At 32.0% G+C, this 72,089-nt stretch overlaps 3 protein-coding genes across 3 annotated transcripts; all 3 read left to right on the top strand.

Moving 5' to 3' along the window:
- The first annotated feature begins 18,985 nt into the window (after nt 1-18,985).
- LOC126661173 (uncharacterized) lies at nt 18,986-29,129 on the top strand. The gene is made up of 12 exons (XM_050354986.2): nt 18,986-19,282; nt 19,381-19,427; nt 20,325-20,439; nt 25,059-25,269; nt 25,383-25,805; nt 26,494-26,616; nt 26,728-26,975; nt 27,077-27,286; nt 27,375-27,467; nt 27,537-27,635; nt 27,750-28,064; nt 28,935-29,129. Exons 4-11 carry the CDS (start codon nt 25,065-25,067, stop codon nt 28,050-28,052), a joined length of 1,704 nt encoding a protein of 567 aa, XP_050210943.1. The 5' UTR covers nt 18,986-19,282; nt 19,381-19,427; nt 20,325-20,439; nt 25,059-25,064; the 3' UTR covers nt 28,053-28,064; nt 28,935-29,129.
- On the top strand, nt 21,285-24,787 carry LOC126661681 (uncharacterized). Its single transcript, XM_050355541.1, has 3 exons — nt 21,285-23,818; nt 23,931-24,018; nt 24,104-24,787. Exons 1-3 carry the CDS (start codon nt 21,285-21,287, stop codon nt 24,785-24,787), a joined length of 3,306 nt encoding a protein of 1,101 aa, XP_050211498.1.
- A 10,838-nt stretch (nt 29,130-39,967) lies between the features above and the next one.
- LOC126661683 (uncharacterized) lies at nt 39,968-41,785 on the top strand. Its single transcript, XM_050355543.1, has one exon. It carries the CDS (start codon nt 39,968-39,970, stop codon nt 41,783-41,785), a length of 1,818 nt encoding a protein of 605 aa, XP_050211500.1.
- The last annotated feature ends 30,304 nt before the right edge of the window (nt 41,786-72,089 follow it).

A 72,089-nucleotide genomic window follows, 5' to 3' on the forward strand; every position in this document is an offset into this window, starting at 1 on the left:
GGAAAATTTTTGTTTATAAAATATTTTGTATTAAAGGATTTTATACCCCTAGAGGTTGGTTTTGAGCATAACTAACAATCCGGTCGGGTAAATTGATCGTAGTGATCTCTCGTTGTATACGAGGTTATAGTCATTGATTGAACAATAAATTTTGTGAATTTAAGTTTGATTTGGATATATGAGCTAGGTGATTTGAGAATCGAGGTTCGTGGTTAATAGGTTTCGACAGCCAAGATTGGTTGGTCGATTTTGTTGGTTGATGGTATTATTGCAATGTTTGTATATCGTTCTAATCATGCTGAACCCTTGGTGTGGGAGACAAAATCTTTAAGTTATGAGATGTAGTTGATGCCCAGTTTAGTTGTAGCGTTATGTTTCTGAATAATAGGAAGAATTATTATGATTGATATTGTTTATCAGTGATCTAGAAATTTTTGTTGTCATGAGAGAAGTTCGCTTTTCTTTGAATTGCGATATGAGTTTTTGTTTTGTGATTCGCAAGTTAATAGTATTCTTGAGTTGATGTTAGTCGTCGGACTGGATGATTCTAGTAGTGTTGTATTGTGATATTGAGGTCTGATAATTGTTAAGGTTCGAGCTGGTTTTGGAAGCCAGTCCGGTAAAGAGTAATTGTGATTCTCACTTGGAATTTTGTTGTTTTGTTTTTCACATTGTGTGATCGAGTAGTCTTCGGAACACCGAGTTGTTAGAATCAGAATTTTGCGCATATGTATATTATTACGGTTATAGTGCGAATCAATTTCAGATTTAAATTCGATGTCGAATTTTCTTAGGTTGGGGAGAATGTAATACCCCATATGGCTTCGGCGTGTTTCATTTTGTGTTGATCTTCTCTTGGTGGAAATTTTGATTAGAGTTACAATTGAAAGAGATTTGAGGTTCGTTCTTGGTTATACTAAGTATATATTTCAGTCGAGGTTTTGTGGGAGATATTGTATTCCCTTGTTGATTTCACCTAGAAAGAACATTATCATTTCATGTTAAGTTGAAGTTGGTATTGATACTTTGGTGAACTTTTGAGATTGTTTATTGTATGAGTGGTAGTGTTGAGTTATCGTTGAGGAACAACTGTTGAGTTTTGCTTACGCAAATGCATTGGTCGTTGAGTATGGAATACCTTTGATTACAGTTGGGTTGGTTTCTTGGTTGAGGACTGTTCTTACTAGATAGAGTTATTTTGCAGTATTATTGAAAATGATGTTCTTGTTTAAGTTGGGTATCTTGTCGATGCATTTTTACATTGGTTATATGCGTTTTGTTCAGCTTGACGTGTAGCTTCATGTTATGTTGTACGTCAGTTGTTTTTGTTTTAAATTCGAGGACGAATTTTTAATAAGTTGGGAAGAATGTAATACCCCGTGTTTTCAAACTTGTTTTTGTGCTCTGGTTGTCTCATTTGATTTGTGGAATAAACTCCGGCTTTAGTCTATCATCACTTGTGGGCCTTATATAAAAAATCAACATTTGTTGTGTAATATTTAAAAAAAAAATAATAATAATGTTAAAATAAAATAATAATAATAATAATAATAATAATAATAATAATAATAATAATAATAATTATAATTATAATAAGTTGGAATTTTACCTTTTTATAAAAACCCTAGAATATTTATAGGTTATAAATACCTAAACCCTAGTCTCTTAAAGGAAATCAAATATATTGAAAGTTTGAAAGAGTAAAAAAAAAGAGTCGCAGCCACTATCGTTGAATCTCTGATCATCTCCTAAGGTATCTTAATTTCCTCTCAATTATTTTATTTTGTTGTGCTCATCTCTTACTTTAACTGGTCTTTTGATTAAGTTTATTAATCATTGGAATTCAAAAGAAAACCAACATTGATATTGAACAAATGGCCTTAATGGTTTAGGCCATTACTGTTATAATCATGATGGATTTGAAATCATAGAATTAAGTAATATTTAGTATTAAGTAAGTAATAAATATTTGTTTTACTTAAGATTATGGTTTTGGTGGAACAATTTAGAATCGTGTACAAAAACCAATTTCTTTTGTTTTGCGTTGAACAATGCTCCTTTGATTTTTGTCCATTAATAATCATGTACAAGTAATCCTATAGAATAAGAGTTTGTTGTCCTTATGATTGTTAGTTTTCATGCTTGTAACTTGTTAATCGTTTAGTATGATTCTAAGTTTTGAATTTTCGGTGTTTGAATCTTGAATCGTTTGGTTTCATGTTTGGTTTTTGAGTTCTGTGTTCTTATGCTTCTGTTGGGTTGCAATTTCATGATATATTGTAGAAGGTGATTAGGTGGTGATGTATGATTGGCTATTAGGATTTGTTATTGGCTAAATGGTGACTTTGGTCACTGAATTCTTGTGTCTTAAATATATTGGTTCCTAAGCTTATCTTTTAACTATTTTTATTTGATTTCTGATTTAAATTTGCGAAATTGATTTCGACTTATTATTTACAATTTAAATAATATTATTATTTATAATTTGAAATTTAATTTGGGCATTAATATTTTAAATTTAAATTAATATTAATATAGTGTAAATGCGATTTTATAAATTGACTATATTAAATGGGAATTGGGGATTTCATTTAATTTGAAAGTTTGTCAAATTAGTTATAAATTGAAAAATTTAAATTGATGATTATTTTATAATCTAAATTTATATAATTACTCGGGTAATTATATTTGGTTTAAATATATTTTTGTTATGGCATTGTGGTTAAATTACAATTTAGCCCTTGAACATTCTTAAATTTATTTGATTACGTTATTGGTTATTAACTTATATTTTGTTTTGAATAATAAACAAAAATATTTATATTTAATTTCGGATATCAAATTGGCATAGAATTGGCTAAACTACAATTTAGCCCTTAAACGTTTTTAAAACTTATTTAAAGTACGTTTTTGGTTAGTAACTTTATATATATTTTGTTTTAATTATAAACAAAAGTAATAAATTTGATTTCATTTATCAAATTGGCTAAAGTACGATTTAATCCCTAAAAAGGCTAAAGTACAGTTGAGTCCCTAGACCTTTATGAACTTAAAATGGATAAGTTTTGTTGTAACTTGGGTTACTTGAAATTGAGGTTATTGAGTTCTGCTTTCAAAATGGATTATTATTTTATCGAATTACTTTATAAATATAAACTCGGGTTTATATTTAATAAACATTTTGAGTCGGGTTAGACTTGGGTCACCCGACAAGTGAGGTTAGCTTGGTAGTTATTGGTAACTCGATTAACTCACTATTTGGAAATTAATTATTATTTAAATATTTTTAAATAATATTTGTAAATTGGATTTTAAAGCGAGAACTCAATAGACTTGTATTAATTGAGCGTTTCTACCTATTGGGTATTTTTGTGTTACTTTGGATTGTTTATTCTCGACGTGTTAATTGTGCTAGTCCTATGTGGTGTCTAGTACTCTCTAGAGTTAGGGTCTGTTTTTAATAATTATTTTATTTCTCTAGACCCGTCTATTGTTCGTGCTCCAGAGGCGAACCAGGATTAGTTGCTTGCCGGTTATCACGTGGATTAGCAAGCAGTGAGTTTATATTTACTATTTACCGCTTTATTAAGTAAATTGTTATTTTAATATTAAATATATATACTGTACGTATATTTCGAACTGTTTTATATTATGGCTCTTAGTTGGAACGTGCTACCTAATGGGCATCATTAGGACTGCGTGCGCACCGGTATTGATCTGGGTAAGGTATATATGGAAATGTGGTAACTCGGTGTGAGCATAGCTCTCGGGACCAGGTAGAGTAACTCGGTGTAGCTCAGCTCTCGGGACTCTGGTATAAGTGTGGTCAGTGGTAACTCGGTGTAGCTCAGCTCTCGGGACCAGACCTATTGGATTTTGATTATTATTTAGAATTGTGGATTAGGGTTCCAACTATTATCTGTAATATCGTTATTAAATGTTTTAAACGTTTTAAGGGTTTTCCACTTAATAAATGTAAATAGTGGTATGAACTCATCTCAGTATATCTGACCCCGTTGTTTTCCCAATTTTTCCCAGGGTTATGATATGAGAGAGCCTGGTGATCTCCGCATTTACTTTTCCTCGGAGGTTCCATTTATTTTGATAAACTGTCAAACTATTTTATTCTTAGACCGCAGTAGTTGACTAGACGTCTTTATTATTATTGCAGTTGTTTGTCGGATTAGTCTGACTAGTTATATTGTTCTGGCATGTTATATAATTATTTCGGGTTATTTATGTTATGCCTATTTTTAGACTCAGAATTGGATAAGCATGTTATATTAACTGTTGAATATTATAACTGCTAGTTTTAGGCTGAAGTCTCGGTTGCCCCCGAGCATTGGTTTTCTGCAGGTTTATGTGTTTATGAATTAAATGAAAGGCTAGCTACGGGTTTCGGTACTACATTACCCATACCCTAGCGCCGGTCGCGATTCATGAAAATGGGTATTCTGTGTCTCAGGAGGTATTCTGTGTCTCTGGAATAAAACTCTTATAAATCCTTACAGGATTAAAATGGGAGCTAGATGGGTTAGTTTGGAGTTCTTTTGGAATTTTATTCCTATCCGTATAATCTTTATTTATGCTAACAATTGCCCAAGGGAGCGTCTCACTTTATGGCAGGATCTTCTTCTTGAGATAGATTCAGATATGGTGTGTTCTATTCTGGGAGACTTTATTGAAATTCTAAGTCCAGATGATCGTCTTCATTGTGAGAGTATTTCTACTTCAATGCTCCAATTTTCTGACTTTGTTTCAGCTTCGGGGCTTCTTGATTCTCCTCTTCAGGGTCGGCAGTCTACTTGGCAAAATAGTTCATCTAGATCCAAGTTGGACAGGTGCCTTATCTCGGCTTCTTTGTTAGCTCTTTGGCCAAATTCGGTGCTGCAGGCTCTCCCAAGATCCTATTCAGACCATATTCCAATCATTTTTAAATCGGAGGTAGCTTCGGACTGGGGGCCTAAACCTTTCAAATCTATAAACGCTTGGTGGGAGCATCCTGAATTTTATTCGTTTATTGCGAATGCATGGAGTGAAATTTGCATTATTCTTCCTGTTGGCGACTTGGTGGCTAAGCTTAAAGAGCTCAGAAACAGGATCACAGTGTGGAACAAAGAAGTTTTTGGTGATATCAATTTCAGGCTTTCTAATACCGAGCAGGAGATCACTATTTTAGAAGCTGAATCAGATCTTAGAGACTTATCAGTCACGGATATTTCAAGATTATCTTCTTTGCGTGAGGATCATAATCGTTTTTCAAAGCAGTTGGAGACCCTTTGGCATCAGAAATCTCGCCTCAAATGGAACTTAAATGGTGACCGCAATACAAAATTCTTCCACACTTCGGCTTCGATTCACTCGAGGAATAATTTGATCGCCGAGATTTCTGTAAATGGAATCAGCTACAGTGGTGTTGCGGCCATTAAGGATCAGGTGCATTCTTTTTATAGGAAGCTTTATGCTCGTCCTAAGTTTGTCAATTTCTCATTAGACTCTTTGCCTGTGTATTCCTTGTCAGTCGATCAAGCTGATTCTCTGATCTCCGTCTTCACTGAGGAGGAAATTCATTTGACTTTGTTGAGTCAAGATGATAATAAAGCGCCGGGGCCTGACGGATTCAATTATTTTTTCTATAAGAAAGCCTGGAATGTCTTGAAGCAAGATATAGTTTCTTTGTTTATGCGATTCCACCGGTCTGGTTTGATCCCTATAGGCATTAACACGGCTTTCCTAGTGTTAATTCCGAAGCTCTCCGGTGCTTCTGATCTTTCAGACTTCAGACCCATTAGTCTGATTAACGGTATTCTCAAGCTGCTCAGCAAGGCTTTGGCTAACCGTTTATCTCCCCTGATGCCTCTCATCATTTCTGCTAACCAGTTTGGATTTATCAAGGGTCGTAATATCCATGACTGTCATATGATAGCTTCCGAAATTCTTCATCTAGCCTCTCGCCGCAAAGATCAACTTTTCCTCCTTAAGCTTGATTTTAAGAAAGCGTTTGATAGCATTTCTTGGAATTTCATTCTTAAGACCATGGCTAGAATGAATTTCCCTAAGATTTGGATTGACTGGATTTCATCGCTTTTTCAATCTTCTCAGCTTTCGGTGCTTGTTAATGGTTCTCCTACTCAGAATTTCTTTATGGGCAAAGGAGTTAGACAAGGAGATCCAATATCTCCTATGTTGTTTGTGTTAGCGGCAGAAGGCCTTAAAGCCATGATTGATCAAGCTGTTTCTATAGGTCTTCTGGATGGAGTTCACATTAATGGATACTCGAATCCGGTGTCAATTCTTCAATTTGCAGATGATACTTTGATTTTCGCTCCTAAAGATATCAATATGATTGCTAATCTTCTTCGAATTCTTTGCTGCTTTGAGTTAGTCTCGGGTCTCCGGATTAATTTCAAAAAGAGTTCTATTTTAGGAGTCAATATGGATGATCATTCTCTGAATTCGGCGGCTACAATTCTGAAATGCCCAATTGGTAGCTTTCCTATTACGTATCTTGGTTTGCCTTTATCCTTAAAGCCGGTTAAGGCAACCCTTTGGCAGCCCGTGATCTCCAATTTTAATGCTCAACTCGCTTCTTGGAAAGGCAATTTACTATCCCCAGCTGGAAGATTGGTTCTTGTTAAATCTGTCCTGCACAGTTTGCCGGTTTACTTCATGTGTTCCTATTATATTCCTAAATCGGTTTTGGTTTTAATGGATCGTTGCATGAAAAGATTTCTGTGGTGTGGCTCTCCTACCGGTAAAGGTCTGTGCAAAGTCTCGTGGATGAAAGTTTGTCGCCCTTATTCCGATGGAGGTCTGAATATCTATCCTTTAAACTTAAAGAACAAGAGTCTTCTTTTCAAGTGGGTTTGGAAGCTGATTCATCCGAATAATGCGTTATGGTCTTCAGTTATTGGCGTGAGCTGTTCTTTTGATTCTTGGCACGACTTAGACTTGAGGAATTACAATAATTTTTCTCATATTTGGAAGGGTATTTTTAATGCTTGTGTCAAGGATCCGCTTGGCTGGAATTGTTTCACATCTTCGGTTTCTTTCCGGGTGGGAAATGGAGAGAGAACCAGGTTCTGGGACGACGTTTGGCTGGGCAATGAGAAACTGAAATGTCGCTTCCCCTCTCTTTATCGTAACAGCAGATATAAGAACAGTTGGGTTGCTGATTACTTCGGTTCTGGCTCAGTTAATTTTCCTCCGCGCTGCTGGAACAGGAGACTGCGCATTGGAGAACAAGACGAACTTGAGCTTCTGTTGCTTGATCTTCACTCTGTCACGCTTACTGCTGATCGGGACTTGGCAGAATGGATGCAATCGGATGACAATTTCTCTACGAAATCAATGTCTATTCAGCTGCAACTGGTTTCTACTTCACCGAATTTACATCACAATCTGGGCATCTTTATTCCATTCATTTGGCAGCAGAATATTCCTCCTCGCATCAAGTTTTTCATGTGGCTAGTTGCTTGGAATCGCCTTTCCTGTAATGCTTCTTTGGTCGAAAGAGGTATTCTTGATCGCTCCCTTATTAGTTATTCGGTTTGCAATGAAGATGAATCTTCTACTCACATTCTTTTGCATTGTTCTTTCGCTTGGAGATTCTGGAGTTTTATTTTTAAAAAGTGCGGCATCTATTGGGTTCTTCCTTCATCCTTGGACAAATTTTTTCTCTTTTGGAATGATTGTTCGCTTAAGGCCTATAAGGAATTGTGGAAGCTTATTTGGTTCTTTTGTGTTTGGGAGCTTTGGAAAGCGAGGAATAGACGAGTTTTCAGAGAAGAAATTACGAGCATTGAGTCACTAATTCATTTAGCAATCACAAGGGCTGTTTTGTATTACTCCTCTTTTCATGGTCAATTTCCGTATTCGGGAAATGATGTTTTTAGATGTCTAGATTGCTTTGTAAAGTTTAACTAGTGGTTTTGGCCTTTTGGCCTTGCTCGTTTTGCCTTCCACTGCTTGTGGTTGTGCTAATAAATATCATTTATCTAAAAAAAAAAGAAGTATGAATTTTTTTTAATTTTTGCTATCCATAAATCTCAAAATTTACAGTTTAAATAATCTTTATACGGTATACCAGTAAAACATCTCTGCGTTGTAATGGCATAAGTAATTATTTATAATTACATACTAAATTTTGTGGAATTGGGTTAAATATCTAATTTTATATTTTACATACCAAGAGAGTTATATAATTTCATTGAGTTCGAACATATCTATTTGCCGATATTATAATTTTAAATTTCTTTAACTTTTTGAATTATTTCGTACGGTGTTGAGAAATTAAAAGCATTTAAGTCATTTTTTATTTCATTTAAATTCTTTTACTCTAAACCATATGTAAATTTTACATTATCTGAATTAAAAATATTTATTAATACATAATCTATATGAATTAAATTTGCATGTTAAAATATTTAATTCCTTGAGAAGGGCGAATATAATTCTAAATAATTTCTGAGTAAATAATAAAGGTGTGAATTTTAATCAATTTTAGGAAACAATAGCGGTAGATTCCTTATCCGAAATTTGATATTAAGATATTGTTTTAGATTTCTTGTACTTACCTCAAGCCTTACACTTACGTAATACAAAAGAATTATTGTTTTGTACAAACACTAGAATTAATTCTAAGACATTTTCTAATTTTATATAAGTGTTATCCATTAAAGATTAGAAAATTTAATTTTTAGTATAATGTTATAGTCCTACATTCACGTGTTCTAATATGTATATGATAGAAACATATTTTAGTAGACTTACATTCACAATTTGCACATTTATAATTCTTTTAATTTTTTTTATTAAACAGTTGTAGTGGACTTGTATATTTATAATATTTGGACTAGTATTATTCTGTACCACCCAAAACGAGTTCTAAATCTTAAGATTAACCCACTAAATGATGTCATCAAACCCTCATTAAAGGTTATCAATCCATGTAATATATGTTGATTACACATCCGATTGCGTCTTATTCATAATTGTATACCCTATTTCTTTTATAAACATATATATTCATTTAAAACTATTATCAAAGAATTGAATTGATAAATATATAAGGCTCATTGTTGCTACAGTTTTAAATGGCAAACTTTATTATAAATGTTAAATAAGTAAGTTTTGTAGATATTTAAAATATAAGTAACGTAATAAATTAGCACAAATATTTTAATTTTACCCTGTAGAAGTGTTTGTTTTTAGAAACACATTACGAAATTTTAATTACTTACGAAACTGCACATATTTAATTATATATTTTATAGGAGTTACAAATACATGTATATATAAATAGTTTGATGTGCAACACTAGAATTACTCCATAAAAGATATATTCATTCCATACTTGAGTAAATATTATTTTATCGAAAACAAATGGCGGGAGTAAACAACCTTCTTATAGCAGTTGCTGTTTTTCTTAGCATGTCACTGTTTACTTGTGCACTAGATTTAGGAGCACCAACTTCTGCGCAAGAGCCACGCCCAGGATTGTTCAACTTCTTAGATTTATGCGCCAGTCATGCAACAAAAAAGTGTGGAAATGAGATATTTAAATCGGGGATCTTGAATGGCACACTTTCGCATGAATGTTGTGTTGAACTCGTTTCTACACTAGGGAAATCTTGTCATGACGAAATGGTGAGTTATATCGCTCATGGACCGAACTTTGAAGCACGTCTGCAATACTATTTGGCTAAATCACAAGAAGTATACATTGGTTGTTTTCCTATTCCGAAGGCAATTGCAAACCTATAAAAATCTAGCACGTGTAATCTCGTCAATTATGTTCTCAATGTCCAAACGGTGCACTACTTATGCTACGCATCGAATAATGAAAAGTGGAATAATCACTTTGTAAAATTTAAAAATAAAACATAATAAAAACATCTTAAGTTCTATTATTTGTTATGGAATACATAGGATAATATCAATTACTTTGTATTATAGCACTATGAAATTCCAGTTTTTTTAATCAAACTTTTTATTAAAAAAATCGAAAAAATGATGCTCACATTTTACAAGCAGAAATATTAGAAGACAAATACATAATTTAATTTTTTTTAAATATAAAATATATGTCAATGTGTATATAATGGACGTATATTTAAAAATATAAAATTCATTGCACAATTAAATTCTGAATAAGTAAAATAAATAAGGTATTAGTCATGTTATTAAAGCAACAACTAGCATAGCCGACTTATGTTTTTATTAAATTAAAAAAAGAAGTATGAATTTGTTTTAATTTTTGCTATCCATAAATCTCAAAATTTACAGTTTAAATAATCTTTATACGGTATACCAGTAAAAAATCTCTGCGTTGTAATGGCATAAGTAATTATTTATAATTACATACTAAATTTTGTGGAATTGGGTTAAATATCTAATTTTATATTTTACATACCAAGAGAGTTATATAATTTCTTTGAGTTCGATCATATCTATTTGCCGATATTATAATTTTAAATTTCTTTAACTTTTTGAATTATTTCGTACGGTGTTGAGAAATTAAAAGCATTTAAGTCATTTTTTATTTCATTTAAATTCTTTTACTCTAAACCATATGTAAATTTTACATTATCTGAATTAAAAATATTTATTAATACATAATCTATATGAATTAAATTTGCATGTTAAAATATTTAATTCCCGGAGAAGGGCGAATATAATTCTAAATAATTTCTGAGTAAATAATAAAGGTGTGAATTTTAATCAATTTTAGGAAACAATAGCGGTAGATTCCTTATCCGAAATTTGATATTAAGATATTGTTTTAGATTTCTTGTACTTACCTCAAGCCTTACACTTACGTAATACAAAAGAATTATTGTTTTGTACAAACACTAGAATTAATTCTAAGACATTTTCTAATTTTATATAAGTGTTATCCATTAAAGATTAGAAAATTTAATTTTTAGTATAATGTTGTAGTCCTACATTCACGTGTTCTAATATGTATATGATAAAAATATATTTTAGTAGACTTACATTCACAATTTGCACATTTATAATTCTTTTAATTTTTTTTATTAAACAGTTGTAGTGGACTTGTATATTTATAATATTTGGACTAGTATTGTTCTGTACCACCCAAAACGAGTTCTAAATCTTAAGATTAACACACTAAATGATGTCATTAAACCCTCATTAAAGGTTATCAATCCATGTAATATATATTGATTACACATCCGATTGCGTCTTATTCATAATTGTATACCCTTTTTATTTTATAAACATATATATTCATTTAAAACTATTATTACAGAATTGAATTGATAAATATATAAGGCTCATTGCTGCTACAGTTTTAAATGGCAAACTTTATTATAAATGTTAAATAAGTAAGTTTTGTAGATATTTAAAATATAAGTAACGCAATGAATTAGAACAAATATTTTAATTTTACCCTGTAGAAGTGTTTGTTTTTAGAAACACATTACGAAATTTTAATTACTAACGAAACTGCACATATTTAATTATATATTTTATAGGAGTTACAAATACATGTATATATAAATAGTTTGATGTGCAACACTAGAATTACTCCATAAAAGATATCTTCATTCCATATTTGAGTAAATATTATTTTATCGAAAACAAATGGCGGGAGTTAACAACCTTCTTATAGCAGTTGCTGTTTTTCATAGCATGTCACTATTTACTTGTGCACTAGATTTAGGAGCACCAACTTCTGCGCAAGAGCCACGCCCAGGATTGTTCAACTTCTTAGATGTATGCGCCAGTCATGCAACAAAAAAGTGTGGAAATGAGATATTTAAATCGGTGTTCTTGAATGGCACACTTTCTCATGAATGTTGTGTTGAACTCGTTTCTACACTAGGGAAATCTTGTCATGACGAAATGGTGAGTTATATCGCTCATGGACCGAACTTTGAAGCACGTATGCAATACTATTTGGCTAAATCACAAGAAGTATACATTGGTTGTTTTCCTATTCCGAAGGCAATTGCAAACTGATAAAAATCTAGCACGTGTAATCTCGTCAATTATGTTCTGAATGTCCAAACGGTGCACTACTTATGCTACGCATCGAATAATGAAAAGTGGAATAATCACTTTATAAAATTTAAAAATAAAACATAATAAAAACATCTTAAGTTCTATTATTTGTTATGGAATACATAGGATAATATCAATTACTTTGTATTATAGCACTATAAAATTCCATTTTTTTTAATCAAACTTTTTATTAAAAAAATCGAAAAAATGATGCTCACATTTTACAAGCAGAAATATTAGAAGACAAATACATAATTTAATTGTTTTTTAAATATAAAATATATGTCAATGTGTATATAATGGACGTATATTTAAAAATATAAAATTCATTGCACAATTAAATTTTGAATAAGTAAAATAAATAAGGTATTAGTCATGTTATTAAAGCAACAACTAGCATAGTCGACTTATGTTTTTATTAAATTAAAAAAAGAAGTATGATTTTCTTTTAATTTTTGCTATCCATAAATCTCAAAATTTACAGTTTAAATAATCTTTATACGGTATACCAGTAATAAAATCTCTGCGTTGTAATGGCATAAGTAATTATTTATAATTACATACTAAATTTTGTGGAATTGGGTTAAATATCTAATTTTATATTTTACATACCAAGAGAGTTATATAATTTCTTTGAGTTCGAACATATCTATTTGCCGATATTATAATTTTAAATTTCTTTAACTTTTTGAATTATTTCGTACGGTGTTGAGAAATTAAAAGCATTTAAGTCATTTTTTATTTCATTTAAATTCTTTTACTCTAAACCATATGTAAATTTTACATTATCTGAATTAAAAATATTTATTAATACATAATCTATATGAATTAAATTTGCATGTTAAAATATTTAATTCCTTGAGAAGGGCGAATATAATTCTAAATAATTTCTGAGTAAATAATAAAGGTGTGAATTTTAATCAATTTTAGGAAACAATAGCGGTAGATTCCTTATCCGAAATTTGATATTAAGATATTGTTTTAGATTTCTTGTACTTACCTCAAGCCTTACACTTACGTAATACAAAAGAATTATTGTTTTGTACAAACACTAGAATTAATTCTAAGACATTTTCTAATTTTATATTAGTGTTATCCATTAAAGATTAGAAAATTTAATTTTTAGTATAGTGTTATAGTCCTACATTCACGTGTTCTAATTTCCGTTGAACTTTCGGTAATTATTTGATTATTTTTTTTTTGCCATTCATATTATTTGGCCATGTATGGGCCATTCTTATTCTTATATAGCCCATGCATTGTGCATGGCCATACCCATTTTATTAACAGGTCTCTTAAGAGACCTGTTATTATTCAAATGGCTGCAATAGCACGCCTATTACTTCCTATATATATATATATATATATATATATATATATATATATATATATACACACATGTTTTCTTTACCTCTGAATAAAACGTTTTTAACCCTAATCATTCTCAATTATTTTACTCAACCCTAGCCGTCACAAACGCCTTTGTTCTCTGACTTTGTTCGTCAAAGAAATCCATCAAATTGCTTGTAAAATCGGTAAGAATTCTTATCTAAATTTCAGTTTTAGTTCATTAACGTAACGTCCCGTTTTTCATCAATATCTCATTTGTTTTTGCACCAAATCAAGCTCCGTTTATTTGCCGTCGTAGCTAGGTCAGCCCTCTTTGATTCTACGCTTGGAAATCATATTTTGGTACGTTATTCTCTCCGTACTAAGCGCCGTCGTTTCACCGCTTTTAAATGTTCTAAGGCTACTTGTTATTGTTTGTTGTTTCCAATCTCTCCTTATAGTTGCTGCCCTTGTTCTTGAGTACTGAGGTGTTTATGTGTAGTATTTGAGATCAGTAAATGATGGGTTTTGCTTTGATTATAATCTCATGTGTTTGCTGTTAATGATCTTGTTTTTAAATCGTGAAATTTCTGCATTAGTTCAATCCTTCATTGCGCGTTATTCTTGTTCATGATGCTGCCATTATTTTGTTTTGCTGATGTGATTACATGGTGTTGAGTGTTAAACTTCTTAAACTTGCATGTTATATGATATCAGGGGAGTAAGTCATTATTGTGGGTTGGTTTCTCCTAACAGTTGCTTTTTACGTTGATTTCGTTCATTGTTGAACCAACGTGGTTGAGTTGCCTCTGTGCATGGAGTTACTTCATTTTCATGGGGTGTTTAGGCATAATTAGGACTTGTTTATGGCTTGAGGCTTAAATGTTGGGAATGCTGAATGCTTTGACTTGGCGGCAATTTTGGCATAAAACTTTGGCCACTTGATTACATAATATGATAATATCATTGTTTTGGTTATGCTTATTATGATATCCATAATTGGCTTATTTATTTCAATTATTAGGATATTCATAATTGGTTTTTAAATTCCAATTATTATAATTTTAAGTTATTTAAAAAAATGAAACTATTAATTTGATTAATTACTGATTATAAAAAAAACCAAACTTTTGAATATCGTTTTAATTGCTAAATTGTTAATTGTTAACACTATTTTAAATCTAAAAAAAATAATATTATTTTATTTATAATTGGCTTGATATAAATAGTTATACTCTAAAAAAATCGATAATTATTTTATAGCCTAAATTCATATAATTACTTATGTAATTATTGTCTAATTTAAACTTTAACTTGACGTGCCAATTTGTCTAATTTACGTTTTAGCTTTGAATTTTTTTTTTCTTAACTTATTTTAATTAAATAAATTATTAGTAACTATTGGTTACTTGCGTTAAGTTATTGAGTTCCGTTTTAAACATTAATTTATTATTTTATCAAATGGTTATTTTTTAAATTATAAAGTGTGGTTTATAATTTTGGATTATGTGTGGGTCGGGTTAGACTTCGGTCGCCAGACATTTGAGGTTAGCTTGGTAGTTATCGGTAACTCGGCTAACCCATTATTTATAATTTAAATTATTTTATTATTTAAATAATAATTAAGTAATATTTTTCAAAACGGATTTTAAAGCGAACTCAATAGACTTGTATTATTTTTGGCATTATAATTTATTTGGTTATTGTGTTACTCTGGATTGCTTTGCCATGATCTGTTGCTTGTGCTAGTCCTATATGGTGTCTAGTACTCTCTAGAGTTAGGGTCTGTTTTTAATAATGATTTTATACCTTGTTTAGACCCGTCGACTTTTCGTACTTTAAAGGCGAACCAGAGTTAGGTTGCTTGCCAGGTTCACGTGGAATAGCAAGCAGTGAGTTTATATCTCTATTTACCTCTTTATTAAGCAAATATTATATTTTGTATATGTATATGTATAAACAGCTTTTGAACTGTTTTTCGACATTGTGTATTTGATTTGGAACGTGCTACTCGATGGGCATCATCGGGACTGCGTGCGCACCGGTAATGATTATGATATTGAGGTAGGTTTGAGATACGTCTCACCTTAGTAAGGGCACCGATGGAAGATACGTCTCCTGGGCTCACTATTTATTAAGTGTTAGTCGGGGATCGGTTATTGAGATACGTCTCACCGACACGACAATGGATTTAGAATTGTGGTTTAGGGTTTCATTGATAATTCATAATGAAAATGTTTTATTAAACGTTTTAAAGGTTTTTAACTTAATAAATGTAAATGGTTATATAAACTCTACTCAGTAAATCTGACCCCGTTGTTTTCCCAAATTTTCCAGGTTTCTGATTTGAGCTTTTGTCGATCTCCGTTTCTTCATTCTCGGAGGTTCTTTATTTATTTTCAAAATAAAAGAGTCGAACTGTTTTAAACTCTTAGTCCGCAGTAGTAGTAGTATTGGATTATTTATGTTTTGGTCTTATACTTATTGTTTTAGACTATTGATTGTTGATATAGTTCAACTATGATTTTATCAGCTTTGGCATGATTACAGTAACTTTGGAATTATATATTGATTTGCCATGTTGTTGGAGTTTAATTTGAAATTAAGTATGCTTTGAATATATGTTGCTTAAATGTACTGCTAGACTAGGTTGGAGTCTCGGTTGCCCCGAGCATGTGGTTTTCTGCAGGTACATTATTTTAAATGTTATAAATTGGTTATCTGCAAGGCTAGCTACGGGTTTTGGTACAACCATACCCATACCCTAGCGCCGGTCACGATTCATGAAAATGGGTTGTGACAAACTTGGTATCAGAGCTTTGATTTCAAACCAAGGCCTTTTAAATTGTTAAGTTTTTAATTGTTTGACATGTTAAGTGGTCAACTTGTCCTAGGAACTACTGCGGAATTAGGATTCGTGTCATGTCTTTTGAAAAGTCATCTTTTGTTTTAAAACTTTCTGCCTACACCAATAGAAATGTGTTGAGTCAGTCAATTTGATGTCTTGATTTAATGCTAATACCTTATACTGTTGATGCAATCTCACTTGAGTGATTTTAATTGCTTCTAAATTCTTGGGAAATCTTATGTTGGTAATTTTCCTAAATTCATACTTGGGTATGATTTTGTTTGATAAATTTTGGCGTTTATGCTTGAAATGACTTTGAGTATATGGTATGGTTACGGTTATTTTACTTGATGCGTTGGATTGCTTTTGTCTTATTATTAAAGTACATCTTGGCTTTGGCCTCGATTGTTGATTTTAGATATGATTGTATGATGGGCTTCAGACTTGTTTTTTTTTCTAGTAAAGAAATTTTGGGTTAAACTTTAAACGTGTCTTATGGTCATACATTGTTTGACCATATGTTGTTTTAAGAGTTTCATTGAGAAAATTGTTTTATTCGATCTGTGTTTTGACACAGAATCAGAAGAGAAGTTTGATTTTGATTAAGTTGCCAGTAAAAAGAATTTTCTTGTATTTTGAATTTTTGAGATTTATAAAATGGCTGTTTGAGATTAAAGATTTCTCATTTGAGTATTTTTTTTTTTAAACTGCTGTTTATTGTTTGGGTTTCGTTGAGCTCATAACTTTGAAAGGATTGAAATTTTATTTAAATATTTTTTCAGATTTACAAATATTTTTAAATCGTTTTATAAACGGTTGTTTTGGGTTCGACTTGGGTCCCCCAAATTTTGGAGTTAAGCTTGGTAGTTGTAATGACTCGGCTAACTCGATGGCTCTATAGATTGAGATACATTGGAAATTCTTTTAAGCAATGAAATTATAAGAAGATATTTTCTGGATTTTTTTTTAACCATGGGGCTCAACAAATTTGGATGTTTTGTAGTTGACTTTAAATTTCAAATTGAATTTTGAAGCGTACTCTTGAAAGATGATTTATTACAAGTTGATTTGGTACGAAAATCCGAGTTTGTTGTAGCATGTATGAATTTTGTCTTTTAAGTATGTTCGCAGGCTCTAATGTGTATAATTGGAACTCTTTAACTTCCAATGATGCATCTCAGCTTTCATATGTTTGGAAGGGTATTCGGAGAAGCTGCTGTACCGACTCTTCGCAATGGTCGCTGTTCTTGTCGAATATTAAGTTTAAGGTAAATAATGGCCTCTCAATCTCGTTTTGGTCTTATCGCTGGGTTGATAATGGTACTATGAAGGATCTTTTCCCTCGCCTCTTTAATCTGTCAAGACAAAAAGAAGCTTCTATCTCGGATATATTTAACAGTGAATGGAGTTGGCGTCGCAGGTTACGATTGAATGAAAAAAGAGAGCTCGATTCTATGCTCTCTCACCTGCGTTTGATTATTTTATCTCCAGAACAAGATTTGGTTTGCTGGATTAAACATGGAGGTGTGTATTCAGCTGGAAGTTTTTGCAAATTAACTAGGACTGCTAATTTGCAACTTCCATTATCTGCTACAATAAATAACAGATCGGTTCCTTCACCTGTCACGTCTTCATTCTGCACAGCCTGGTCCTCCTTCTCTCCTCCAAGGATTCGTTTCTTTATCTGGTTAGCATTACATGATTGTGTCTCCTCTTTGATCTATCTTAATCACAGGAACATCGTCTCGGATGCAAACATTCTTTGCTCGCTGTGTAAGGAACCGGAAACTCAGAATCATATCCTTATGCATTGTTCCTTTGCCTCATCAGTTTGGAATAATATTTTGAGAAAGATTGGTATTTCATCTGTTATGCCAAATAAGATTGATGAATTCCTTCTCCAATGGAACTCTCTCATTCCTAGATGTTCGAGTCCAAAACTTTGGCATTCAATTTTGGACATTACCATTTGGGAGTTATGGAAAAGCAGAAACCGAAGAATTTTTGATCAAAAATCAACAGACATTGAAGACCTAGTGTTTAGAAACTTCATCTCAGCTTGTTTTTACTTTAGTTGTAATGTAACTAGCTTCCCATACTCGGGAATGGATTTCTTTAGGAATCCGGATTGTATTCTTTTCCATTGATTGTTTTTCCTCTCTCGAGTCGTAGCCTATAGTGTGCCTCGTGTCACTTTTGTGCGAAAACTCTTGTAGTTGGGAGCGTTTGCCACTTCTCGTGGCCTTTTATTAAATTTTACATTCATCAAAAAAAAAAGTATGTTTGAGTTAATTGTGTTCAATGACATGCTTACGTGGTTTATGGTTTATAGAATTCGTAAATTTTTGTTTTGTTTTAATATGCGATGTGTTGTCTTCTTTTAAGTTTCAATTTATTTGGAGTTTTATTTGATATTACTTTATACTTATGAGTTTTAGTGCAAATATCGTTTTTAAATTGTTATGGTGGTATCATATGATTTGGTAGATTGTAAGTATGGAGTTGGAGGAATATTTTGAGGTTGCGTTCGAGATTTTAGTTGTGCTAAGTGCGGTACATAGTTATAAGTAGCACTACAAGAAAACAGCTCAATAGCGACCATTTTTTTGTGACCGGAATTAAATTTGGTCGCAATAAGACTTTAAGAAGGACCGGAATAATAACCAGTCGTTTAATTTCGTTTGATAATTAAACAATAAGGACTGTAATTTTTTCCTTTCCCTAAAAAAATTATATCCGGTCGCAAATAGAAAAAATTAACCCGGGAAGTATCGCGCTCTTTTTTTTAGGCTAAAAAATGCGCTCAGTTTTTTGCGCCATCTATCTCACACTCAGTTTTCTAACCTAATTGTCTAACCTAATCGTCTCAATCATCGGATTCTTCTCATCTCCTCCATCTCATCTCCTCTCATCTCACTCTCAGTTTTCTGGCCTAACCTAATCGTCTCAATTTCTGTCTCACTCTCAATTTTCATTGCTCCAATTTATTATCTCAACTCAGTCTCTGCTTCTGAGAACGAACAAGACGCTTTTGCAATTTCAATTGGCTCGGAAGAAAGAGGCAAAACTGAAAAGGTGGTATTTATTATTTCAATTGGTCATATTGAAGCTTTTTTCATGTTTTATTAAAATACAAGTGGTCTAATTTTGTTTGTTTTTCATTGTTTTTGCAGGTCATTCGTTCTACCCATTCCTCTATAAGGTCTTCTTTGGTTGCTGGGTATATTTCCTTTTTCAATTTAGGTTCACTATTGGATTGTGTTGAGGTTTCTTTTTATTGGGTCTGTCAATTAATTTTCTTTCACTTCCTTTGATTCCATGGTTTCGTGATTGATTGCTTTTATTTTACAAATTAGTTATGTCTCTTTTCCTCTTTTCCTATATGATTTATGATGCTTTCACGTAACACTATGGGATTTATGATCAAATTAATATTTATTTATTTGTTCAGAGTAACTGTTAGCATATTTGATATTTCGGTTGGATTAGTTTACAATTTATAAGATGACTTATTTGATTTGATTTCATGAGCTATTTTAGTTGTTAGAATTGTAGGATTTTCATCTCTTGGGCTTGAGGTAGTATGATTCCATTTTTTATATTGATATGTCAACAGTTTCTCCTGAAACTTCTATCATGATTACTGAGTTTGTAGTCAATTGTCTATTTTCTCTTGTAGAATTGCAGACAAATTTGAGCATTAAATATTTGAATCTTAATGGTGCCTAACCTTAGCTTATAATATAGAAAAATATTTTTATACACAGATGTAGTATATAGTGCATTGTTTAAATAGTGGAATATATGTTAATTTCTTATTTGAGATGAATCTTTTGATATGATAAAACATCTTTAATATATTTGTATCATAAATCTGGTATCATGAGATTATTCATAGTGATCTTGAGTATTAATGAGTTAGGTTAGTTAATAAATAAAATTTGGTGGCCTGAAGATGGTAGATTTGTTCTTAATAAAATGCTTAGTTGGCTTCTTCAAATGTTACTTCTTTGGTGGACCCGTCAACCCTTTTTCATATTTTAGGCAATGTTTATCCAAATATGTTTGTTTCTTATTTATTAAATCTAATATTTTCCTTTTAAATTTGACTTTGTAGAATTTAAAAAGAAAGAAAGCAAATTTGGATTATCTGAATTTTGGGTGTGGGAAGTTACAAATGAATCGCTTTTTGCATCTCTGATTGTAGCTCAGTTAAACGCGGCGGGATCTCGGTTAGTTTTATTTTGTGCAACTTTTTAGTTTTTTCAGTTTAAATTGGATTTTCTTTTGCTAAGTGTGAAAAATTGATTAAACAATGAAAAATATTAAAGTGTTAATGTTTGTTATGTGCTGCCTAAAACTATGACAGTATGTTTATTAGTAATCCTCCTGCTCCTTAAGTCTTGTGATTTAGTATAAATAAAGTAGCTGCTGCATTTAGAATTTAGAGATAGTTTTGCTATTAAATTTGGAAATCGCTGTATTTTAAAAACAGAACATTTTTTCATACTGTTGGTTCCTCACAATATAAAGCAGGTTAGGGTGATTTTCAAAAATGATCTTTGTGTTATGGTTTCAAATCTTTGATTAAATGTGTCTTACTTAAAAATTAATTTAAAACAATCTTTATATTATTGTTTCAAATCTTTTGATTAAATGTTGTGAATTTGTAATGCACAGGTATGTTGCATTATTACCAAACAATAATTGATTGATTATGATACTCTTCCATTTTCTTGCGCTTTCTTAATAAAAACAAAGTATTGCATGTTTAAGGTTGTTTTTACAGATTTTGTTCTCTAATTTATTTTCGGTAAAGATGTTTTTAAAATGACTCTTACAATGTAAAGTGAAGCTTCTTTTTTGTACTGCTTAATTGATCTATTTTATTTATGGGACCTTTTTTTTTTCATTCACCTGCTTAAAATTGAAAAACTTGTAATTTTAGTGACATTGTTGATTATAATTAATTTGACTACTGCCATTGTTAATTATTCGACTTTTACAAAAACTCTTAATGTATGACCTAAAATTGTGATTTTATAGGCCATCTTGAATTTCTTTATTGTATGATAAAATGGCACCTAGTAAGCGTTGGATGGAACTTGTTGATGACCGGCTTAATGAATCGTATAAAATGGGGGTTAAATCTTTTATAGATTATGCTTTTGAAAGAACAAGAGAGGACCTTAATATTAGGTGTCCATGCATCAAATGTATGAACACACTTTTGGGTACTCGTGAATCAGTTTTCTCCCATCTTATTGTCCACGGAATACTGGAGAACTATACGTTTTGGTATCACCATGGGGAAAGATCCGGAGAGCCTCAATCAGAAAGTGAAGGTGACAATGATGAAGAATCTGGAGATGAAGGCGAGGATGACATGCAAGAAATTCTAAGGGACTTCTACCCTAACTTTTGTGATGTTGATGCGAATGATGCTCTTAGAGAGGAACCCAATACCGAAGCAAAGCACTTTTATATGTTGCTAGAAGATTCTCAACATTCTTTATATCCAAATTCTAAAACCTCAAAGTTGTCTGCATTGGTAAATTTGCTTCATATCAAGAGCCTTGGACGATGGAGTAATGAGTCATTTAGCATGCTATTAAAGTATCTTAATGAAGAATTACTTCCTAAAGGGTCTTCTTTGCCTAATTCATACTATGATGCAAAGAAAATAATCAAGGCACTTGGACTTTCCTATCAAAAGATTGATGCTTGTGACAATAATTGCTTGTTGTTTTGGAAGGATGATAAAGAGGCCAACTTCTGTAAAATTTGTGGCACTTCAAGATGGAAGCAAAATAAGAATAGTGGTGATAACCAGCATAAGAAAAATGGGAAGAAAATACCATGCAAGACATTACGATATTTCCCATTAAAGCCCAGACTTCAAAGATTGTTTATGTCGAGGAAGATATCTCCTTTCATGAGATGGCATCATGAACAATGTAAAGATGATGGTATGTTGAAGCATCCGGCAGATTCAATGGCTTGGAAACATTTTGATGAGCTTCATGAATCATTTGCATCAGACCCTCGTAATGTGAGGCTTGGCCTTGCTAGTGATGGTTTTCAACCATTTACAAATTCGAAGACACCATATAGCATTTGGCCTGTTATACTCATTCCATATAATGTTCCACCATGGATGTGCATGAAGCAATCAAATTTGATTCTATCGACCCTTATTCCGGGTCCTGAAGGTCCTGGCGATGCAATTGATGTCTATCTCCAACCTTTGATAGAAGAGCTAAAGGAGTTATGGGAAAATGGGGTTGAGACATATGATGCATCAACTGAGAAAAATTTCCAATTACATGCTGCTTTGTTGTGGACTATCAATGACTTTCCTGCATATGGAAATTTGTCTGGATGGAGCACTAAGGGAAGATTGGCTTGTCCTTGCTGCAATAAAGAAACTTCTTGGAGAAGATTATCTCACAGTGGCAAACAATGTTTCATGGGACATCGTCGTTATCTTTCACCAACTCATAGATGGCGAAATGATAAGAAATCATTTGATGGAACTAGAGAGAAAAGACGACCACCAAAGCCTATTTCTGGTCATGACATACTCGAACAAGTACGCAACCTTGATGGGATGATTCTAACCAAGGATCCTAATAAAAGGGTCAAAATATCACATAAAAGTAGGGGTGATAATTGGAATAAGAAGAGTATCTTTTTTGAACTTCCTTACTGGGATACTTTATTATTACGACATAATTTAGATGTTATGCACATCGAGAAGAATATATGTGATAGTATTCTTGGCACAATCATGGATCTCAAAGGAAAGACCAAGGATACCCTAAAATCTCGGCTTGATTTGCAAGCTATGAAGATAAGGAAAGAATTACACCCAATCAAGCATGGAGATAAATATAAAATACCATTGGCGTCTTACACATTGTCTACTGAAGACAAACATAGATTTTGTCTTTTCCTAAAGGATTTAAAAGTCCCAGATGGCTTTTCATCCAACATTTCTCATTCTGTCAACCTTAGAGATCATAAATTTTCTGGTTTAAAGAGTCATGATTGTCATGTTCTTTTGCAACACTTGCTTCCCCTTGCGATGCGTGGTCTTCTTCCTAAAGCAGTTTATGAACCACTTCTCGAGTTATCTACATTTTTCAATGTTCTTGGTGCTAAAGTATTGAAAGTAGAGGAGTTAAAACAAATTGATGCTCAAATACCTATAACACTTTGCAAATTAGAGAAGACATTCCCTCCTTCATTTTTCGATATAATGGTTCATTTGCCTATACATTTGCCTACTGAAGCTATGATTGGTGGTCCTGTGCAATATCGGTGGATGTACTTTGTAGAACGAACAATGTACACTTTGAAGTCTCTTATACGTAACACGGCTCGTCCAGAGGGTTCAATTGCAGAAGGCTTTATTGCAAATGAATGCATGACCCTTTGCTCAAGGTACTTATCTAGCATAGAAACAAAGTTTAATCGCCTCGAGCGCAATTATGATGGTGGTGCTGATGATGCTATTGGGGAGATTAAAATTTTTTGCCATCCTGGACGAGTTTTAGGAGCAAGGAAAATATGTGATCTTAGTATGAGAGAGATGGAACAAGCTCATGTGTATGTTTTAAAAAATTGTGAAGAAGTCCAACCTTTCCTCGAGTAAGAAATTTTTAACTTTATTCATTTCGTTCCTTTCTTATTTCACTATCGTTTTGACTTTTTTTTGTAGAGAATTTTCACAAATTGAAGCAGGTAGTCTACATAATTTGTCTAACAAAGAATGGGATGAACACTTTGTAAATTGGTTCAATACTAGAGTAAGTACCACTCCAGTAGTTCTTCTTCGTGCTGTTAAATTATTCTAAATAATTACATTAAATTTACATATAATCGTTAATGTAGGTAACACAATTGCATAAGGATGACAATAGCAAAACGATGGAAGATTTGTTTTCATTAGCTCGTGGTCCTAGTCAATATGTTACAAGTTTTAAAGGGTATATCTGTAATGGATATAGATTTCATATAGAAGATCATGAAAAGGGCCTTAGGACACAAAATAGTGGAGTGGTCGTTGTTGGTGACAATGGCATAGAAGCTGAAAATATTGATTATTATGGTGTTTTGTCTGAAATTCTAGAAATTCAATATCTTGGCGGAAGGCGAGTGATGTTGTTCCGTTGTAAGTGGTGGGATGTATATGATAAAGTAAAAGGAATTCAAGTTGATGAGTATGGGATTATAAGTGTCAATTGTCAACGATTTTTAAAAACAAATGAGCCATTTGTAATAGCTAGCCAGGCCTCACAAGTTTTCTATGCCAAAGATAATAAAAATAAAGGCTGGTGTGTCGTGCGAAAGACCCAACCTCGTGATCTGTATACATTTCCATTGCAATCGGAAGACGAGGTTGAATCAGTGGACCTTGGACATGAAGCATATCATCAAGCAGAATCTTTTCAACCGAGATTTGTAGATCGTGATATAGAAGAACAGTTCAATTGGAGTAGAAGTGATTTGGAACCAATAACTGTGGATCCAAAACCATTGGAAGAGAGAAGGACAAGAAAAAGAAAGATGACATAAGTTTTTAAGTTTGATTTTCTTTTGTTTCACAAAACATTTATGAATTATTTTGGTTGTTTTACAAGACATGTATGGATTATTTTGGCTATTTCAGTGCCTATTTTTTTTTTCTTTCAATTTTTGAATATAGTTGTTAATCACAACTTCCATTTGTCTACTATAGTTAAAGTAGTAACTGAATTGATATATATGCTTATGTAAACTCTTTTTTATTAGTTATAGCTGCTGATTTCTTGTTATAATGGTTTATCTTTTGTTTTGTTTGACTTAGGCTAAAATGCAGCCAGCTAAAGCAAAAAACAGAGCAGAATCAAATTTAAGGCCTGGAAAGATCAAGTACATAAAACAAGGTTTATTAGGTAAAGCGAGTGGTCAAGGGTTAAGACAAATGATTTCTGAAGATGGAAGTAGGCCAATTAATTCATTGAAAAGTGCTACAAGTACTCCAATTACACAATTTGGCATTGAGCAGGGGATAACTGGTATCTTCTCTATCTTTATTTTTCATTCATTGTATCATAACTTAGTAGAATGGTCACCTGAACTTGAGTAAGTTAGAATTTGTGTCATTTCATTAGCATTTTTTTAAATGCAGAGGGTGAAAAACAAAGGAAAGTGGAACTAGAGCGCAAGGCAAAATTAGATGAAATTGCTCAAAAACAAAGGCAAAGAGAGATAGAAAAAGAAGAGAAAAGGAGAATATATTGTGCATCTTCTAGGCCTTCATATCCTTCGGCTGTGTCCTATCCGGAGCTAGGAACATCTTCTGTTGCTGCTGCCGCTGGAAAATACGTGCCTATATACAATCGGGACAAAGAAGGCCCAAGAAATGGGGGCTCTAGGGAGCCTCCTTCAGATTGGGGTGCTAGGCAAACACCTGCAATAGATGGAGACCCTTGGCAGCCTCCTCCTAACTCTGACCGATGGGCTAGTAGCACAAGGACTGAAGTTCCAAACCCACCTAGTGATAGGCGACGCGATGGCAGCTCAAAGTCCACTTGTTCATCTTCTAAAGAAGGTAACACACTTTAATTTTCTAGATATACATTTGGCATTCATAATTCTTCATTGATTTGTTGAAAATACATATGTTGTTAGGCATGTACATATATCTTTTATTTTCGGCTCTTTATACTTTAGATTTGTAAATTGGGATCAGTTTGTGTGTTTTGATATTGTTGACAGTGCAAAGGTTTATATATTTATTAACAAATTGAGAATTTATTTGAATAGCTTATACATTTAAATATGTTAATGTATTTATTGACAATGGAAAGGTTAATGAATTTGTTAATAAATTAAAACCTGATTTGAACAGCTAATGTATTCAAGTAGAGTAGTGTATTTGTTGACAGTGGAAAGGTTAATGTATTTGTCAATAAACTAAGACCTAATTTGTTAATACATTAAGCCTTATTTGTATCTAAGCATCTCATTTTTCTATATTTATTTTAATTATCCTTTTTGCTTTTGCTTTTGTATTTTTAAGATACATTTGTTAAGATTGTTGATAGTTGAATCATTTTTGCAAAGTTGTAAGCTTTTACATTATGATTAATTTGCAGGCATGTTCAGCTTAATCTTTTATTTCTTCTTTTGAACTCTGATCTGACATTTAATTTCATGAAGATTCAGTATACATGATCCCACACTCCCATTATTCAATAATGTGTTCATGTTCCGTTACAATTCATTGTTCAATATAGGTGCTTTACAAAAAGGGTCTTCCATAAGAAATGCTTATACTATGGGTTCTAATAGTTCAACTGACCTACCAAGTGACACTCCTTTGCCTCAACCGTCTGAGCTAGTGCAAGATAATACAACAAGTATTATTCTTACTTATTAAGAATGAAATAGCCTGTGATTTTTCTTTTTCTTTTTTTAAATTATATTATGCATAGAAGTAGCCATTCACTTTCTGTTATGGTTATTTGAAGATTCAGGAGGTAAAAATAAAAAGAAAAAAGGGCGAGGAAGGAATATGATAAAAGAAGTCGCTGGCTTGAAAAGGGGGGAGAAGTTGAATGTGACATTTTACAACAATCGTGCAGTTGGACAGAATCATAAATGCTTTACGAGACATTTGGGGAAAATTATTCGTGATCGTCAAATTTGTCCTTTAAATGTGAGATCATGGAAGGAAATTCCCGAAGAAAGAAAGAACCATATGTGGGATTCGGTCACGGTATTTCTTAAAACAATTGAATCTTTTTGCTTTGTTTCAACTCTTGATTTTCTTCTTTATATTTAAGCTTTAAAGGATGAAAAATATTACAACTTTTATAGGAAAAGTTTGAAGCTGATGACCTATTAGATCATCGAGATGATGTCCTCCACCATATGAGAGAGCTATGGAATAAATGGAGGGGAAAGATGCATATCAAAAATGTAAAGAACATGTCAGAACAAGAAGCATTGAACTGTGTGCCTAATGGAGTACATAAAGACGATTGGGAATGGTTGGTGAAGAACTATTACTCTGATAAAAAATATAAGGTATGACGTACTTTTAAACTCAAATGAATTTATATAAGGTATCAAAAAATTTGTCTTATATTTTTTCGTTTAATTTTACATATGTTAGGAAGTAAGCATCCGCAATTCACACCGTAGATCCAAGTTAACAATGCCACATCGTACGGGAAGCAAGCCTGTGAGAGAGATCATTTATGAAATGGTAAACTACATTGAATTACTATTTCTGTTTATGTTTACCTCTTAATATGTGCTATTTTTTTTGGTGAAGGGAGGTAAAGAAGGTAACCCACCAGACGTGGCTGTTGTATTTCATGCAAGTCATAGTAAGAACGGCAAGCTTATTGAACTTGAAACAATTGAAAAATATGTATGTTACTAATTTATATATTTGTTTGTTGATTTTTATCATTATTGATACTAAAATTGAAATTGTTTGATTGTTGTATTAATATTATCTTTTTAACATTGTATTATATTGTAGGATGAAATTCAAGAAGTTATTCGCTCAGAACCATCTCTTTCACGTATTGAATTAGTTGATAAATGTTTCAAAACTCAGAATCATGGCCATGTGGTTTGTTTTGGTGGTGGAGTAAAGCGAAAAGACTTGGATGGTTCATCTTCTAGAAAAGCAGAACTTGTAGAAGAAAATCGCTCAATGAAAGTTCGCTTAAGTTCATTAGAAGAAGAATTTCAAAAGCTAAAGGAAATGTTTTTATCTCAACAAAGTACCAACTTTCAGCCTCCATGTTCTTCACCCCCGGCTGAAGACCTTATGTATTAAATCATATTGCAGGTATGGACTATTAATTATCCAAACTGTTATTTATATAATGCATTTCATCTCCAAGTTTTGTTGATTATGTGCAAATAATTTGATTTCAAACTTTAAGAAACTATAGATTACTTATATGTATAAATGCAATTATGAAATTTGCTGCATGCTTGAAAAATTTAACGTTTAAATAAGCTAGTTTATTGGTATAATTAGAAAGAAAATGAATCAATGCCAAAAGTGAGGTAATTTTCTGCTCACTTGAGTTACTTGATATGATTTTGTTTCGTGCAAAGTATATAATTGAAGACTTTATAATGTTTCCCAAATTAGATCTTGCACCTGTAATTGGTAGATTTCAGAATTATATTACATTTTCTCTAGTTGTTTGGAAGTAGAAATTTATCATTTTGTTGGTTTATTGGCTGTAATTTTATTGATTCTTAGCATTTTTTTGTTGCTTGTATAGAGAGTTTAGTGGTGAAATAGAAAGATAATTGCTCATATAAGTTTAGCGAACTATTAGTAATGATATCAATACAGAAATGGACCGTCGTCATGCTATTTTATAGCTACTATTGCTATTCGCTAAGTTTTTATTTCTATATTGATTACTTAATAGTTTACAATTGTGTAGAGTATTAAGACTTGCATATTTCAATTGTTATAAGCTTGTATTACGTGCATTTCTTGGTAGTTCTAATTTTGGGGGTTTTGAAATGTATACTCTGCCTTGAATTTTTTTTGTAATGAACATGTTTGAGCTTAAAACATATTGTTTACCCAATCTTATTTACTGCAATTATGTCTGCCAAATTGCTCTTTTAATTTAGTTACTTAATTTATCCTAATAATATAATATAGTTTTAATCCACGTTCTTTTTATTACAGGTGGGTCTACGAACAACACCGTACGAAAATCGTGCATCAAAAATTATTTTTGAATCAGGCACATTCTTTTTGGATAGACTAGAATTATTTCTGTTTTGAAAATATTTAGGCATTTTATATTTTTGGATTATTGGAGGTAAAACTATTTTGTGGTTTGTAGTTCCTAAAAATTGTGTTTTTAGATGTCTAATATTTGTGAACGATTTAAAAATTGTTGAACATCTTGTTACAATTGTAAGTATAATTATTTTGTACAATTATAGAAATATTACTTTGTTATAATATTTGGTCTCACATTTATAGTATAATTAAAATAGATTTGATCTCATTAAAACATAAAGCCGTTTAAAATATTACATAATAATTAACATGTTTATTGCGATCGGATTTGTAGTCACAACAACTAAAAATTCAATAATTAAAATATTTTTTGTGACCGGATTCCGGTAACAAATAATGTAATATACTGTTGCAGTTAATTTGAATAAGCTATTAATTCTGAATATAGAGACCGGATTTTGGTCACTAATACTAAATAAAATGGTCGCTATTAGTAAAAGTTACCGTTATATATAAATAATAATGAAGGGAACTCGGTCACAGATATAAATAGTTTCGGTCGCAAAAAAGTTATAAGCGACTAGAAAAGTTCCTGTCGCTAAAACATTTTTGCGTCCGACACCAATTCCGGTCCCTAATTACTATTAGGGCCGAGGCTTATAGCGTCCGTTGGCGACCGGAATATTTCGATCGCTAAAAGTTAATAGAGACCGAACTGTTGCTTTTAAGGACCGGTTTTCCGGTCGCTATTGAGCTGTTTTCTTGTAGTGTAGATTAGAAAACATTCGTAGAAGTTTCCGATATTGAATTTAATTTTTATGGATTAAATGATTTGGTTATGCTCAACTTATGTAATTACACTATGATTTTAAAATAAAATTTGTTTTATTAATTTGATTTTTGTTCAAACATTTTGGTTTATTGATAGAAAGGTATTTTTGTAAATAAAGAGATTTACATTGGTAAATTTTACGTCCTGATAGGAAGAAAGGAATTTTGTCAAATTTGATTCAAAAAGAAAAATTACTTTTTTCGGTTGAACGATTCTTCATATCGTGTTTTTGTTTGAGAGTAAGACTTAAGAGCGACTTAAATTCTGGATATTTTGAAACTTTAATGTGAATTCTGAATATGGAGGATTTTTCCACAGTTTGATTATTTACGAGAAAATGATAAATCATTTAGCAAGTTTGATTTACCGATCACATAAGTTTATCAGTTGAAAGATTTCACAAATTGCAAACTTATTTAAAAGTAAGGGGAATCTGCGAATTTAAAAATCCAAATATTTTGAAAATTTTCAGGGGTTTACAAAACTTATGGTTTTCCAACGGTAAATGTACTTCGATTTTGATATATAAAAAAAAGGTTTAAAATGTGAAGTTTTTTAAAAGAGAGGTGGAAAATTTCAAATATAAAATGTTTTGCGTATTTGAAAATTTTATACTTTCATAGGTTGGATTAGAGCATAACTAACAATCCGGTCGGATAAATTGGTCGTAGTGATTTTTTGTTGTATACGAGGTTATAGTCAATCGATGGAAATTTTTGAGAATTTAGATTTGATTTGGGTATATGAACTAGTTGATTTGAAAAAAATCCAATGATTGTGTTTGGTGAGTTTCGACAATAAAGTTGGTTGGTCGACACTGTAAAATGAGGGTTTAATTGTTGAGAGTTTTGATATTGTTTTGTTCGAATATTAAAATCTAACTGTATGGAATAAAGTTAAGTTTGTGAGACATAGTTAGGATGTAAGTTGATGATTGGATACTTAGATTATTACGACCTATTTTATTTTTGAATTATTGGAGAAATAACTAGGATTGAGATTTTGTTGCTAATCTGGAGATTATGTTATCATGAGTTAAGTTTACGTATTCTTTTGAATGACGGTAAGAGTTTTGTGTTTATGATTCACGAAGTTAATGGTATTATCGAAATTGGTTTTAATCGTTGGATCAAATGATTCAAATAATGGTTGTTTTTGGCCAAAATATTATTTAGTTATTGTGGAGTATTGTTATCGATTGCTTTGGGTGTCGAGCTCATTATAAGTGGATAAGTGAGTAGGTGTTGTAGAACGCAAGATTTTATCAGCTTGTGTTTTCAAGACCCTGTATGAAACGATAGAGTTTGGAATTGTAAGAACTATAGTTGAGCTTAGGTCTTGTTCTTGCACTTTGATAATGTGGAGTTAGAAATCATATAGATTTAAGTTAGTTTTGAAAGCCAACTTGTTAAAGAGTATTTGTGGCTCTCAATTGGATAATTGTTGATTATTCACATTATGATGATCGGGTGATCGTTGGGGCGCTAAGTTGTTAGAATCAGAATTTTGCGCATAAATGTGTTGTGACCGTTTAAACTGCGAGTCAATTTTAGATTTAAAAATTGGAGGTCGAGTTTTTCATAGGTTGGGGAGAATGTAATACCCCATATGTTTTCGGCGTGTTTTGTCTTGTGTTGACATTTCTGAGTGGAAATTTTGTTTAGAGTTATCACTGCGAGAGATTCGAGGTTTCGTTCTAGATTATTTTAAGTTTTTTAGTCAAAACTTTAGTGGGAGAGTTTGTTTTCCCTCGTTAATGTCATCTAGATATGGTGCTATCGTTTATGTCAAGTGAAAGTTAGTGTTATTACTTTTTGTGACCATTTGAGATTGTTTAGTGCATGAGTTGTAGTATTGAGTCATTGTTCGAGGAACAACCTGTTGAGTTTTACTTACGCAAGCGCTTAAGTTGTTAAGCACAAAATTACTATGTTGTGGCTTGTGGTGCCATTTTTAGCATGTTTGTTATTTTGGATTTTATCGAACACTCTGGGTGCGCGTTTTTAATTGTTGACTAGTTAAGTAATGTTGAGTTCCGTTAATTTTCAAACTTCCTGTCGTTTTATCAAATGATTTTTTAGATTTTAAACATTGGTTTATATTAGGGTTTCCTCGGTTCGGGTTTGACTTGAGTCGTCCGACACGTGATTTAAGCTTGGAAGTCTTGGTTGACTCGGCTAAGTACCATTTTGTTTTCTTTTAAGTTGTTTTACCAAATGGTTTGAAAAGGTTTCCAGATTATATTTTCAAATGGAACTCGATAAGGCTTAACTGTTATATGGTTTTGGTTTTATTGGTTACTTGGTTGAGGAATGTTTTTAAGAGGCCGAGTTCGTTATGCAGAATTGTAATTAGTACTGTCCTTGATTACCAAGACTATCTTGTTTATGGGTTTTTACGTTGGCTATATGCGTTTTCGTTCAGACAGCATATGGTTTTATGATATTCTTTTAAGCGGGTTGTGTTGTGTTAAATTCGAGGACGAATTTTTATTAGGTTGGGGAGAATGTAATATCCCATATTTTTGTTGATTTTTTTTCCGTTGAACTTTCGGTAATTATTTGATTATTTTTTTTTGCCATTCATATTATTTGGCCATGTATGGGCCATTCTTATTCTTATATAGCCCATGCATTGTGCATGGCCATACCCATTTTATTAACAGGTCTCTTAAGAGACCTGTTATTATTCAAATGCCTGCAATAGCACGCCTATTACTTCCTATATATATATATATATATATATATATATATATATATATATATATATATATATACACACATGTTTTCTTTACCTCTGAATAAAACGTTTTTAACCCTAATCATTCTCAATTATTTTACTCAACCCTAGCCGTCACAAACGCCTTTGTTCTCTGACTTTGTTCGTCAAAGAAATCCATCAAATTGCTTGTAAAATCGGTAAGAATTCTTTTCTAAATTTCAGTTTTAGTTCATTAACGTAACGTCCCGTTTTTCATCAATATCTCATTCGTTTTTGCACCAAATCAAGCTCCGTTTATTTTCCGTCGTAGCTAGGTCAGCCCTCTTTGATTCTACGCTTGGAAATCATATTTTGGTACGTTATTCTCTCCGTACTAAGCGCCGTCGTTTCACCGCTTTTAAATGTTCTAAGGCTACTTGTTATTGTTTGTTGTTTCCAATCTCTCCTTATAGTTGCTGCCCTTGTTCTTGAGTACTGAGGTGTTTATGTGTAGTATTTGAGATCAGTAAATGATGGGTTTTGCTTTGATTATAATCTCATGTGTTTGCTGTTAATGATCTTGTTTTTAAATCGTGAAATTTCTGCATTAGTTCAATCCTTCATTGCGCGTTATTCTTGTTCATGATGCTGCCATTATTTTGTTTTGCTGATGTGATTACATGGTGTTGAGTGTTAAACTTCTTAAACTTGCATGTTATATGATGTTGGCTAAAGGTTACCCCTATTTTTTGATATAACATAAACTTTAAAGAAGTAAGGCTAATATGGAGTATTCAGTGGAACTTGAGTAAATGCAGAACCAGGCTCAAGCTAATTCTGGAAGCAGAAGAACAGTCAAAGATCAAGAAAGAACAAAGTATGAACAAGTCTGGATCATCAAGTACAATGGGCCTCAAGAGTTTATAGATTTATCTGTAAAGGTAAATGGGCTAAATAAAGTCATTAAAATTCTGAAGCTCTAGAAAATGTTTTTGATTCTCTTTTGATCAAAACGGTTTTAAAGATTGTGACATCATCAAAATGTCCTTTTCAGTCACATGCACACACAAAGAATAAAAACATTCTCTTATTTTCTGGTGCAACGGTTTCTTCACAAGCAATCATTTTTCTCTTTCCTATTGCTTCTAGAAACTGGATAGGTGGCAAATCTTTAAAGGAATCTTTGAAAATATCTGAGGGCTTTTTGGAGAAAAGGTTTTCTATAAATAGACCATCTTCCTCACCTTTCTCCTTAAGCAAGATTTCTGAGTAAACAATCTTTTCAAAGCTTTTCAATGGAGGTTTTAATGTTTTGCTAAAAGATGCTTTTTACTCTTTGGTTTTAAATCTGAGCTTCATTATTTAATGCTTTACTTAACTCGGTTTACTTAATAGGTTGATTTGTATTCAACGAGTTATTTTGCATAAACAGTTTTGGTTAAAGGTTTTTGTAAACACCTAGGTGATAAGTTTACTGGGTTTAAGTTTTCTGGATCTTGGTAAAACCAGTGGTTGGGAAATCAGACTAGAACGGGTAGTGTTTAGCTCTGTATTTCAAGGCTGTTGTTTCTTGCCCGTAAAAGAAACTGGATAGTGGAATTCCCAAGAAGTATTGCTTGGGGAGTGGATGTATGCAGTTGCAGAACCACTATAAAAATTCAGTGTTCTTCGTTTACTGCTTATCTGTTTATTTCCAGTTTAGCTTTAATCATACTTGCATTAGCTTTCGAATATTTTTATAAGTTATTTTTATCAAAGTTTTTAATTCTCAATTCACCCCCCCCCCCCTCTTAAGAAGCCATCTGGACCAACAATTGGTATCAGAGCAGGCTCTGCTTGCTTCTTGCTATTTTAGCATTCTCAGAGTTGATCAATGGCTACTCATGGTGGATCTTACCTAAGTGCTTCTGGGCTACCAGAAGGAAATTCCATTACTAGACCTCCTCTATTCAATGGATCTAATTATGACTACTGGAAAAACAGAATGAAAAGTTTTATTCAGTCACAGGACATTGAATGCTGGAAAAGCATCTTGTATGGAGTTACTCCTCCAACCAAGGTCAATGCTGATGGAACAGAAGTAAGAAAAGATGAAACTGAGTTTACTGAAGCTGATTGGAGAGTGGTACAGACTAATGCAAAAGCTATTACTATGATTCACTGTGCTCTTGACATCAGTGAATACAATCGTGTTAGAAACTGTGTCACTGCTAAACATGTATGGGAAAAACTACAGATTACCTATGAAGGAACCGACCAAGTAAGGGAAACTAAGATCAATCTTCTTCAACGTGATTATGAGCTTTTCCAAATGAAATCTGATGAAGGTATGTCTGAGTTTAGCTCCAGATTCTCTAACATCATAAATGGTCTCAAAAGTTTGGGAGAAAACTTTACTGATGAACAGCTGGTGAAAAAGATATTAAGATCTTTGACTGAGAAATGGGAAAGCAAGACCACAGCAATCATTGAAGCTAAAAATCTGAAAAACTACAGCTTTGATGAACTCATGGGTTCTCTCATGACACATGAAATGGTGAAATACAAGGGAAAGGAGATAGCTCAGGAAAGAAGGAAGAAAGCTGATCTGGCTCTGAAGATTGAATCTGAAAGTGATGATCAAATCAGCTCAGATGAAGAAATAGCTCTGATGACCAAGAGATTCTCAAAGATGTATCGCAAGGGAGACAAACGATACAGAAACAACATGAAGAAATTCATTAAAGGAAAAGTAGATTTGGAAGGAGCTGATGGCTTATGTTTTGGGTGTAACAAACCTGGACATTTCAAAGCTGATTGTCCAAAACTGAAAAGATCAACAAGAGTTGAAAAACCAAAGAAGGGTCTAGCAGCTTGGAGTGATTCTGATGACTCAGATGAAGATAAACCAGAAGAGAAAGCTAATCTCTGTTTAATGGCAATTGAAACCGGAGATAACAGTGGTCAAACTGATGCATATGAGGCTGATTCATCTGACAATGAGGTAGAAAACCTAAAACATTTATCTTATGATGAATTACTTCATAACTGTAATGATATCTTTATGGCTTATAAGGTTGTCTCAAAGAAGTATGTCAAACTGAAAGCTAAAACTAAAAATGTCATTTCTGAAGCTAATGTCAAAATTTCTCAAGCCAATGAAACTGAAAAAGAAAACATAATGCAAAAGGATTTTGACTTAATGACTGAAAAGATTCAGAAAGCTGAAACTGAGGTTTCATTCCTAAAGAAGGAACTTGAAACTTCAAACAACCTTAGAATCAATCTTTTGCAACAGAATGATGCTATGCAAAAGAAGATTGATCTTCTCATTCAAGATCTCGCAAAATTCACTAAGGGAAAAGCTAATCTGAACATGCTTTTGGGAAATCAACGTCCCTATGGAGATACTGGCGGTATTGGTTTTGAAGGTTTTACCAAACCAAAGAAAATGGAATCATTCCTAAAAAATATTCCCACAAAAATCAAAACCATAACCAAAAGGACCTTCATTCCTTACATGTCACATGCCACCTGTTTTTACTGCAATATCAAAGGTCATGTTTCGAAGTTTTGTAAAGCTAAACAGAAAATATCTCAGACTAAACTTATCTGGGTTGTCAAAGGAACTAAACCTGAGAAAGTCACTAACCCAGAAGGACCCAAATCAGTTTGGGTACCTAAACATGCTTGATTTGTTACAGGTCTGCCTAAGGAGCAAGGATGATCAAAATTGGCATATGGATAGTGCTTGCTCAAGGCACATGACTGGTGACAAGTCAAAATTCACCAGTATCAAACTAAAGGATAGAGGAACAGTTTGCTTCGGTGATGACAGTAAAGCTAAAATTATCGGAATTGGAGCTATTGGCAAATATCCATCTATTGAAGGTGTCTCTTTAGTGGATGGACTGAAGTACAATCTTTTAAGTGTAAGTCAGCTCTGTGATAAGCAAAACAGAGTCATCTTTGAACCAACTCACTGTGAGGTACAGGATCTACACAATAATAAAACTCTCTTCTTTGGTAAGAGATTTGAAAATGTGTATCTGGTTGATTTCAATAACTCTCCTATCCCTGATATTTGTCTTGCATCTCTTATGGATGAAAGTTGGCTTTGGCATACAAGATTAGGACATGCTAGCATGCATCTCATTTCTAAACTCTCTAAAAAGGAACTGGTTCGTGGTTTGCCTAAACTGAACTATGAGAAAAACGATGTTTGTGATGCTTGCTTAAAAGGTAAACATGCTAGATCTTCTTTTAAATCCTCTGGTCATATTGCAACTACTAATTGTTTAGAGCTGCTGCATCTTGATTTATTTGGACCAATTACCCCTTCTAGCTTAGGAGGAAAATTCTATGCCCTTGTTGTTGTTGATGATCACTCCAGGTACTCGTGGACACTATTTCTAACTCATAAAGATGAAGTTTTTGAGAGATTCGAAGTTCTGTGTAAAAAGCTCCAAAATCAAAAAGGACTCAAAATCATCTCCATTAGAAGTGATCATGGAAAGGAATTTGAAAATAAGAAATTTGAGGATTTCTGCAACTCTCAAGGCATATCTCATAACTACTCTGCTCCCAGAACTCCTCAGCAAAATGGAGTGGTTGAAAGAAAGAATAGGTCTTTGCAAGAAATGGCTCGAACAATGATTAGTGAAGCTAATCTACCAAAGTACTTCTGGGCTGAAGCTGTGAGTACTGCCTGCTACATTCAGAACAGAGCCTTAGTAAGGTCTACTCTGAAAAAGACCCCGTATGAGCTATGGAGAGGAAGAAAACCCAATGTAAGTTACTTCAGAATTTTTGGCTGCATTTGTTATGTTCATAATAACAATAAAACTCATCTTGCAAAATTTGATGCTAAATCTGATGAAGCTATTTTTATGGGTTACTCTGAGCACAGCAAGGCTTATAGGGTTTTTAATAAACGATCTCTTCTTATTGAGGAATCCATGCATGTAGTCTTTAAAGAAACTAACAATCCTCTACCCAGTAGAGATTTGTCTGGAGATGAACTCTTTACAGGTAACAGCAACAACTCAGAAGAAAATCAGCAGCAAAATATCCTGGATGAACAGAACGTAAATCAGGAACAAATTGAAACTGAAGAAACAGAGAACCAGACTAATGAGCAGTCTGATCAAGCTAATTTTCAGAACGAAGCTGTTTCTAACAGCAATGAGGATCTGCCAAGAGAATGGAGATATCACAAGTATCACTCTCAAGAAAATCTTCTTACTAGTCCTTCTCACAAAATGATGACTAGGAGTGAGCTAAAAAAGATGATTGCCAATGTAGCTCACATAGCCTATGTCTCAAAAGTAGAGCCAAAAGGAATAGAAGAAGGGCTGAAAGATGAAAACTGGCTTCTAGCTATGCAAGAGGAGCTGAATCAGTTTGAGAGAAATGAAGTGTGGAATCTTGTGCCTCGACCAAGGAACAAAACCATTATTGGAACTAAATGGGTGTTCAGAAACAAACTTGATGATCAAGGCAATGTTGTCAGAAACAAAGCAAGACTTGTGGCTAAAGGTTATAATCAAGCTGAAGGCATTGACTATGATGAAACATTTGCTCCAGTTGCAAGGCTTGAATCCATAAGAATGCTTTGTGCATATGCCAGCTACATGAATTTCAAACTACAGCAAATGGATGTAAAAAGTGCCTTCCTAAATGGTTATCTGAATGAAGAGGTTTTTGTGGAACAACCTCAAGGTTTTGAAAGCTATGAGTTTCCTGATCATGTGTTCAAGCTAAAGAAGGCTCTGTATGGGCTAAAACAAGCTCCTAGAGCATGGTATGAAAGATTAAGCAACTTCATGCTTAAAAATGGTTTTTCCAGAGGGAGAGTTGATAAAACATTATTCATCAAAAAGCAACTCAGAGATATTCTCATTGTACAAATTTATGTGGATGACATAGTTTTTGGATCCACCAAAAATAGCTTGTGCAAAGAATTCTCTGACATGATGAAAAATGAGTTTGAGATGAGCATGATGGGAGAACTTAACTTCTTTCTGGGTCTGCAAATCAAGCAATGCAAGGATGGTACTTTCATTACTCAGTCTAAATATGTCAAAGAACTTCTCAAAAAGTTCAAAATGACCGAAGCTAAAGCTACCAAAATTCCAATGAGTGCCACCTTCAAAGTTGAGAAAGATGAAAAAGGTAAATCAGTTGACTGCAAACTCTATAGAGGTATGATCGGTTCATTACTTTATTTAACTGCCAGTCGACCTGATATTCATTTCAGTGTTTGTGTGTGTGCTAGATTTCAAGCTGATCCTAAAGAGTCTCATATTATTGCTGTAAAAAGAATTCTTAGATATCTTCTAGGTACTCAAGAACTTGGTCTTTGGTATCCAAGAGATATCTCATTTGATCTTGTGGGATATAGTGATGCTGATTTTGCAGGAAGCAAAACAGACAGGAAAAGCACTTCAGGAGCATGTCAATTCCTAGGTCATGCACTAATTTCTTGGTTCAGCAAAAAGCAAACCTCTGTGGCTTTATCCACAGCTGAAGCTGAATATATAGCTGCTGGAAGCTGTGTTGCTCAAATAATCTGGATGAAACAAGAGCTAGAAGATTACAACCTGAGGTACACCAAGATTCCCATTATGTGTGATAACACCAGTGCTATCAATTTGACAAAAAATCCTGTCATGCATTCTAGAACTAAGCATATTGAAATCAGACATCATTTCATTCGTGATCATGTTCAAGCTAATGACATTGAGCTAATTTTTGTTCCAACTGAAAAACAGCTTGCTGATATCTTCACTAAACCCTTAAATGAAGAAACTTTTTGCAGGATTCGTAGAGAGATAGGACTTATGATCCTAGAAAGTTGATTGGTCATGCATCTGCATTTTTTTCTGCTCAAAATAATATCTTTCCTGTTTTTGGGTTTTAAATGCTTTTTCAGTTTATTTTTGATTTCTTCTAGCAATCAATCTGTGCTACTTCTCTTTTCTGAATTATTTTTTTTGCATCTTTATAATCTTATCTTTAATAGTTATTATATTAAAAAAAAAAAAAAAAAGGTGCAGCTATTTTTTTAAAAAGAGATCAGTTTTGTCATTTGAGCTCAAATAGCAGAAATTTGAAAAATAAATTATCATAAGTTATCTTTTCAAATTTCGAAGCATGCTGGTAAAAAGGGATAAAACTGTTTCTAACGGATCTTTAGCTTCTAGACTTCTCTTTAAAACGGTAATATGTCCTTGCCTCCTATCTCTGCCACGTGGAAAGATCTCCCTTTATTGTGAATATCCTTGATAACACGCAATCTCCACAGGATCAGCTCTTCAAAATTCAAAAAGGAACCACCTTTGGTTTCTTCTTTAAAAAGAAAATCACTTGACTGATTTATTTCTAAAGTTCAAATCCCTTAGAGTTACTCCTCAACACATCGGTCTCACTTGATTCTTGCATCTTCTCTCAACCGACTGCAATGGTTATTAAAGGAAGGAAAAGGGCTGCTGTCATTGAGTCTGATGGGTCTACCTCAAAGACTCCCACTTCGAAAAAGGCAAAAACTGAAGGAACTAGTTCAGTCAAAAGCAAAGGGTTGAAGGAAGAAGGAGGAATGGCTGTCAACACTTTGATCCGGCCAAAGTTTATAGATTGGAAATTTTTTGGGAAAAAGGACATGCCTTTCAGAGAATGGTTCGAAGTTCAAGGATGGTTAAGCTTTCTAAAGATCAAAGAGGTGATGTATGTTCTGTTGGTGAAAGAATTCTTCTCTACACTCTCTGTGGGAAAAGAAGACAGCTTTAAGGTGACTCTCAAAGGTAAAAGCTTTACCATCACTCTTGATGTTCTTTCAGAAGCTTTTGGAATACCAAACAGAGGAGCTAAAATAGCCAAGAAGAGTGAGATCAAGAAAGCTTCAGACTTTCAGGAGGATCAATTCAAAAAGGAAATCTGTGAAGGAAAAAGAGCTGGGCTTTTAGATGTTTCTTCAGCATCTCTAAGTACAAACTTTCGGGTATTACACAAGTTCATTACTGCTTTCATTGCCCCAAAGTCAGGCTCTCTTGATTATGTGAGTAGTATTGAGCTGTGTTTGATGTGGCACATTGTTAAGAAAAGGAAGTTCAACCTTTGTTACTTGATCATGAACTTGCTCACCAACTCTTCAAAATCTAAAAGTATGCCCTATGCTATGTTGTTAACTGTGTTGTTTGATCATATTGGTGTAAACTTGTCAAAGGCAGTCTCTACTGCTTTGAAGGAGTCAGATGTTATAGGTCAAGGCTTTGTGTCAAAAACAAAGAAATTTAAGGAGTCCAAAGAAATTGAAACAACTCAGTTTGTGGATGATGAAGAGCTGGCAAGTGGTGAAGATAAGACTGAGGAAAAGGAAAAATCAGAAGAGGCATCTGAGAAAGCGGTTAGCTCTGAGGAAAAGGAGGACTCAGAAGAAGAAGAAGCAGAATCCTCAGAAAAAGAGATTTTTGAATCTGCAAAAGGCAAAGATTTGGCTTTGGAGGTTTCTGACTCTATCAATTCAGAGAAGACTGACTCAGAAGACATGGAGACTCTGCAAGAAGCTCTTCAAAAGAAAAGGAATCAAGCCATCCAGATCAAGGCAACTAGTACTCGAATTCCAAAGCTTCCAATCCGAAGAAAAATTGTGTTAACCAAGCATGGTGTTCCAAAAGAAACTGCTCACAGGAAGAAGGATTCAAAAACTCCCTCACAGGAGCTTCCAAGTTACAACATTGATGCCATTATGGAAACTGGGAAAAATACAGAGGAAGCAGACATTGAAACAAAGAAGGACTTTGAGCAGACAACTTTGGGGGTCAACACAAAAGGAGAGACTAGCAAAACTAAGAAGACTGTTGAAGCTGCTTCCACTGAGGCTAATATGGACACATCTGAAGCTAAAGCTAGAGCTCTCCTAGCTGACAAATTTCAGATGTTTGATAGAGCTGCAAGGGAAAGCTTGGATTTATGGCTCACTGAGATGAAAAAGGAGCTTCTGAACTTGATGATTCCAACTGCTCCTATCCCTGCCTTATCTCCATTGAAGCAAGTTGAGAAGGAATCAAAAGGTACTGATGTGGTGAGAAGTATCTCTGGAGCTGATCCAGAAACTACTGAGCCTTTGAACATTGATTCTCCTATCTCAAAAGCTGTTCAGTCCAGCATTCCCCCTTCTGTTTCTAAAAGAGCCACCCGTTCATCCACCAAGTTTGAAACCGCAAAGATCTCACCTGGTGAAATAGGTTCCAAGGACAAACCTGCTGTGTTAAAAGATTAATCTAGCTGTTTCTAGATTTTTAGCACTTTTTATCTTCCCTTAAAACTATGCTCTTTATGTTTTGCTAAGATAGCTTATGCTTCATTTTATTTTCCTATCCATGCTATTTTGTTTATTCCCCTTACTCTTTTTGATGTCTGACAAAAAGGGGGAGTAAATACTTGTGCTTTTTCTTTCTTGCTCTTATATATATATGAATGCCATTTGCTTGCAGAATTTTCTACATTATCTTTTCAGTATGGCTGTTTCTGCTATAAGTCTTATGTATTCTAACTGATCTTATCCACTCTTTGCTTCTATCAAGATAATTTGATTAAGAGTCTTCGTGCAGTTGTTTTTTAGAAAGAAGTTAAAGAAACTCTTGAAAATTAGTTTGGCACAAATTCAGGGGGAGCTAATTTGAGCAGAGATCAAACTAGTTTTCGAAAATCTGCATCTCATTCATTCATACTGTGATTTACTCCTTGTCTCTTAAATCATTCTACTTGTTCAAAGTTTTGTCATTATCAAAAAGGGGGAGATTGTTGGCTAAAGGTTACCCCTATTTTTTGATATAACATAAACTTTAAAGAAGTAAGGCTAATATGGAGTATTCAGTGGAACTTGAGTAAATGCAGAACCAGGCTCAAGCTAATTCTGGAAGCAGAAGAACAGTCAAAGATCAAGAAAGAACAAAGTATGAACAAGTCTGGATCATCAAGTACAATGGGCCTCAAGAGTTTATAGATTTATCTGTAAAGGTAAATGGGCTAAATAAAGTCATTAAAATTCTGAAGCTCTAGAAAATGTTTTTGATTCTCTTTTGATCAAAACGGTTTTAAAGATTGTGACATCATCAAAATGTCCTTTTCAGTCACATGCACACACAAAGAATAAAAACATTCTCTTATTTTCTGGTGCAACGGTTTCTTCACAAGCAATCATTTTTCTCTTTCCTATTGCTTCTAGAAACTGGATAGGTGGCAAATCTTTAAAGGAATCTTTGAAAATATCTGAGGGCTTTTTGGAGAAAAGGTTTTCTATAAATAGACCATCTTCCTCACCTTTCTCCTTAAGCAAGATTTCTGAGTAAACAATCTTTTCAAAGCTTTTCAATGGAGGTTTTAATGTTTTGCTAAAAGATGCTTTTTACTCTTTGGTTTTAAATCTGAGCTTCATTATTTAATGCTTTACTTAACTCGGTTTACTTAATAGGTTGATTTGTATTCAACGAGTTATTTTGCATAAACAGTTTTGGTTAAAGGTTTTTGTAAACACCTAGGTGATAAGTTTACTGGGTTTAAGTTTTCTGGATCTTGGTAAAACCAGTGGTTGGGAAATCAGACTAGAACGGGTAGTGTTTAGCTCTGTATTTCAAGGCTGTTGTTTCTTGCCCGTAAAAGAAACTGGATAGTGGAATTCCCAAGAAGTATTGCTTGGGGAGTGGATGTATGCAGTTGCAGAACCACTATAAAAATTCAGTGTTCTTCGTTTACTGCTTATCTGTTTATTTCCAGTTTAGCTTTAATCATACTTGCATTAGCTTTCGAATATTTTTATAAGTTATTTTTATCAAAGTTTTTAATTCTCAATTCACCCCCCCCCCCCTCTTGAGAAGCCATCTGGACCAACATATGATATCAGGGGAGTAAGTCATTATTGTGGGTTGGTTTCTCCTAACAGTTGCTTTTTACGTTGATTTCGTTCATTGTTGAACCAACGTGGTTGAGTTGCCTCTGTGCATGGAGTTACTTCATTTTCATGGGGTGTTTAGGCATAATTAGGACTTGTTTATGGCTTGAGGCTTAAATGTTGGGAATGCTGAATGCTTTGACTTGGCGGCAATTTTGGCATAAAACTTTGGCCACTTGATTACATAATATGATAATATCATTGTTTTGGTTATGCTTATTATGATATCCATAATTGGCTTATTTATTTCAATTATTAGGATATTCATAATTGGTTTTTAAATTCCAATTATTATAATTTTAAGTTATTTAAAAAAATGAAACTATTATTTTGATTAATTACTGATTATAAAAAAAAAACCAAACTTTTGAATATCGTTTTAATTGCTAAATTGTTAATTGTTAACACTATTTTAAATCAAAAAAAAATAATATTATTTTATTTATAATTGGCTTGATATAAATAGTTATACTCTAAAAAAAATCGATAATTATTTTATAGCCTAAATTCATATAATTACTTATGTAATTATTGTCTAATTTAAACTTTAACTTGACGTGCCAATTTGTCTAATTTACGTTTTAGCTTTGAATTTTTTTTTTCTTAACTTATTTTAATTAAATAAATTATTAGTAACTATTGGTTACTTGCGTTAAGTTATTGAGTTCCGTTTTAAACATTAATTTATTATTTTATCAAATGGTTATTTTTTAAATTATAAAGTGTGGTTTATAATTTTGGATTATGTGTGGGTCGGGTTAGACTTCGGTCGCCAGACATTTGAGGTTAGCTTGGTAGTTATCGGTAACTCGGCTAACCCATTATTTATAATTTAAATTATTTTATTATTTAAATAATAATTAAGTAATATTTTTCAAAACGGATTTTAAAGCGAACTCAATAGACTTGTATTATTTTTGGCATTATAATTTATTTGGTTATTGTGTTACTCTGGATTGCTTTGCCATGATCTGTTGCTTGTGCTAGTCCTATATGGTGTCTAGTACTCTCGAGAGTTAGGGTCTGTTTTTAATAATGATTTTATACCTTGTTTAGACCCGTCAACTTTTCGTACTTTAAAGGCGAACCAGAGTTAGGTTGCTTGCCAGGTTCACGTGGAATAGCAAGCAGTGAGTTTATATCTCTATTTACCTCTTTATTAAGCAAATATTATATTTTGTATATGTATATGTATAAACAGCTTTTGAACTGTTTTTCGACATTGTGGATTTGATTTGGAACGTGCTACTCGATGGGCATCATCGGGACTGCGTGCGCACCGGTAATGATTATGATATTGAGGTAGGTTTGAGATACGTCTCACCTTAGTAAGGGCACCGGTGGAAGATACGTCTCCTGGGCTCACTATTTATTAAGTGTTAGTCGGGGATCGGTTATTGAGATACGTCTCACCGACACGACAATGGATTTAGAATTGTGGTTTAGGGTTTCATTGATAATTCATAATGAAAATGTTTTATTAAACGTTTTAAAGGTTTTTAACTTAATAAATGTAAATGGTTATATAAACTCTACTCAGTAAATCTGACCCCGTTGTTTTCCCAAATTTTCCAGGTTTCTGATTTGAGCTTTTGTCGATCTCCGTTTCTTCATTCTCGGAGGTTCTTTATTTATTTTCAAAATAAAAGAGTCGAACTGTTTTAAACTCTTAGTCCGCAGTAGTAGTAGTATTGGATTATTTATGTTTTGGTCTTATACTTATTGTTTTAGACTATTGATTGTTGATATAGTTCAACTATGATTTTATCAGCTTTGGCATGATTACAGTAACTTTGGAATTATATATTGATTTACCATGTTGTTGGAGTTTAATTTGAAATTAAGTATGCTTTGAATATATGTTGCTTAAATGTACTGCTAGACTAGGTTGGAGTCTCGGTTGCCCCGAGCATGTGGTTTTCTGCAGGTACATTATTTTAAATGTTATAAATTGGTTATCTGCAAGGCTAGCTACGGGTTTTGGTACAACCATACCCATACCCTAGCGCCGGTCACGATTCATGAAAATGGGTCGTGACATTTGATGTGCAACACTAAAATTACTCCATAAAAGATATCTTCATTCCATACTTGAGTAAATATTATTTTATCGAAAACAAATGGCGGGAGTTAACAACCTTCTTATAGCAGTTGTTGTTTTTCTTAGCATGTCACTGTTTACTTGTGCACTAGATTTAGGAGCACCAACTTCTGCGCAAGAGCCACGCCCAGGATTGTTTAACTTCTTAGATGTATGCGCCATGCAACAAAAAAGTGTTGAAATGAGATATTTAAATCGGTGTTCTTGAATGGCACACTTTCTCATGAATGTTGTGTTGAACTCGTTTCTACACTAGGGAAATCTTGTCATGACGAAATGGTGAGTTATATCGCTCATGGACCGAACTTTGAAGCACGTCTGCAATACTATTTGGCTAAATCACAAGAAGTATACATTGGTTGTTTTCCTATTCCGAAGGCAATTGCAAACTGATAAAAATCTAGCACGTGCAATCTCGTCAATTATGTTCTCAATGTCCAAACGGTGCACTACTTATGCTACGCATCGAATAATGAAAAGTGGAATAATCACTTTGTAAAATTTAAAAATAAAACATAATAAAAACATCTTAAGTTCTATTATTTGTTATGGAATACATAGGATAATATCAATTACTTTGTATTATAGCACTATGAAATTCCATTTTTTTAATCAAACTTTTTATTAAAAAATCGAAAAAATGATGCTCACATTTTACAAGCAGGAATATTAGAAGACAAATACATAATTTAATTGTTTTTTAAATATAAAATATATGTCAATGTGTATATAATGGACGTATATTTAAAAATATAAAATTCATTGCACAATTAAATTCTGAATAAGTAAAATAAATAAGGTATTAGTCATGTTATTAAATCAACAACTAGCATAGTCGACTTATGTTTTTATTAAATTAAAAAAAGAAGTATGAATTTTTTTTAATTTTTGCTATCCATAAATCTCAAAATTTACAGTTTAAATAATCTTTATACGGTATACCAGTAATAAAATCTCTGCGTTGTAATGGCATAAGTAATTATTTATAATTACATACTAAATTTTGTGGAATTGGGTTAAATATCTAATTTTATATTTTACATACCAAGAAAGTTATATAATTTCTTTGAGTTCAAACATATCTATTTGCAGATATTATAATTTTAAATTTCTTTAACTTTTTGAATTATTTCGTACGGTGTTGAGAAATTAAAAGCATTTAAGTCATTTTTTATTTTATTTAAATTCTTTTACTCTAAACCATATGTAAATTTTACATTATCTGAATTAAAAATATTTATTAATACATAATCTATACGAATTAAATTTGCATGTTAAAATATTTAATTCCTTGAGAAGGGCGAATATAATTCTAAATAATTTCTGAGTAAATAATAAAGGTGTGAATTTTAATCAATTTTAGGAAACAATAGCGGTAGATTCCTTATCCGAAATTTGATATTAAGATATTATTTTAGATTTCTTGTACTTACCTCAAGCCTTACACTTACGTAATACAAAAGAATTATTGTTTTGTACAAACACTAGAATTAATTCTAAGACATTTTCTAATTTTATATAAGTGTTATCCATTAAAGATTAGAAAATTTAATTTTTAGTATAATGTTATAGTCCTACATTCACGTGTTCTAATATGTATATGATAGAAACATATTTTAGTAGACTTACATTCACAATTTGCACATTTATAATTCTTTTAATTTTTTTTATTAAACAGTTGTAGTGGACTTGTATATTTATAATATTTGGACTAGTATTGTTCTGTACCACCCAAAACGAGTTCTAAATCTTAAGATTAACCCACTAAATGATGTCATTAAACCCTCATTAAAGGTTATCAATCCATGTAATATATGTTGATTACACATCCGATTGCGTCTTATTCATAATTGTATACCCTATTTATTTTATAAACATATATATATTCATTTAAAACTATTATTAAAGAATTGAATTGATAAATATATAAGGCTCGTTGCTGCTACAGTTTTAAATGGCAAACTTTATTATAAATGTTAAATAAGTAAGTTTTGTAGATATTTAAAATATAAGTAACGTAATGAATTAGCACAAATATATTAATTTTACCCTGTAGAAGTGTTTGTTTTTAGAAACACATTACGAAATTTTAATTACTAACGAAACTGCACATATTTAATTATATATTTTATAGGAGTTACAAATACATGTATATATAAATAGTTTGATGTGCAACACTAGAATTACTCCATAAAAGATATCTTCATTCCATACTTGAGTAAATATTATTTTATCGAAAACAAATGGCGGGAGTTAACAACCTTCTTATAGCAGTTGCTGTTTTTCTTAGCATGTCACTGTTTACTTGTGCACTAGATTTAGGAGCACCAACTTCTGCGCAAGAGCCACGCCCAGGATTGTTCAACTTCTTAGATGTATGCGCCAGTCATGCAACAAAAAAGTGTGGAAATGAGATATTTAAATCGGTGTTCTTGAATGGCACACTTTCTCATGAATGTTGTGTAGAACTCGTTTCTACACTAGGGAAATCTTGTCATGACGAAATGGTGAGTTATATCGCTCATGGACCGAACTTTGAAGCACGTCTGCAATACTATTTGGCTAAATCACAAGAAGTATACATTGCTTGTTTTCCTATTCCGAAGGCAATTGCAAACTGATAAAAATATAGCACGTGTAATCTCGTCAATTATGTTCTCAATGTCCAAACGGTGCACTACTTATGCTACGCATCGAATAATGAAAAGTGGAATAATCACTTTGTAAAATTTAAAAATAAAACATAATAAAAACATCTTAAGTTCTATTATTTGTTATGGAATACTTAGGATAATATCAGTTACTTTGTATTATAGCACTATGAAATTCCATTTTTTTTAATCAAACTTTTTATAAAAAAAATCGAAAAATGATGCTCACATTTTACAAGCAGAAATATTAGAAGACAAATGCATAATATAATTGTTTTTTAAATATAAAATATATGCCAATGTGTATATAATGGACGTATATTTAAAAATATAAAATTCATTGCACAATTAAATTCTGAATAAGTAAAATAAATAAGGTATTAGTCATGTTATTAAAGCAACAACTAGCATAGTCGACTTATGTTTTTATTAAATTAAAAAAAAGAAGTATGAATTTTTTTATTTTTTGCTATCCATAAATCTCAAAATTTACAGTTTAAATAATCTTTATACGGTATACCAGTAAAAAAATCTCTGCGTTGTAATGGCATAAGTAATTATTTATAATTACATACTAAATTTTGTGGAATTGGGTTAAATATCTAATTTTATATTTTACATACCAAGAGAGTTATATAATTTCTTTGAGTTCGAACATATCTATTTGCCGATATTATAATTTTAAATTTCTTTAACTTTTAGAATTATTTCGTACGGTGTTGAGAAATTAAAAGCATTTAAGTCATTTTTTATTTCATTTAAATTCTTTTACTCTAAACCATATGTAAATTTTACATTATCTGAATTAAAAATATTTATTATTACATAATCTATATGAATTAAATTTGCATGTTAAAATATTTAATTCCTTAAGAAGGGCGAATATAATTCTAAATAATTTCTGAGTAAATAATAAAGGTGTGAATTTTAATCAATTTTAGGAAACAATAGCGGTAGATTCCTTATCCGAAATTTGATATTAAGATATTGTTTTAGATTTCTTGTACTTACCTCAAGCCTTACACTTACGTAATACAAAAGAATTATTATTTTGTACAAACACTAGAATTAATTCTAAGACATTTTCTAATTTTATATAAGTGTTATCCATTAAAGATTAGAAAATTTAATTTTTAGTATAATGTTATAGTCCTACATTCACGTGTTCTAATATGTATATGATAGAAACATATTTTAGTAGACTTACATTCACAATTTGCACATTTATAATTTTTTTAATTTTTTTTATTAAACAGTTGTAGTGGACTTGTATATTTATAATATTTGGACTAGTATTGTTCTGTACCACCCAAAACGAGTTCTAAATCTTAAGATTAACCCACTAAATGATGTCATTAAACCCTCATTAAAGGTTATCAATCCATGTAATATATGTTGATTACACATCCGATTGCGTCTTATTCATAATTGTATACCCTATTTATTTTATAAACATATATATATATTCATTTAAAACTATTATTAAAGAATTGAATTGATAAATATATAAGGCCCATTGCTGCTACAGTTTTAAATGGCAAACTTTATTATAAATATTAAATAAGTAAGTTTTGTAGATATTTAAAATATAAGTAACGTAATGAATTAGCACAAATATTTTAATTTTACCCTGTAGAAGTGTTTGTTTTTAGAAACACATTACGAAATTTTAATTACTAACGAAACTGCACATATTTAATTATATATTTTATAGGAGTTACAAATACATGTATATATAAATAGTTTGATGTGCAACACTAGAATTACTCCATAAAAGATATCTTCATTCCATACTTGAGTAAATATTATTTTATCAAAAACAAATGGCGGGAGTTACCAACCTTCTTATAGCAGTTGCTGTTTTTCTTAGCATGTCACTGTTTACTTGTGCACTAGATTTAGGAGCACCAACTTCTGCGCAAGAGCCACGCCCAGGATTGTTCAACTTCTTAGATGTATGCGCCAGTCATGCAACAAAAAAGTGTGGAAATGAGATATTTAAATCGGTGTTCTTGAATGGCACACTTTCTCATGAATGTTGTGTAGAACTCGTTTCTACACTAGGGAAATCTTGTCATGACGAAATGGTGAGTTATATCGCTCATGGACCGAACTTTGAAGCACGTCTGCAATACTATTTGGCTAAATCACAAGAAGTATACATTGCTTGCTTTCCTATTCCGAAGGCAATTGCAAACTGATAAAAATCTAGCACGTGTAATCTCGTCAATTATGTTCTCAATGTCCAAACGGTGCACTACTTATGCTACGCATCGAATAATGAAAAGTGTAATAATCACTTTGTAAAATTTAAAAATAAAACATAATAAAAACATCTTAAGTTCTATTATTTGTTATGGAATACTTAGGATAATATCAATTACTTTGTATTATAGCACTATGAAATTCCATTTTTTTTAATCAAACTTTTTATAAAAAAAATCGAAAAATGATGCTCACATTTTACAAGCAGGAATATTAGAAGACAAATGCATAATTTAATTGTTTTTTAAATATAAAATATATGTCAATGTGTATATAATGGACGTATATTTAAAAATATAAAATTCATTTCACAATTAAATTCTGAATAAGTAAAATAAATAAGGTATTAGTCATGTTATTAAAGCAACAACTAGCATAGTCGACTTATGTTTTTATTAAATTAAAAAAAGAAGTATGAATTTTTTTAATTTTTGCTATCCATAAATCTCAAAATTTACAGTTTAAATAATCTTTATACGGTATACCAGTAAAAATATCTCTGCGTTGTAATGGCATAAGTAATTATTTATAATTACATACTAAATTTTGTGGAATTGGGTTAAATATCTAATTTTATATTTTACATACCAAGAGAGTTATATAATTTCTTTGAGTTCGAACATATCTATTTGCCGATATTATAATTTTAAATTTCTTTAACTTTTAGAATTATTTCGTACGGTGTTGAGAAATTAAAAGCATTTAAGTCATTTTTTATTTCATTTAAATTCTTTTACTCTAAACCATATGTAAATTTTACATTATCTGAATTAAAAATATTTATTATTACATAATCTATATGAATTAAATTTTCATGTTAAAATATTTAATTCCTTGAGAAGGGCTAATATAATTCTAAATAATTTCTGAGTAAATAATAAAGGTGTGAATTTTAATCAATTTTAGGAAACAATAGCGGTAGATTCCTTATCCGAAATTTGATATTAAGATATTGTTTTAGATTTCTTGTACTTACCTCAAGCCTTACACTTACGTAATACAAAAGAATTATTGTTTTGTACAAACACTAGAATTAATTCTAAGACATTTTCTAATTTTATATAAGTGTTATCCATTAAAGATTAGAAAATTTAATTTTTAGTATAATGTTATAGTCCTACATTCACGTGTTCTAATATGTATATGATAGAAACATATTTTAGTAGACTTACATTCACAATTTGCACATTTATAATTCTTTTAATTTTTTTTATTAAACAGTTGTAGTGGACTTGTATATTTATAATATTTGGACTAGTATTGTTCTGTACCACCCAAAACGAGTTCTAAATCTTAAGATTAACCCACTAAATGATGTCATTAAACCCTCATTAAAGGCTATCAATCCATGTAATATATGTTGATTACACATCCGATTGCGTCTTATTCATAATTGTATACCCTATTTATTTTATAAACATATATATATATTCATTTAAAACTATTATTAAAGAATTGAATTGATAAATATATAAGGCCCATTGCTGCTACAGTTTTAAATGGCAAACTTTATTATAAATATTAAATAAGTAAGTTTTGTAGATATTTAAAATATAAGTAACGTAATGAATTAGCACAAATATTTTAATTTTACCCTGTAGAAGTGTTTGTTTTTAGAAACACATTACGAAATTTTAATTACTAACGAAACTGCACATATTTAATTATATATTTTATAGGAGTTACAAATACATGTATATATAAATAGTTTGATGTGCAACACTAGAATTACTCCATAAAAGATATCTTCATTCCATACTTGAGTAAATATTATTTTATCGAAAACAAATGGCGGGAGTTACCTACCTTCTTATAGCAGTTGCTGTTTTTCTTAGCATGTCACTGTTTACTTGTGCACTAGATTTAGGAGCACCAACTTCTGTGCAAGAGCCACGCCCAGGATTGTTCAACTTCTTAGATGTATGCGCCAGTCATGCAACAAAAAAGTGTGGAAATGAGATATTTAAATCGGTGTTCTTGAATGGCACACTTTCTCATGAATGTTGTGTAGAACTCGTTTCTACACTAGGGAAATCTTGTCATGACGAAATGGTGAGTTATATCGCTCATGGACCGAACTTTGAAGCACGTCTGCAATACTATTTGGCTAAATCACAAGAAGTATACATTGCTTGTTTTCCTATTCCGAAGGCAATTGCAAACTGATAAAAATCTAGCACGTGTAATCTCGTCAATTATGTTCTCAATGTCCAAACGGTGCACTACTTATGCTACGCATCGAATAATGAAAAGTGTAATAATCACTTTGTAAAATTTAAAAATAAAACATAATAAAAACATCTTAAGTTCTATTATTTGTTATGGAATACTTAGGATAATATCAATTACTTTGTATTATAGCACTATGAAATTCCATTTTTTTTAATCAAACTTTTTATAAAAAAAATCGAAAAATGATGCTCACATTTTACAAGCAGGAATATTAGAAGACAAATGCATAATTTAATTGTTTTTTAAATATAAAATATATGTCAATGTGTATATAATGGACGTATATTTAAAAATATAAAATTCATTTCACAATTAAATTCTGAATAAGTAAAATAAATAAGGTATTAGTCATGTTATTAAAGCAACAACTAGCATAGTCGACTTATGTTTTTATTAAATTAAAAAAAGAAGTATGAATTTTTTTAATTTTTGCTATCCATAAATCTCAAAATTTACAGTTTAAATAATCTTTATACGGTATACCAGTAAAAAAATCTCTGCGTTGTAATGGCATAAGTAATTATTTATAATTACATACTAAATTTTGTGGAATTGGGTTAAATATCTAATTTTATATTTTACATACCAAGAGAGTTATATAATATCTTTGAGTTCGAACATATCTATTTGCCGATATTATAATTTTAAATTTCTTTAACTTTTAGAATTATTTCGTACGGTGTTGAGAAATTAAAAGCATTTAAGTCATTTTTTATTTCATTTAAATTCTTTTACTCTAAACCATATGTAAATTTTACATTATCTGAATTAAAAATATTTATTATTACATAATCTATATGAATTAAATTTTCATGTTAAAATATTTAATTCCTTGAGAAGGGCGAATATAATTCTAAATAATTTCTGAGTAAATAATAAAGGTGTGAATTTTAATCAATTTTAGGAAACAATAGCGGTAGATTCCTTATCCGAAATTTGATATTAAGATATTGTTTTAGATTTCTTGTACTTACCTCAAGCCTTATACTTACGTAATACAAAAGAATTATTATTTTGTACAAACACTAGAATTAATTCTAAGACATTTTCTAATTTTATATAAGTGTTATCCATTAAAGATTAGAAAATTTAATTTTTAGTATAATATTATAGTCCTACATTCACGTGTTCTAATATGTATATGATAGAAACATATTTTAGTAGACTTACATTCACAATTTGCACATTTATAATTCTTTTAATTTTTTTTATTAAACAGTTGTAGTGGACTTGTATATTTATAATATTTGGACTAGTATTGTTCTGTACCACCCAAAACGAGTTCTAAATCTTAAGATTAACCCACTAAATGATGTCATTAAACCCTCATTAAAGGTTATCAATCCATGTAATATATGTTGATTACACATTCGATTGCGTCTTATTCATAATTGTATACCCTATTTATTTTATAAACATATATATATTCATTTAAAACTATTATTAAAGAATTGAATTGATAAATATATAAGGCTCATTGCTGCTACAGTTTTAAATGGCAAACTTTATTATAAATGTTAAATAAGTAAGTTTTGTAGATATTTAAAATATAAGTAACGTAATAAATTAGCACAAATATATTAATTTTACCCTGTAGAAGTGTTTGTTTTTAGAAACACATTACGAAATTTTAATTACTAACGAAACTGCACATATTTAATTATATATTTTATAGGAGTTACAAATACATGTATATATAAATAGTTTGATGTGCAACACTAGAATTACTCCATAAAAGATATCTTCATTCCATACTTGAGTAAATATTATTTTATCGAAAACAAATGGCGGGAGTTAACAACCTTCTTATAGCAGTTGCTGTTTTTCTTAGCATGTCACTGTTTACTTGTGCACTAGATTTAGGAGCACCAACTTCTGCGCAAGAGCCACGCCCAGGATTGTTCAACTTCTTAGATGTATGCGCCAGTCATGCAACAAAAAAGTGTGGAAATGAGATATTTAAATCGGTGTTCTTGAATGGCACACTTTCTCATGAATGTTGTGTTGAACTCGTTTCTACACTAGGGAAATCTTGTCATGACGAAATGGTGAGTTATATCGCTCATGGACCGAACTTTGAAGCACGTCTGCAATACTATTTGGCTAAATCACAAGAAGTATACATTGGTTGTTTTCCTATTGTAATATCCCGTATTTTTGAATTATTTTTTTAAATTTAAATTATAATTTTTTTTTTTGCATTCCGTCAAGATTTAGGTAATTTATTATTATTATATATTTTTATTTAATTTTATTTGAGTCGTTCGTTGATTCGTTCGTGGTTCGTTTCGGGCTTACTTTGTATTATATATTTTTTTTAAAGGAAAAGGAAAATTAGATATATATTAACATGCATGCAAGAAGCCATGCATTTGCTTTATTTTTTTTCAACGTCTATATTAGCCATTAATTGTGTACATGGACAAAAAGATAAAAAGCCCATTACACCTTATGATTTTATATTAGAGCATAAACACCTTGGTAGCAATATTAATTTGCTGCGTCCTTTATTTATTTTTTTATTTTTTTCATTTTTAAACCCTATTCTATCTTCTTTTCTGCGATAACCCTAGCCGTCAAACGCTCCAAACCATTCCAAGATATCGCCTTCATCATTCAATTTTTTCTTTTCAATTCGCATCAAACCAAAGCGGGTTTTGATGGTTACATCGGTATTGTTCATAATCTATTATTCCTATGTGTTAGAAGCGAAAACGGTACGTGAAACTTATTCGTTTAATCGCCGCTACGGTTCATCGATTCATTGTTATTTTCTGTCGTTATGTTGCCGCCGAGCCTTCCTTTTAATTGCTGCTGAATTCTGTCCATTGTTGTTGTCATGACTCTTATATGGTTTATGATTATTATTTTATATATTTAGTTGTTAATTGGTTTACTGTTGATCGTTATGAAGCCCACTGCTCATTTTTTTGCTTTCATTACTATGGCTAAGTATTCATCACTTTTGGGTTATTGTTGGTGTTATAGATTCAAATTGGTTAGTTATGTTTGGTAGCTAAGTGACGTGGGTTGTGTGGAGACAAGAAATTTAATAATTGTTATCAGTTGGTTTTCCTTTTTAAATTTGATTTCATACTTGGCTTAGAGATTGACTTTGGCGGCAAGTTTAGCCATTTAATTGCAGTGTTTTAGTTATGCTTGTATTTTATTCATAAATGGCTATATTTAAATTGCTGGGGTTACTTAAATTCTTTATTAATTAATGATTGGCTTTGATGACTTATTAAGGTTATTAATTTGTTAAAACGCCAATTTGAAATCTAACTTTCGATTTTCGTTTTGAATTATAACTTGTTAACTTTTATTATTATTATAAAAATAAAAATAAAGTTAATTGCGATTATAAATCTAGTTGTTTTTTATAACTATTATCGGAAAACGGTATTTATATTACTTTCCTATAGCTATATAATTATTCGGGTAATTATTGTTATTTTGAAAATATTGGCTTGACGTGCCAATTTGACTAATTTATGTTTTAGCTTTTAAATATTTTCTTAACTTATTTTAGTTAAGTAAATGGTCGGTAACTATTGGTTACTTGTGTTTTAAACTATTGAGTTCCGTTTTTAATATTTAATTATTATTTTATCAAAGTACTATTTATAATTATAAACTATGGTTTATAATTTTGATAAATTATTTGGGTCAGGTTAGACTTGGGTCGCCTGACATGTGAGGTAGCTTGGTAGTTATCGGTAACTCGGCTAACCCACTACTTAAAAATTAAATTTGTTTATTATTTAATAAGTATTTAAATAATATTTTTCTGAATCGGAATGTAAAGCGGAAACTCAATAGACTTATATTAATTTGGCATTGCAATTTATTTAAGTTTTGTGTTTGCTCTGAATTATTTTACCTTGACGTGGTGTGTGTGCTAGTCCTACGTGGTGTCTAGTACTCTCTAGAGTTAGGGTCTGTTTTTAATTATGATTTTATACCATGTCTAGACTCGTAGACTGTTCGTACTTCAGAGGCGAACCAGAGTTAGATTGCTTGCCAAGTTTCACGTGGAATAGCAAGCAGTGAGTTTATATCTCTATTTACCTCTTTATTAAGCAAATATATATTTTGTATGTATATATGTATAAACAGCTTTCGAACTGTATTTCGGCATTGTGGATTTGATTTGGAACGGGCTACTCGATGGGCATCATCGAGACTGCGTGCGCACCGGTAATGATTATGGTATTGAGGTAGGTTTGAGATACGTCTCACCTTAGTGAGGGCACCGGTGGAAGATACGTCTCTTGGGCTCGCTATTTATTAAGTGATAGTCGGGGATCGGTTATTGAGATACGTCTCACCGACACGACAATGGATTTAGAATTGTGGTTTAGGGTTTCATTGATAATCCATAATGAAAATGTTTTATTAAAAGTTTTAAAGGTTTTTAACTTAATAAATGTAAATGGTTATATAAACTCTACTCAGTAAATCTGACCCCGTTGTTTTCCAAAATTTTCCAGGTTTATGATTTGAGCATTGGTCGATCTCCGTTTCTTCATTCTCGGAGGTTCTTTATTTTATTTTCAGAATAAAAGAGTCGAACTGTTTTAAACTCTTAGACCGCAGTAGTAGTATCATATTATTTATGTTTTAGTCTAATACTATATTTCTAGACTGTTGTTTGTTGGTAATTACTTTATCGCTTTTGGCATGATTACAGTGTTTATGGTATTTACATTATATTGCCACACTGTTGGAGTTATAATTTGAGATAAGCATACTTTGAATATATGTTGCTTATTGTACTGTTAGACTAGGCTGAAGTCTCGGTTGCCCCCCGAGCATGTGGTTTTCTGTAGGTACATTGTTTTAACTGTTTAAGTTGGTTATCCGCAAGGCTTGCTACGGGTTTTGGTACAACCATACCCATACCCTAGCGCCAGTCACAATTCATGAAAATGGGTCGTGACAAACTTGGTATCAGAGCTTTAGTTTCGAACTAAGGCAAATTTTTGCATGTTATGTGTTTATCGCTTTAAGGCATGTTAAGTGTTACTGTTGTGTCATAGGATCTACTGCGGAATTAGGTTCGTGTCTTGTCTTTGAAACGTCATCTTTTGATTTTAAAACTTTCTGCCTACACTGATAGGATTGCGTCAAGTCAGTCATTAATTATGCTTTGATTTGATGCTTTTATTTTATTATATTGATGTTATTTCACTTGTGTTATTTAATTGCTTTTGATTTCTCGGGAAATCTTATGTTGGTAATTTTCTTTATGTCATACTTGGGTATGATGTTAATTGTCTTATCTTGATGATGTTACTTTTCACTTGGGTGATATATTTTGGCTGTTATACTTTAAGGATGTTGTTGGCATTAAAATGTTTGAGAGTACTTTTGGTTTTGGCCGAGATCCTTGAATTTTTTAAAAAAAAAATGATATTTGTCAGAATTTAACACTGTTTTGAGTTTAAATGATTTTTGACCAAAAAAAATCTTTTTCACGTTTGTGAATTACGTTTTTGGCACATGTTGGTTTTAAATTGCCTTAGGAAGATTGTTTTTACCCAACTGGTGTTTTGAGGCAAAAAGTCAAAAGGGTAGTCTGGACACGACACCTTAAAATATTATTTTCACTATCTTGCCAGGGAAAATGAAATCCGTATATTTCAAAATTTTATATTTGACTAAGGATTGAAAAGGGGTTGTTCTTTTGTAATAAAATGAATTTCTCGTATTTTAACAATTAAAATGTTACGTCTAGTTTGGTGTTTTCAAAATGATTGTTTTGAAATAAAATCATTTTGAAAGGTGTTACAGATTTGGTAATTTAATATTACTTTTGTAATTTTTACCATATTTGGTTGTCAACACTTTAGTGTTGTTGGTCTTATTCTTGATTTATTAGTTTTGACTAAAACTTGTGTTTTTGATAAGGTTGTTAAAAAAATAATTGTTCTCACTTGGGTGATGTGTTATGTTATCATTTGGGTGACGTCGAACTTCATATTTTGAAAGGATTGAAATTTGTTTTAAAACGCGTTTTTCCAGACTTGAAAAATGTTTTGTATACATTTTTCAAATGGTAATTGTGGGTTTGACTTGGGTCACCCAAATTTAGAGTTGATCTTGGAAGTTGTAATTGCTCGGCTAACTCGATGATTTTAAACTGAGACGTTTGGGAATAAAAAAAAAATTTAACCATTATTTTGCAAAGAGGTTTTCCGGAAAATAATTTTTAAAACTGTGGGGCTCAACATGAGCTTGAAATCTGTTTTGTACATTTTATCTTTCGAAATGGTTTTGATAAATATTTTTGACCAATATCTTAATTTATTGTGATTTAATTTGACGTTTTGAGCATGTCATTATATGATTTAATATTTTAATCATTTCCGGGTTGTTTAAGTTGTTACCATGTCGGTAGGAAATTCGTTGATCATATAAGATGTTCTATACTCAATCCTTTGATATTTATATTGTTTAACCATCCAAATGAGTAATTGTTTTACAACAAGATGCTTAGGTGTTTTTCGGATGTGTGATCAATTCTTGACCTATATTACTGTGTTATTATTCTTGTCTCTAGTGTTTGATTAAATTATGCCTTATCAGTTTGTCCTCGTTGACCTCATTGTGTGGAGTAGCACGTGAGGGTATTCCTCGCTAGTTTTTCTTTAGCCTAACTTTAGCGTTGGTGTCGGTGTGCAATTCGAACCTTTATTTTGACCCTGCGATTAGTTTAGATGTTCTAATTGGTTTAGCCGGATCAAACGTTTGACCCTGAAAATCGAAGTGATTAATTTCTTATCAATAAATTTGAGGAGCGATTCTCAAGAACTGTTCGCAGATTCGAATTTCGAATCTGTCCTGGTCAGAGGAAGGCGATTTGAGCTATATTACTCAGCACCGGTGGAATAATTCTGCTCGTGAGTGTTTACCTCATGCGTGGAATTTCGAGCGTTATGCATTTCTAGGTCGTGTTTGTTGTGTAAATTGGAGTATTAAAGTTCTTTGACTTTTGGCATTCTGGAAAAGAATGTAGTAACTCTATTCGAGGTTGATCAGTATAATAATTAAATTGGTGTTTTTCATCAGGTAGAGCGGTGAAATGCCAAAACAGATAGTGGAACTGTGAAGGTGGTCGTGTTACTTTGATGCCTTTTGGAAATTTCTTTTCAATTTGATTTGAGGGGAGATTCGTTGTTAGGTAAATTTTAGTTTCGTTGTTTAAATTGGGAATTTTTGTTAATGGCGATACCAATTGGTGGACTAGGATAATAGAGATGGACAAATATGTCAACATGGACGAGTGCACGTCTCATAGAGTGTAATGTCTAGAAAATGTTTCGAAAGAAAATTGATTTCAAATGTTAACTTGATAAAGTAATTGAAATATTTTTATCACGTAATTGTGCCCAGACATGGCATGGACATGCATTTGAAATGCCACGAATAGGAAATTGCATTGAGCATTGAGTACGATCACTAATGAAAAGAGAAATAAATAATATATGCATTTAGTACATTCATCACGACATTAGATGATTAGGGTTGAATGCAACTGTTTGGGGATGAGAGTTGTCATCACCCTGACGCACAATTATGTAAAATAAATTTTATCATTGGGACTTTTTCAAGCAAAATGTTTCGTTATAAACTCGCGAGTTATATTGTGAAAATAGTGCTTAAAAGGTTATTAAAATTCAAACGGTTTTGAAATTTTTATTTGGTTGGAAACTAGACAAATACTCTGTGATGACGGTGGTGATTTAAGAGAAATTGCAGTGTAAGAATTTATTCAATATTGTTGGAGTATCAGTATTTGGTAAATATGAGCTATGGATATAAGGTTACACTCGAGGTTTAGTTCGGATTAAAGAATTGTGTCAGCTTAGAGTATATAATTTGAGGAGTTTTGTTTTAAGAACATTGGTTATGCTCTCGTATGTTTTTACAAAGAACTAAAAAGAAATTTTATTTTTACAGATTCGAATTCTGTTTAAAACGTTTTGATACCGGTATGAAAATTATTTGTAAACAAAGGGATTCTTATTTGCAAAAATAAATTGATCTTTTTGAGAAAGTGATGAAATTTTGTCAGTATTGATTTAAAGGTGGATTTTAAGATTTTTTCTAAATAAACGATTTTGTAAAATCGTGAATTTATTGTGAAAGTAAGGTTTGGTATGATTTCAAATTGAGAGTGAATTATTATGTTAATGCGTTTACAAAACTAGAGGATTTTTCATCGGCTTAATTATTTTCGGTTGAAAATGAAATTAATTTGAGATGCTAGTAATTTCAAATTAAAGGCGGATGGTGTTATTATAAATTTTGTGTTTGCGGAAAGCGTTTTTTTTTCTATAAAATTTTGTTTCGAGTAATATAACCAATAAACCGATTAATTAAGATTTGATCTAATTGGTCATCGGTAGGATTCGAGGTTTTAGTAATTCAAGATAAATTTTTAGAATAAAAACTTTTGTTGTCAGGAGTTTAAGTTATGTATTCCTTAGAAATTAGTGTGCTTCTTATGTTTGGATTCGAAAAGTTTGTGAGATTGTCGGACTGATCTTAATTTGTTGAACCAAGACGATTATAGTGATAATTAGTTTCCGTCGTTATTTTGTGAGAGCATATTCGATCAGAATGACTTTTTATTTTGCTGTTAAGTCTTTTTATATGAGGTATTTGGTATTGTGACCACTAAGTGATATAGTGCTTAGGCGTTAAGTGATGTAAGATTAATTCCAGTAAGAGTATGTGTGTATCGGGTTGTAGTATTGGAGTTAAACTTAGTATGATTACGATTTGAATTTTGGGATTTGTTTCTACACTTGTAATATTGCTTTGGTAGTCTTTGAGATTTGAGCCTGTAATTTTTGAAATTTTCCTCGTATAGCGTGTTCGTTATTTCCGGTTGGAAAATAAATTTTAATTTGTTCACACGTGGTGTTTGATAAGTCGTTTGAGGTACCAAATTGTTGATCTCAGAATTTTTTTCACGTATGTGTCTGGTATTTATTCGAGTTTTCGAATCAGTTTTAAATTCGAAGTCGTATTTTAATAAGTTGGGAAGAATGTAACACCCTATATATTTCAGCGTGTTTTTGATTAAATTATGTTTCGTTCGCTTTGACTCTCCTCAGTCTTAATTGTGGTAGAATTATCTTTTTGTGAGAGTTTCGAGATTGAAGTTTTGTTTTGCTTAAGTAGAGTTATGCGGTTTTTATTTTGTTTTCGTTGAGTTGTCTCTCGATCGTTGAGCGATTTTTGGAAATCAGACATTATTATGCGAAACTGTTTCTGTCGAGGATGCGTTGCCTCGTATTTTGAGTTATAACATGATTTTATGCGTCCTATATAATTGATTTTATATGACTCTGCAATCGTGTTAAATTCGAGGACGAATTTTAAATAAGTTGGGGAGAATGTAATATCCCGTATTTTTGAATTATTTTTTTAAATTTAAATTATAATTTTTTTTTTGCATTCCGTCAAGATTTAGGTAATTTATTATTATTATATATTTTTATTTAATTTTATTTGAGTCGTTCGTTGATTCGTTCGTGGTTCGTTTCAGGCTTACTTTGTATTATATATTTTTTTAAAAGGAAAAGGAAAATTAGATATATATTAACATGCATGCAAGAAGCTATGCATTTGCTTTATTTTTTTTCAACGTCTATATTAGCCATTAATTGTGTACATGGACAAAAAGATAAAAAGCCCATTAGACCTTATGATTTTATATTAGAGCATAAACACCTTGGTAGCAATATTAATTTGCTGCGTCCTTTATTTATTTTTTTATTTTTTCATTTTTAAACCCTATTCTATCTTCTTTTCTGCGATAACCCTAGTCGTCAAACGCTCCAAACCATTCCAAGATATAGCCTTCATCATTCAATTTTTTCTTTTCAATTCGCATCAAACCAAAGCGGGTTTTGATGGTTACATCGGTATTGTTCATAATCTATTATTCCTACGTGTCAGAAGCGAAAACGGTACGTGAAACTTATTCGTTTAATCGCCGCTACGGTTCATCGATTCATTGTTATTTTCTGTCGTTATGTTGCCGCCGAGCCTTCCTTTTAATTGCTGCTGAATTCTGTCCATTGTTGTTGTCATGACTCTTATATGGTTTATGATTATTATTTTATATATTTAGTTGTTAGTTGGTTTACTGTTGATCGTTATGAAGCCCACTGCTCATTTTTTTGCTTTCATTACTATGGCTAAGTATTCATCACTTTTGGGTTATTGTTGGTGTTATAGATTCAAATTGGTTAGTTATGTTTGGTAGCTAAGTGACGTGGGTTGTGTGGAGACAAGAAATTTAATAATTGTTATCAGTTGGTTTTCCTTTTTAAATTTGATTTCATACTTGGCTTAGATATTGACTTTGGCGGCAAGTTTAGCCATTTAATTGCAGTGTTTTAGTTATGCTTGTATTTTATTCATAAATGGCTATATTTAAATTGCTGGGGTTACTTAAATTCTTTATTAATTAATGATTGGCTTTGATGACTTATTAAGGTTATTAATTTGTTAAAACGCAATTTGAAATCTAACTTTCGATTTTCGTTTTGAATTATAACTTGTTAACTTTTATTATTATTATAAAAATAAAAATAAAGTTAATTGCGATTATAAATCTAGTTGTTTTTTATAACTATTATCGGAAAACGGTATTTATATTACTTTCCTATAGCTATATAATTACTCGGGTAATTATTGTTATTTTGAAAATATTGGCTTGACGTGCCAATTTGACTAATTTATGTTTTAGCTTTTAAATATTTTCTTAACTTATTTTAGTTAAGTAAATGGTCGGTAACTATTGGTTACTTGTGTTTTAAACTATTGAGTTCCGTTTTTAATATTTAATTATTATTTTATCAAAGTACTATTTATAATTATAAACTATAGTTTATAATTTTGATAAATTATTTGGGTCAGGTTAGACTTGGGTCGCCTGACATGTGAGGTAGCTTGGTAGTTATCGGTAACTCGGCTAACCCACTACTTAAAAATTAAATTTGTTTATTATTTAATAAGTATTTAAATAATATTTTTCTGAATCGGAATGTAAAGCGGAAACTCAATAGACTTATATTAATTTGGCATTGCAATTTATTTAAGTTTTGTGTTTGCTCTGAATTATTTTACCTTGACGTGGTGTGTGTGCTAGTCCTACGTGGTGTCTAGTACTCTCTAGAGTTAGGGTCTGGTTTTAATTATGATTTTATACCATGTCTAGACTCGTAGACTGTTCGTACTTCAGAGGCGAACCAAAGTTAGATTGCTTGCCAAGTTTCACGTGGAATAGCAAGCAGTGAGTTTATATCTCTATTTACCTCTTTATTAAGCAAATATATATTTTGTATGTATATATGTATAAACAGCTTTCGAACTGTATTTCGGCATTGTGGATTTGATTTGGAACGGGATACTCGATGGGCATCATCGAGACTGCGTGCGCACCGGTAATGATTATGGTATTGATGTAGGTTTGAGATACGTCTCACCTTAGTGAGGGCACCGGTGGAAGATACGTCTCTTGGGCTCGCTATTTATTAAGTGATAGTCGGGGATCGGTTATTGAGATACGTCTCACCGACACGACAATGGATTTAGAATTGTGGTTTAGGGTTTCATTGATAATCCATAATGAAAATGTTTTATTAAACGTTTTAAAGGTTTTTAACTTAATAAATATAAATGGTTATATAAACTCTACTCAGTAAATCTGACCCCGTTGTTTTCCCAAATTTTCCAGGTTTATGATTTGAGCATTGGTCGATCTCCGTTTCTTCATTCTCAGAGGTTCTTTATTTTATTTTCAGAATAAAAGAGTCGAACTGTTTTAAACTCTTAGACCGCAGTAGTAGTATCATATTATTTATGTTTTAGTCTAATACTATATTTCTAGACTGTTGATTGTTGGTAATTACTTTATCGCTTTTGGCATGATTACAGTGTTTATGGTATTTACATTATATTGCCACACTGTTGGAGTTATAATTTGAGATAAGCATACTTTGAATATATGTTGCTTATTGTACTGCTGGACTAGGCTGAAGTCTCGGTTGCCCCCGAGCATGTGGTTTTCTGTAGGTACATTGTTTTAACTGTTTAAGTTGGTTATCCGCAAGGCTTGCTACGGGTTTTGGTACAACCATACCCATACCCTAGCGCCAGTCACGATTCATGAAAATGGGTCGTGACACCTATTCCGAAGGCAATTGCAAACTGATAAAAAATCTAGCACGTGTAATCTCGTCAATTATGTTCTCAATGTCCAAACGGTGCACTACTTATGCTACGCATCGAATAATGAAAAGTGTTATAATCACTTTTGTCACGACCCAAAATCTCAAGTCGCGACCGGCGCTATGGAATGAGAATTTTCGTTTCCAAAACCCGTAGCAAGCCTAAAATGAGTATAAATTTTTCGTGAATAAATTGATAAAAAAAAATCATAATCATATACAAAATCATTTTCATGAAAGCCTTTCCATTCTTGACGTATGCAAACGTCTGTTTCAAAACCTGAAAACATTACATAGGAACCTGGGTCTTATATTGCGATGTCTCACATCCAGCACAGCCCGTTCCACCTTTAACAAACGGTTTAAAAGCGCAGTTTCAAAACCTTTTACAAATATCAGAGTATACGTTTTACAATCAAAACCGTTTGACACACCGTTACAACTTACTAAAACTCAACTACTGCAGCACTATTGATTCTGTACAAACTCCGAACTTCTGGAACAAGGACATAGAAGTTCGTCACATCCTTTACTATGACCCTGAAATGAAACACTGTGAGGGGGTCAGTATTTTGGGAAATACTGAGTGAGTTTACGTTTACTAATGGTGTTATGTAAAATAACATCGCATTTAAACATAACAAATATATATGAACATAGTATATATCAAGTATTAGATCCGATTGAAACCTTAATCTTAAACTCTTACTATTTCCTATTCGTATCATACTCATATTGTATCCATCAATATTATATCAAATCATTTCAATCCAAGTGGTACGATCCCGAGATAGTTCAACCGAGTTACTCGTTACCACGTGACATAGTCCCGAGATAGTTCAACCGAGTTACATCATGTCACTGCTTAATCCCAAGGTGTGAGTCCCGAGATAGTTCAACCGAGTTACTCACTAGATACGGGTCCCGAGATAGTTCAACCGAGTTACTCACGTATCTACCAAAAACATAATCCTCCTTACTCCCAAACATAGTCATCATTTAATGAGATCATATCAAACATTTTTAAATACATGCATCTATCTATGCTAATTCTATGACTGACCGGACACTAGTGATCACACAGCCTATTAACGCCCAATAGGTAGCTCGTTTTCTCGGATCACTATACTAGTTTTATTTCATAAAGAATAAACATTTATTAAAAATAATAATCATTATAAATAATAACGTTTCATGCGATGCATTTATAATAATAATAAACAAAATGAATAACTTTTATTAATAACACGCAAAAGTAGACTGTAAACTCACCACTTGCTATCCAAAATCTTCTAGAACAAACAAAGCAATATCGTTCGTCACGTTCCGTGTCCTGTCAGTAGTTTCCTCGGCAAGTCTACAAAAATTCAATAATAACCTAAATTATTAACATTCTAACTATATGCTAAATATCCAAAACATAATTTCTAGCCAACTTCGGCTATCGAAATCGCTCATTTAAAACAGTCCGAACTCTAAACAAACTTAATATTCTTAAAGTTTAGAATGTCTCCTAAAATATTCGTTTAGGTCTCGGACTGAGATAAGCGCCCGAAGGTGTCGGAAATTAGCTCCAAAGTTATTTCCTTAAAGCTGATTACAAGTGCAGGGCAGACTGCACAATAAAATGTTCAGTCCAAAATAAACATCTTAGGTTCCGATTCATCAAAAACTTATACTTAGACATATTTTGATAACATCCTTAAGTTTCCGTACCAACAAACGGAACTTAATTTGGAGTTATATAACTCGAGATACGGCCTTCGCAACAGGGCTGTTTTGCAGAATAGTTTTCTGCAAAACGTCCTATTAGTTTGCGTAACTTATCTCGTAACTTATAACTTATCAGAACCTAATACCTTAGCATTTATATCATAATTCATTGTACTAGACTAGGGCCAAATGCCTTGAACATTAACCATACCAAACTTCAATCAATACTTATTTTGAAAACGTCGAACTACATTCTTACCTCGATCCGTTACTTGTCGAGTTTAACCAACGACGAATGCTTTCGTTCTCGACAAGTGAGGACTTCCCACGAAGCTCCTAAGGTCTATATTCCTCTGCCTTCTAGGGGCAGGACATGTTTGGTCGAGTGCCTTGCCGAACCTAGGAAGCAAAACGCTCAACGTTCCATCATCGCCAAACAAGCATTCAAACACGCAAACCCGACATATTGCCGAAATCACTTAGTTCTCGTCCAATTTTAATCATTAAAAATTTCCAAAATTTTCAGACATAATACTTCTTACATAACAGCCCTAACTTATCAATATTCAACCATCAAATCTCATAATTAATGACTTAAATTTATCAAGAATCATTAACATAATCAACACACCAAATTCATCCATGATTGCCAAAACTTGCCTTCAATTTCTCATCCAAATCTATCACTTATATTCAATAAATTTCGGCCATGACCTATCTTAAATATATCAACCTTAATTACTCATAATTCCATCATCAAAATATCAAATTCAAAGCTTTTAAACATCAAGAATCATCAATTATATATTCAACCATGAATTCATGAAATTGCCGAAAATGAACAGCCCTTTACTCATCAATTTCGTCCAAAATTCAGCAAATAAAAACTGGAATTGTGCTTACCTTGAGTAGAGGATTGAGTCCTGAATCCATAGCCACCAAAATCGTTCAATTTGGTCGAGAAACAAGCTCAGTAGCTCGATTTTTCCAAAAACGCTCCAAACCCCATCTCTTCTTCTCTTCTCCATCTTTTCCTTTCTTTTTCTTTCTTTTTCTTTTTCTTTCAATGAACAATGGATAATGAAGGAATATGAGATAAGGGAGATCAGAAAGTCAACATCTTCTTTAGTAAGTTTTGGACTAAAGTCCATTTTAATCCTTGAAGTTGCCACCTCCTTACTTATAAATCCATAACTTTTCTTTCGTCCAATTTAATCCGTCAAATACTAAATCCTTTAGGTCCGATTAATTCTATATTATTTATTACCAAATAAATAATATTATTCTCATATCTTATAACTTCATTTTCTAATAATTTTATTTTGGTAATTTTTGCCAAAAACGCTCAAATTTCCATTTTGAGCTAACTTGCACTTTTTCGTCCAATATTTCATTTTAATGATTATCGATAATCATTTTATGGACATTATTTTCTTATCTTAAGAAAATAGAGTAAAACACAACTTCCCTCAGAATTTTATGGTTAAAATTCCACTTTAGTCCTTAAAGTGGCTAATTTGCACTTTAACTCAACTTCTCAATTAACCGACATGCTTAACTAAACAATGTCCAAAAATTATGAAACTTTTTCCATAATTTCTTAAAAATATTTCACGGACCTTGACGTGAAAATCATTAGATCGGGACTTATACTTTATTTTATTTTAATTACTCTGGCTTCCCTTTAGTCCCGCTAGTAATCACTCTGAATAATAAATTTTCTCTTAAAAATTATTATTCCACGATCCAATTAATATACTTATTCTGACAATACTTGTTATTTTGATTCTCATTCCCGATCACCTTATCCCAACTTTCTTAATTTCGGACAAGTGGCACGTCCTGGAATCTGAAAAGTATCTTAACAGTTTACGGGGTATTACATTCACCCCCCCTTATAATAAATTTGTCCTCGAATTTAAACTTTTGCCACTTACTCGAAATAAACACATATGAGTAGCTTCCTTGCATACTTGCTCTTACCTTGCACGTACACTCTTTGATAGAGTGATTTTTCCAAAGAACTTGCATCGCTGAAGTATCGTTAGTTCGTAGGTTTCTTATTTGCGTAACAACGATCCCTACTTGTTCCTTTTCTTATTATAGATCCTTGCTCACTTGTACTGTACACCAATCTTCGATTTTATCCATACCTTTGGGATAACTTTCTATTCTATCCAACCTGAACTGTATTTTTTTTTCCTTGGAATTATTTCCTCTATCGTTTTCAACTTGAATAACTGTCTTTGTTATCAAGTTTTCGATTCTTCTTACGAGAATTGCTAACATCTATAAAGATTGTTAGTTTTGTCGTTGCATTTCTTTGTATCATAGTCAATTGTACATCTATACTTAATATCTGTTCGTAAAAGAGATGACCAATCTCTCTGCAACTTTCTTAGTTCACGCGTAGCAACTACGTATACGATTTCCGTATCGATAGGACAACAACAAGTGGGATAACAATTGTTATCGCATTGGGCTCTTCTCCCGTCGTCCATTAACCTCTTGCCTTAATAGGCTCGTATCCTTTCACTTCTTAGTGCTAACACTCTTCAACTTTAATTTATCATTCTCTTTGTGATATCGTAAGATTCATACTACTGCTAATACTAACTTTCAGCCAACTTTCCCAAACTTGTGGTCGCAAATCAATATGGACTCATTCCCATATCAACTTCGCACATTTCTTTGTCCATCATCTATTAATACAAACTTTGACTTACAATTTTTGAGTTATCCTAAACTTGTCTAAAATTTTCTTTTCTAGCTCTCTTTGGCTATTCAAATTTCTTAGTCATAAAGCGTATGTTTACCAAAACAAGTTGACATTCTTATAGTCAACAATGTTGTTCGCAACGTTTCTTGACACTCCGGGTTGAGATTGATACTCAAAAGTGTCAAAATTGGCCCGGAAATCGCCTTCTAGGCTATCGTTGATTGCTTGCACAGGCTGTTGTTTAAGCTTATGAACTAAGCATCTAAATGATCCTTATTTGAAATACTTTCGTTATTCTTATACTTCATCCTCTTGTCTACATCTTCTGTTAAGAGTCAAACTTCTTTCGACATTTCCTTAATCTCCTTAATGTTCACATATACTTTTCTTTTCTTGTTGAGTATTGGATTAATCCTTCACCTTATCTCAAGTCCTATTCTTCCGTAGATTGCTTATTTTATGATGTGTTGTTAATTAACACATATCCTTTATCCCTAAATTAGAGTCTTTCTTTGTCTTATGTCCTTTAGTTCTTTGTTTCTTTCAATATTCATCATAAACTATCATTCCACAATAGTCATGTCGACTCTCTTTCGCTTGTTTCTCGAGACCTTAGATTTATTCTTAACTCTTATTTGTTAAGCTGCACTATTCCTTGATGAATCTTTATTCCATTTCTACTTCTCATGAACTTTCGAGCTTATCAAAATCCAACGTCATGTTTCTTATTGTTTCCTTCATCCTTCGTATTCCATCATATATTTGTTTACCTTTTCCTCCTTTGCTTTTGCTGCGACACCTCAATTATTCATTTACTAACTATTGTCTTTATAGTTAGATTCAAACGGTCTTTCGTCCAACATTCTTATTCGTGTCGTATGGTAGTTAGGAATTCCTTTTCCTTCACCACAGTTCATGCATTTCATAGCTTCATGAATCTCATGAAGTGGAATGCCTGCCTAGCATTTCCCGATATGTATCGAGTCCTTATCCATAATATATCTTATCTCTCGATTCTTTATTTTTAACTGTCTATATCAGACTGGTAGTATCTTTTACCAGCGTCCAATGAAATCATTACCTTTCCTTTACTATGTTTCTTGACTACTTTATGCTTCTTGTCTTAATGTACATGTTGCTTTCCGATCCTTTTTATTCATACAATTCCATTGCGTATGTTTCTTTTGGATCCTCTAATCTTAGTGAATATAGGACTGGTAACTCCTTTACCAATGTCCGGTGAAGTTCTCACCTTTATCCTACTTACCTTTCGATCACCTTGTACTTCTTATTCCAATATCTCCAATTTTATCCTTGGTTTAGGGTCGAGGGTTGTTCCCTTTTGAATTGTTGACGGGTTGCACTCTTGATCGTGTGCAAATCCCTTTATCATATTCTTACTGATATCTCGTCTATCAGTAAATTTGTTCACATACCTAGACCAATTCAATTCCTCTTAACTTCTTTTGTACAGACGTTGATTTCCTTGTTCCCTTCTTGTTACTTTCCAAGTAACGTTCTCACTTCCATTCCTTGATTACCTTTATAGAGTTCTTTTAATCTACGCAGGCTACACAAAACCTCTTTAGCACTGATTATCTTAATAGATCTCTTCGCAACCTCTATTCATCTATTTCTCCGTTCGTCAATCGCAACGATTAGTCTCTAGTTAACCATCTTAGGAATATCATATTTTAAAATCAACCCGATCCAACGGCTTAATCAGAATTTACCAAGGTTTTACTAGCCTTATCTCTCGTTTACTTCCTTCGCGTCTGCTAAGCGCTATCGATCCAAAACTATGTTCTTCTTAGGGTTTATGTGTTCGCGTGTCATGAATTCCCATCATCGTGATGGTTGTCAATATCGATCACACACATCTTGGTGTCGATGTTTGCAATCATATACTTCGATGTCGTTATCTAACGATCATCGTCATACCTATTACTCTTGAGGTGATTTACTCTTCTTATACGATCTTCATTTTTATAGGCTCTACCTATGAGCTGTTAAGCTACGCTCACTATCAAACTATCTCTATACAATCCTTTATATTTGTTATTGCTCTTTGTTAAAGTTTACATATATTGGTGTCACAAGAAATTCCATCTAGTTTTCTTATGTTTTCAAATCGTTTTGACTTTGCCCGTCGGCACTTTCAAAACGTTCTCTTTTCAAATCAAATACAATTTCAATAATATCGTTTCAAAACCTTTAGTATAATTGCGCATCAGAGTGATGACACCTCTCATCACTAAAGAGTTGCTATTTCAAATTATTTTAATTTCTCGTATCAGCAAATGCATGATGTAGAGTAAAATTATGGTTTTATATCAAAATATTTATACATATATGCTGATACTACAATATGTTTTTAATCGTGTCTTTCATGCTTCCTATGGCATACTATATGCTGGGACTGCGCACAATTATACTTTTAAAAGAAATCTCAAAGGTTTATTTCTTTTATAAATACCATAAGTCAACTCAGATCGGAACTTCTGTGACAATTTAGTTTTTCTTTATTATGGCTTTTTATCAATCTTATTGGTATATTTTATTCTCATTCTCTGTCCTCCTATCACATATTATCAAGTTATGTTCAGGGCATAGCTCAGGTTATTCAGGCATATTTGACATTTTGTAGAGAATGTCGAACTCTTTCAATGTATGTTTGTCAGTGCGCCATTTTTATGAC

This window comes from Mercurialis annua, linkage group LG8 (assembly GCF_937616625.2).
Source record: "Mercurialis annua linkage group LG8, ddMerAnnu1.2, whole genome shotgun sequence".
NCBI lineage: Eukaryota > Viridiplantae > Streptophyta > Magnoliopsida > Malpighiales > Euphorbiaceae > Mercurialis > Mercurialis annua.

Bases quoted from the DNA above. Each gene is read 5' to 3' on its own strand.
- LOC126661681 (XM_050355541.1), top strand. From the start codon at position 21,285: ATGGCACCTAGTAAGCGTTGGATGGAACTTGTTGATGACCGGCTTAAT. The intron at 23,819-23,930 runs GTATGTTTTAAA...TTTTTTTTGTAG, and splicing joins GAGATGGAACAAGCTCATGT to AGAATTTTCACAAATTGAAG. The intron at 24,019-24,103 runs GTAAGTACCACT...TCGTTAATGTAG, and splicing joins TAAATTGGTTCAATACTAGA to GTAACACAATTGCATAAGGA.
- LOC126661173 (XM_050354986.2), top strand. From the start codon at position 25,065: ATGCAGCCAGCTAAAGCAAAAAACAGAGCAGAATCAAATTTAAGGCCT. The intron at 25,270-25,382 runs GTATCTTCTCTA...TTTTAAATGCAG, and splicing joins CATTGAGCAGGGGATAACTG to AGGGTGAAAAACAAAGGAAA. The intron at 27,468-27,536 runs GTAAACTACATT...TTTTTGGTGAAG, and splicing joins GAGAGATCATTTATGAAATG to GGAGGTAAAGAAGGTAACCC.
- LOC126661683 (XM_050355543.1), top strand. From the start codon at position 39,968: ATGGTTATTAAAGGAAGGAAAAGGGCTGCTGTCATTGAGTCTGATGGG.